We start from the raw sequence: 72,089 nt of genomic DNA, 5'->3' as shown, positions 1-72,089 counted from the left end.
CTGAATGGGACAATTGAGGTGTCATTACGGAGCCCATGAGATGTACTTTCAGCCCATGTGGGTGGGAGGCTGCAATTAGGTCAGGACCAAAACTATTACAAAATAGAGGGCTGTCTAGGAATTACTAGTGTGCTGTCTGAGATGGTATGGCTGGAGAAAAATGGCCATAACTTTCTCTAGGGAACTTTGATCGGGGCAAGTAAGGTGTTAGCACGGAGCCCTCCAGGTGTACTTGTAGTCCATGTATGGGGGATAGGACTGAAAATGGATCATGACCAAAACTGGTGCAAAATAGGTGGTTGTCCAGACGCAGACTGTAGCCCAAAATAGGTGTCATGGTTAAGTTCTAGCCAATACGGCCTCCTTGACGTGTGGAAATTCATCCAAGATAGATGATGGGTGCGAAGAGGCTTCCTCTATTGGTAGGCCTTACCATTTGATCAGGTATTTATGTATTCACATTGCCCAATTACTGCTTCAAGAATATATTAGATAAGGACTTCCTCATCTATGGGTGGTAGCTCCTCTACATGATCTTTGGGAGTGCCAATGAAAGGTTTCAATTGGCTCACATGGAAGACATCATGGATTTTAGTAGTGGGAGGGAGTTGGAGATGGTAAGCTAAGTCCCCGACCTTCTTAATGATTTTGTAGGGCCCATAGTAACGGTGATGCCAGGAGGCATATTCCACGGTGGATTCCGTGAGGTTTTACGGTGGATTCCGTAAACTTAGATGACCGGGGCTCATACGCAAAGAGGATTCTTTGTGCGAGAAGTTGATGGGGACGCCTGTCCTTTTCGGGCGTTTCATTAATTTAGTGTGTACATGGGTGATTCCATAGCGGGTGATTCCGCAAAATGCATATTAAATTAATAAGCGTTTATGAGTTTAGAGTGCGCACTCGTAATAAATTAAGGTTAGGATTTATTTCTAACCAGTTGATTTATTTATGTAGCTGAAGATTGCTAGGTATTCACTTTTGTCGGTTTAATTGTGTTATTTTACTAACGATTGTGAATGCTTCAGTTGATGTGTAGAGATAGCAGCAGTGGCGGAGGAAAGCATTGGAGTCTAGCGGGTTTCCGACCTTTGGACTATATTTTGATAGGCGTCACGCCTATATTTTGATTATGTCTATAGAGACATCGATTAATTATTATTATTTTGTATGCGCTTATGCGCCTGGATATGTTATTTTTATTTGGACATTGAGATTGGGCGTGCCAGACTCTTTGGGCACCGTCCATTAGCTTTATTTTCCTATTTTTGGTAGAAAGCAAACTCAAAAGCTAAAAGCTTGTCATATTTTTGTAATTGGGCTATTTTTGAGCAAAAAGATTGGAAATATATATTAAATACATGCTTTGTGAAGCGCTCACACAAGGCATGGGGGAGATTCAACCCAATTTGTCTCTTGTCTCATGTCGTGCTTGTTTTTACATTGGTTTTTGTGCTAAAAAGTAGAGTGCTTTGTTCTTGGGGACCTTTGGGAATTCACTACGTGAGCTACCTGCGTCCGATCTGCGCACCAGTGGTATCAGAGCGGAGCAGAGATCAAGGGCTTCCAATCGCTACCAATCTCGGGCGAAGGCGGAGCTCCAGGAACAAACGACCTTTACAGTCAATCTCGTCGCGAACCGTCGATACAGGCAGACTTCTGGCGATCAAGAACCCCTATTTCTACTGTCAGATCGCGAAGGACCACTCTCTGTCAGCGGAGGACCACTCCCTCATCTTCATGAACAAGTCGTGATAAACCAGTAAGAGCCATATCTATTTCTTCAAAAAAAAGCTTAGTGTAAAAGCTTAATACAAAGCTTGAGAAGCTTAACAAGCTTCTAATCAACAAATCGATCACAAAGGGAAACCCCCGAAAATCGCGCGGAATCAAAACGCCCCCCCCCCCCCCCACGATCAGAAAAAAACGGCGGCCTTCTTCTTATTATTAAGCTTAAGCTTAATAAATTAAGCTTAAGTCATTAAGCTATTCTCAAGTCAGACAAGGCAGAGAAGTCTGTAAACTCCGGGTCCTGCGCATCAGAAGTCAAGTTTTGCAAGTCGACACTAATCAAGTCCTGCAAGTTCTGCAAGTCGGCTAAGTTCAGCAAGTTCACAACCCTGCAAGTCTGTTAAGTCTGCAACTCTGCAAGTCAGACTAAATCAGAACTGACTATTGCTTAAAACTCCTAGAAGACTTGTTCGTTTGCAAAAACTCAGAACTGGAAAGTTGTTCGCAGCAAGCTGTTCTACCTATCTGCAAGTTCGTTGAAGTACTTTCAGCCAACGGAGATAGAAATAGTTCAGAATTTCTGAAAATTGAAGAAGAAAATACCCAAAAATACATAGCCTTGTAACCCCAAATTTGAGCTACGCTCATCCTGCTAACTGACTTTGAGTGAGAAAGGTTTGTTGAGTTTTACAGGATGACTACCCCACATATGGATGATCCTATGGCTGAAGACGACCTACCCGAGCCTATCATGGAGCAAAAGCTGGATCTTATCATGTTGCAATTGGACGAAGAGCGAAGAGCTAGGCAAGCCTTGCAAGCGCAATTGACAAAGCTACAAGGAGTGTCCACTGATAAAGAAGAACCTCAAGCTGAAGATCTGATTCGCCGTACCATCGACGCCACTCTTGAAGCACAAACCATTCGCAAGGAATCCAAGATAAGTAAACGAAGTTTCAAGTTTCGCACTTTCAATGGCATAAGAGAAGGAAAGACTGTTTTATCATTCATTAGCCAATTTGATGACTATTTCCATGAGGAAACTTATCCTGAGAAAGATAAAATCAAGTGTGTTACAAATCATCTGATAGATAGAGCATCACTTTGGTGGACTGTCGTCCGCAAGAGCATAGAATGTCCTGCTACATGGGAAGATTTCAAGAAGAAGTTCATGCAAAATTTCCTTCCACCGCAATTTCATGAGAAGGCAATCAAGCAATGGGATTTACTGCAACAACGCGATCGTGAGCCTATTCCACAGTATACAGAGCGTTTTTGGAATGCACTCTTACAGCTACGCATGCTTGAAGACGTACCAGAGACGACACATAAGCGGAAGTACATGTCTGGACTTCTTGGACATTACTACGCTGAGGTGAATATGTTCAAGCCTGCTACCCTTGAAGATGCCATCTCCTTAGCTCACGACACTGAAGATAAGTTACGTGGAAGAGATCGACGACCACAACCATTCCAAGCAAACGGTAATTATGGATCTAAACAATTCAATTCAAATTTCAGAAGGTTTAATCCAGGTCGTTTCTCATCACCATCTTTCCGCAAGAATTGGCCTAAACCACCCGCATTACCATCCACTATCAATCCAAATCCTAAGCCTATCCAACAAGCAAATCCAAATATACCCAGACTCCCAGCCATTGCAAATAATGTGACCAAAGCCAAGCCCATTGTATGTTACAAGTGTCACCAGCCATGCCATCTCGCAGCAAATTGTCATTCAAAGAAGCCATCAGCACATATCAACTACCTTGGAGCTATGGACGAGGACGAGCATGAGGATATGCCGGACTTCACTGAAGAAGAAGATGATCCTACTACTACTTCCGACACTTTACCAGGTATGCCTACTTTACATTCATTGTTGACTATGAAATGTATGGTGCATGGAAAAGAAAGAATTATATTGCATGATGACGGTAGTACGCATGATTTTATTTCAGCAAAATTGGTAAAGGAATTAAAATTGCATACAGTACCTACGCATTATCGCATAAAAGCTGCATTTTTAGGCACTAGGTACAATGGCACATAAGAAGTTCAAGATTTAGAAATTCAAATTGGTCCATACATTGAAAGAAGAAATTTCTTAGTTGTCCCATTACAGTCTAGCGACATTATTCTAGGAATGCCATGGAGACACCAACATAATCCCAATATAGATTATTCCACACACACAATGAATATAAATTTTCAAGGAAAATCTATTACATTATTTGGTATGCATGCATCTCATATGTTTCCACTACTTTCGCATACTCAAGCAAAACGTGCACTACGCAAGAATACTAAATCATATCTCATTTGGGTGAATGAATTGCACGCAAAAGAAACTCATATGCACCCTAGGCATAAGGAATTTCTTGCATATTTTAAGGACTGTTTTGCAGAAGACCTACCACCCGGTTTACCTCCATCACGTCCAGAAGACCATAAGATTGACCTAATACCTGGCACACAACCACCTTGCAAAGCCCCATATAGGCACAATCAAATAGAGCAAAAAGAAATCCAGAGTCAAGTAGAAGAATTACTAAATAGAGGCTTAATTCGACCTAGCAGTTCTCCATTCGGTGCACCTGTGCTCTTAGTCAAGAAAAAGAATAATACTTATCGGATGTGTATTGACTACCGAGCATTAAACAAGATCACTGTAAAGAATAGGTATCCTATACCTGGAGTTGATGACCTTATGGACAAACTGCAAGGATCTTCTATATTTAGTAAAATTGACCTTAAATCTGGATATCATCAGGTGAGGTTAGATAGATCCGACATATTTAAGACTGCATTCAGGACACAGTTTGGCCATTACGAATTCTTAGTTATGCCATTCGGATTAACCACGGTGGATTCCGTGAGGTTTTACGGTGGATTCTGTAAACTTAGATGACCGGGGCTCATACGCAAAGAGGATTCTTTGTGCGAGAAGTTGATGGGGACGCCTGTCCTTTTCGGGCGTTTCATTAATTTAGTGTGTACATGGGTGATTCCATAGCGGGTGATTCCGCAAAATGCATATTAAATTAATAAGCGTTTATGAGTTTAGAGTGCGCACTCGTAATAAATTAAGGTTAGGATTTATTTCTAACCAGTTGATTTATTTATGTAGCTGAAGACTGCTAGGTATTCACTTTTGTCGGTTTAATTGTGTTATTTTACTAACGATTGTGAATGCTTCAGTTGATGTGTAGAGATAGCAGCAGTGGCGGAGGAAAGCATTGGAGTCTAGCGGGTTTTCGACCTTTGGACTATATTTTGATAGGCGTCACACCTATATTTTGATTATGTCTATAGAGACATCGATTAATTATTATTATTTTGTATGCGCTTATGCGCCTGGATATGTTATTTTTATTTGGACATTGAGATTGGGCGTGCCAGACTCTTTGGGCACCGTCCATTAGCTTTATTTTCCTATTTTTGGTAGAAAGCAAACTCAAAAGCTAAAAGCTTGTCATATTTTTGTAATTGGGCTATTTTTGAGCAAAAAGATTGGAAATATATATTAAATACATGCTTTGTGAAGCGCTCACACAAGGCATGGGGGAGATTCAACCCAATTTGTCTCTTGTCTCATGTCGTGCTTGTTTTTACATTGGTTTTTGTGCTAAAAAGTAGAGTGCTTTGTTCTTGGGGACCTTTGGGAATTCACTACGTGAGCTACCTGCGTCCGATCTGCGCACCAAACGGTGTGCCAACTTGTTGCAAGAACCGTCCTTTAGTGTAGCATAACAGGACTTGGGGACCTTTAGGAGTACCGAATCACCCTCTTGAAAGTCAAGGGGTCTTCTTTTTGCATCAGCATGGAGCTTCATGTGCTCTTGAGCCCTTTTGAGGTCTACCTTGCATTTTTGAAGTAAAGCTTGCATGCGGTCTAACTCTTCTTTTCCAAGGGGGTTGAGCTTTTCATTGAAGATCATGGTAGGAAGGGGCACCCGATAACCATAGAATGCTTCGAAGGGACAGACTCCAATGCTCAAATGAGTGGAGTTGTTGTAAGAAAATTCAGCCAAGTGCAACCATACATCCCAAGAATTCTGCACGTCATGACAAAAATGTCGCAAATAGGTTTCAAGCCACTTATTGACTCGCTCGGTCTGCCCATCTGTTTGGGGATGATAGGCTGTAGACGAAGCCAATTTGGTCCCCATAAAGCTGAAAATTTTCTGCCAAAATTGACTCATAAATTTGGTGTCCCGGTCATGTACTATGACATGGGGTAAGCCATGCAACTTAAAAACATGCTCCATAATATGAGTGGCAACTTGAGATGATGTAAACTGAGATTTTGTAGGGATGAAATGGGTTGCTTTAGTGAGTCGGTCAACTACCACATAGATGCTATCCCAACCCTTCTTGATTGTAGGTAAACTAGTGATGAAATCCATGGTAATGTGAGTCCATTTTCCTTCGGGGATAGGTAAGGGTTGCAACAATCCATCAGGTTTAAGAGTGCTATATTTATTCTGTTGACAAGTCACACATCTAGACACAAATTCTTTAATATCCTGCCATAGGCCTTTCCAATGGAAGCTTTTTAAGACTTGGTAATATGTTTTGAAGACCCCTAAGTGGCTAGTAATTGGTGAAGAATGCATCTCTTCAAGGATCCTTTGGATGAAAGGAGAAGTATGGAGAATCACAATATGGCCATGGATCCAAATGAGGCCATTGTGGAGCTGATATTGGGAGTTGTCATCGACACCTTGCTATAATTTCTAGAAAAGATGGCTGAATTCAGCATCAAGCAAGTATACCTCTTGGATCTCTTCAATCCAATCATAGTGGAGTGAAACCTTGCATGCCCACATGTGAGAGAGTGTATCAGCCACTACATTGTCCTTACTACGAGTGTGGGTAATCTCAAAGTCATAGTTTTGTCGGGTAGCCACCCATCTACGTTGTTTGGGAGTGAGGTTGGCCTGAGTCAAGAAGTATTTGAGTACAGGGTGGTCACTTTTCACCTTAAATCTACTGCCATACAAGTAGTGATGCCACTTTTGGATAGCATGAACGACTGCCAAAATCTCTTGATAATAAACATGCAACTCTCTCTCTTTATCATCCAATTTTCGGCTCTCAAATGCTATTACCCCATGTTCTTGCAGCAAGACTGCACCAATACCCCATCCATTAGCATCACACTGGATTGTAAAATCCTTTGAAAAGTCAGGGCATACGAGGATGGGGGATGAAGTGATCAAGTCTTTTAGCTCTGCTGAAAACAACAGTCAACCAATTCATCCCATAGGAAAGCCTCTTTTTTCAACCTGTCTATTAATGGGGCTGCAATTGTTGCATAATGGCAAATAAGTCTCTGATAAAAGGAGAAGAGGCCAAGAAAACCACACAAGGAGGTGGTGGTAGTGGGGGTGGCCACTCCCAGACACATTGAACTTTCTTAGGATCAGTTTGGATGCCTTTCTCACTGACAATGTGTCCCAAGTACTCAACCTCTGTTTGCATGAAGACACACTTGCTTTCTTTGGCAAATAGCCCGTGCTCTCTTAGTAGATTAAAAATTTTCCTAACATGCTTCAGATGCTCATGCAATGACTTGCTATAAATGAGTATATCATCAAAGAATACCAACACAAACTAAAAAAGTCATGGCTGCAATATTTTGTTCATTAAGCTCTGAAACGTGGCAGCTACATTAGTGAGCCCAAATGGCATGACAAGGAAGTGGTACAAGCCACGGTTAGTCTGAAAGGTTGTTTTGACTTCATCACCCACCCTCATTTTGATTTGGTGGTAACGGGATCGCAAATCAATCTTGGTGAAGTAGCGTGCTCCCTTGAGTTCATCAAGCAAGTCATCAATTGGAGGGATGGGGTATCTATTTTTGACGGTGATCTTATTGAGATCACGATAGTCAATGCACAACCGGAAGGATCCGTCCTTTTTCTTAACCAATAGACTTGGAGCTCCTTTTTCTTAACCAATGCACAATTTTGGCATGGGGCTCCAAGTCAATTTTAGTGAGCTCCTTGACTTTCTTTGCTACTTCCTCTCTCTCACATTTAGAGTGTCGATATGGAGGTTTATTGATGGGCTTGGCATGGGGCTCCAAGTCAATCGGGTGATCCACCGATCTCTGAGGGGGAAGGGTAGTGGGGGGATAAAATAGGTCCTCATATTCAGCCAAAAGTTCTTTTAGTGCTGCATTTTGCTTCCCCAAGGTGTGTTGGTCATCATTATCCTTATGCAAATGCAAGACAAAGATCTGGGAGCATTTCTTGAATTCTTTTTTGAGTTTTCTTATTGTTATAAGCTGAAAATCTGCAAATTCTTTGATTCCCTCCAAGTGTACAAGCTGCCCATGCTTTACAAACTCCATATACAGTTGAGAGAAGTCCATAGAGATTTTTTCCAACTACTGAAGCCAATTATATCCCAAAACAACATCAACGAGGCCCATATCAAGGGTAATTAAGTCCACCTTTGCTATGTAATTTTCGGCCAGCATAAGAGACACTTGTGTGCATACATGGGAGCTCATATCCTCATTTCCATTGGCCACTTGAACTCGAAGAGGTTGTTGTAATTTAGTGGAAACACATGTCAAATGGCCAAGAGTCAATTTATTCACAAAATTGTGCATGCTGCCACTTTCTATGAGAATGTATACACTCTTCCCTTAATGTTACCATGTACTCGTAGGGTGTTCAGGCTCCTAGAGCCGATCCATGCATCCATGGAGATCGAGCAAGCTGATATAGTGGTGAATGAGGGGTGCCAATGGGTCATTCCCAAGCATGTCATCAATGGGGCAGCCACCGAAATCAAAAGGGAACCCGTCCGGTAAGTCATAAAACTGATCGGTATCAAGATCCTCTTCATATTCAACATTTTCAGCAAGTGTCATCATGGGAGAGTTGTCATGCAAGTCCTCTTCTTGTCACTATCTTCTAGCACATACATGCTATTAAGATTGACAATTGCATTCTTAAAGAAGGGGCATTTGGATGCATAATCAGTCGTGTACTTATCCCCGCATTTAAAGCACAAGCCTTTAGCTTTTCTATCCTTGACAACTTCAAGAGGAATGAGTTTTTGACCGTTAGGACTGAAGCCATTCCGTGTCTTATTTTCAGCATACTTTGGGTAACTTTTGGAGGGTGGTACTGTCCCAAAATTGCCATATTTCCTTTCAGCATTAAAAGTGGAGTAAGTAGGGATTTTGGGGCTATCATTCCCTGCATTGTTGCTATGATAATTACTAGCATATAGGGGTTTCCTGATAGGGTATCTTTGAAGTCCTGCAATGGGATGCATGCCCTCATTGGGATAGTATTTCCGACCATACCGTTCAGTCAATTCTATGGCTCTAAACAGGGTGGCTGGCTTTTGAGCCATTACATCAGCTGAAAGATTTGCATCTAGCCCATAATTTTATTTAAGAAATTTGGCCTCATCATTGACTGCCTCAACATACATGGATAGGTTCATAAATTTGTTGGTGTACTCCCTCAGGGTGAGATTTCACTGATCAAACTGATACCATTGCCTAGCCAAGCGTTCTTTTTCCACCGGGGAGACAAAAACTTGGATCATATGCATCTTGAACTCTTCCCAATCACAAAACTGGTGAATTTCTCTTTGAACAAATCTCCACCATGTGTAGGCAAAACCTTCTAAATGAAGGGAGGCAAAAATAATCTTCGCCTCATCAGTACGGGGGTAGATGAGAAAATAGGCTTCCAATTTAGAGGTCCATTCCTCTAGTTCAGTTGGGGATGAGGACTGCCCATTGAATTTAGTAAAAAAAATATTGTCATGCAGCTCATTTGGTCCTTGCTGCCCATGAATGCCATGTGATACATGTTGCCCATACATGCCTTGCTGTTCAATCCCCGGCTGTCCAAAATTTCCATGGGGGCCATGCTGCCCTTGCATTGCATGAGGACCAAATTGCCGATTAGGGCCTTGCTGTCCAAAATGTCCATGCTGCCCATTACCATATGCATGCTTCCCATTGCCATATGCATGATTCCCATTGCCATATGAATGCTGCCCATTGCCATATGCATGTTGCACATGTACTCTGTGCATTCCATGCTGCCCAAGATTTGCATTGGAGCCATTCCCCTGAGTGTGCAAATAGCTTCCATTATGGGGGAGTTGGGGTGCCAAGGATGGGCTTGAAGGATTCATAATAGGGGAGGGAAGGAGGGGTTCATCATGTCGAGTGGAAGGCTCACCCTTCTCATAAGTGCTATGGGGAATGCCATGGGTACCACTGAGTCCTTATGGGCTACGCCCAGTCTCCAAGGGGGGAGGGCGGTTAGCCTCATGGGGAGGGACATACTTTTTGGGTCGATCCGAAGGGGGGGTAATGGTAGGGATGAGGGTGCCCATGTGCTCTATGAGTAAGTCCATCTTGGCCATCATCTCGGAATGATAGTGATCTTGGTGGGTTTCCATCTCCCTGTGGTGTTGCTTCATCTCTCGATGTCGTTTAGCATAATGGGTCTCATGTTAGCATAAGGTTTGGTTGAGCATAGATAAGCGGTCTATCTTGGGGGCACCCTCTTCAAACATGTCTTCACAATCCTCCTAGGCTGAGCTAGGATCATTCATTGAGGCATGGGAGTCCCTTATTTCACACTAGAAGTCCTCCTGGGCCTTTGCTTTACCCTTATGGCCTGCCATCCCAAGTACAGTCCACCAGATCCCTTGTTACAGAAATGACGATATCTTAAGCTAGAAAGCTCCGATTGACAAATTTTTTTATTCAAATGAAAGCCCTAAATCCCCTCTACGAGGATATGTAAAAATATCTTTGATAATAAATGATCAGGGCTTTGATGTAATCACTTTTTGTGGGCTGACTATGTAGGACTGCTACCTGTCCCACAGTACCTCTGGGCACAAAACTGAGTGTATCTCCCAAACCGTAGGAAGAAATGGGGAGGTTTTTAGTTCAGATCGAAGGGGAGGATGCCTTCTTTGAATAAAGCTACAAATCTTGCACTCAATCACACAAGAAGGCTTTGTTGTAATCAGCTTTTGTGGGCTGACTGTGTAGGACTGTTGCCTGTCCCACAATACCTCTGAGCACAAAACTGAGTGTATCTCCTAAACTGTAGGGCGAAATGGGGAGATTTTTGGTTCAGCTTGAAGGGGGGAATGCCCTCTTCAAATCAAGCTATAGAGCCCACACTTAGTCATACAAGAAGGCTTTTCTATAATCAACTTTTGCGAGCTGACTGTGTAGGACTGCTGACTGTCTACAATACCCTACAAAAACTCCCTCAAGGACCATACCTTGTCCCAATGGTGAGGAGCTTATTCCAGACATCCAGGGCCTCAACGATGGTCCTTAATGCCACATGGATCCATACATCCTTTTCATCCATAGTTCTATTTCTGAGACCATTTCCATGACTGCATATCGTGCCCTTCTTGCATGCATCCACCATACATTTCCAAGTGATTCATGAAATTACCAATGCATGTAGGGGGGTGTAGACTCAAATGATCAGGGCTCAGGCTATTCCATCAAATCTACCTGCACTTGCAATAATTATTTGGGCTCCGGATCACTGGGAGGTGGGCAAAGTTTCCCCCGGGCTGGGTTGTGCACCCCTTCAAGGTCTTTGATGGCAAGGGGGGGTCACCCCTCTTTTGTCTTGCCACCTCACCTGGCATTAGGCTTTTCCTCACCTGGAATATACATGGCAGGAATTTATTATTAAGCAACCAACATGATATGCATTTACAAATTGAAGATTGGGCTTTTCATGATATGCATGATCAATAAGGAAATAGGATTGGGAAGGGGATTACCTCTGCAATTCAGTGACTCACTGATTGCATGACTTACCATTCTTACAAATTTTTTTAATAAATAGGAATCAAGCAAGAGCACGATTAAGGATTAGAGAAAAATCTTGATTAATGGGAAAGAGATTGAAGATTATCTAGCTATGCATGCATTCCCAAGGAGTGGACTGAGATGGGAATCCCATTGGGAATCATTGACCCAAGCATTTCTTCCATCTCTCTCATCAAGTGGCTGAGCTCAACAAGTGGATGTAAAAGAGAGAGAAAGAACTGATTGACATACCTTGTTCAAGCCTAGGGAAGAGTTAATGGCTGCCTCCTTCCAGAGCTCCATGGTTGCCCCTCTTCTTGTTGCCCAAGGTTGTATGGGGGGGGGTCTTCAATGTCGTATATCTTCACTTGTTGAGGCTTGTGGCTGCTCCCACGACCCCCGAGAGGAGTAAATTAAAGGGGATTCATATTTTTATGAGCTAGGCTAAAGGTTCAATGGCTTCCATGGCTGCTGCCCACAGTAGGGTTTGAGGAACTGCCAAGAATTGATGGGGGGGAGTCAATACCCATGTTAAACCTTGTCTAGGGTGTGCCCAAAACTCAAGAGTGAAGCAAGGGAGGACTGAGGTTGAGCTGGAGCACAGGGAGAAGGCCAGGAAGATCAGCGCAAAATGTGCTGTGATTTTCAGGTTGCTCCCTAGAGGCTCCAGACAGGGTAGGCCAGGCTTGATGCTGCTCTAGATGTTGCTCAAGTTGAAGGGAAAGCACTGGGACCAACTATTCTTGCTGAGGAAGAGGGGGAAGCAAGATTTCTAAGGTTCTTGGGCTGGAGGTTCCATGGCATCTTGGAGCAAGGAGGAGCGAAAAGGTCTTCTTGAAAAGTAACTGAGCTTTTGGCCTTCTCTAACTGTGCTACACTCCTTTTTGAGCAAAACCCTCAAGAAACTTACATGAAAATTAGTGATGACCTATCAAATTTGTCTGCCCGCCTCCAGATGTGTCCATGGTCCTTGGGAAAGCTCCAAGAAAGGTTGCCATAGTCTTCAAGAGGGCTGACAGCCTACCTGAGTACTCCTGTGTACCTGTGAGAGAGATGTAACTAGAGTTTTCTAATTGTGGGAAACTATGAGAGCCTTAAATCTATGGGAAAAGAGAAGGATCAAGGACAAAGATTTGATACCACTTTTAAGGAAAGAGACCTAACTGTCCTAACTAAGGGGAAGGAGAGAGAGAAGGACTATAGGAGAAGAGGGAGAGGAGAGAGAAAGGCAAGAAGAAGAGAGAGAAAGAGGGAAAAAGGAAGAAGAAGAGGAAGAAGAAGAAGGAGCCATGGAAGCTTGAGAAGGTGAAAAGAGAGTTTCTTGATAATTTTTGTGATGCCTCAAAATATCCTCTTATACCTTATATACCGTCAGTGTGACTAGTATGTTCCCATGCCATGTTCCCATGATCCCCGTTCATTACACTCCACCTACATTCTCTACAATCAGGCCTTTTCTTCCTTGGTCATTCTCTCCCTAGTTTCTTTCTATTTCCTTTTAGGAGTCTTCTTCTTTGGCTTTGTGGACCCTCCTTGGCCAGATGGTGACTTTGGTTTTCCACTCTCACTCATTTTTCTCTCAGTTGATTGCTCTTGCTCATGGGGGTGTCATCTTTCAAGTGTCTCCCCCACTTCCTCTTCATCTTCCACCTCTCCCATAGCCTCTTGGATGATGGCAGTTAGCAGCCCGCCAAACCCTATAGTCGATGCTTTGGATGATGATTTCTTCCTTTTTGTCCCTATTATGGAGCACATCGACTTTCACCTTGCCAGTCTTATACATGTGGCTAGTGTCGCTAATGAGCTTCAATGGTTTTTTTCGCATGTAGCCATTCCAATTCACTTCATCTAGGGACTTGGATACAAGGCTCTCTAGCAAGGGTACTCCAACTCTGCTCATTAAGGCATTGTATCTTTGACTAGAGAACAAAGCATAGATAATCTTTACTTGTAACTTGACTTCAGCTAGGTTCATGTCCTCATTGGTGTGGACTAGGCCTAGCCTTATCCATTCCTAGCATGTGTAGTAGATATCCCTTTTAGGTTTCCTCTCGACCTTTTTGACCAAGCCTAATTCTATTTCCACCATTTCTAGGTTCAATTCCACCTTGAGCTTGCATGGCTCTTCTCCTTATCTCACTATTACAGTTGCATGGTTCCTATTAGCATCAAAGGTCCATAGGAACTGCCATGCACTTGCTATAGTCAATAGCCGACCTTCTCCATGCGCTTTCCTAAATTGCATTGGTTGACAAGCCGCTTCACGACCAGTTCTTTCATGACCATGTCATTGAAGTTCATGATGTTATTGAACTTGAACTGATTGAAGGTCCTTATTTCAGCCATTAGGCTGTACTTTGCTTGTTCTTTTTTTATGAACATAAGTGTTCCTTTGTCTTGGCCTGCCATCATAGGTTCTTGTCACAATACCACAGCTTATCATTAGTTTTCTTGAGATAACTCTTGCAAAACCATAAGCAAATAATGAACATAAGCTACGCAAAGGTGAAACACTTAGTTCTAGAAATAAAATTTTGTTTCAAGCAGTCCACGCAATCCAAAAAATTTATGACCATTTTTCTCAATGAGAAGTTGTTTTTTATTTGTCTTGTAAACATTGGTTGAGGTTTGAGACATGGTTTCTTTCCCACCTTACCCCCTCCGCCTATGGGAATGATGTGAATCCTTCATAGGGTTGGAGAATGAAGAGTTGAGGGAATTTAGCACAGGCTTGTGATGTATCACTTTTGCATTAGCCAAGTGTAAAAGCACGAGTTATACTCAAAGTGAGCATGATGGTGCATGTCATGAGGTCTAATACTACCTACATGCATAATGTAGGTGAGCACATCAATTTAGGAAGTCACCAAAGTTTATTTTGTTAGCAAGGTGTAGCTCTTCCTTTGTAAGGACTCAATCTAAATAGGGGTAGGCCATGTTATGATCTTCTAAGGGTCCATGGCAAGCAATGGCTAATATTATCAAGGAGGTAGGAGCTACATAAGTAGGGTCATGCTCATAGGTTTTGATGGCACATCTCTACTTGGCATTGGTCATGATTGGGAAACTTTTTTGTTCCCATTGAAGACAAAGAGTGTACCATTTATGTAGAAAGGAGAAGTTAATGATGGCCAGCTTCTTAAGTTCTTCTAGCTCTTGACTTGTGGCAGAGACTTTGCGCTTGTTATAGGAGGTGATTAGCCTTCGTTTACTAGCTTTCTTGCGAGAAATATGAATGGAAATCATATCCTCAGCTACTATGGGGACTTTAATGAACATGAACTTGGATTCTTCCCAGGTACATGGCATCATGCATACATCAGTTGCTAAAGGCTCATCTAGGAGGCCTTGGTCCAATTGTTCTCGTAGCTTTTAGCAAGTATTGTGACAGTGGCATCCAAGCATCTAATGCATGTGATCAAGTCCTCCCCCGTGCTTGCAACTATACTAGAGGAAAATGTAAGAATAGATCTATGCTTATAAGAGGATCTAAGGCATGTAGGATGGTGGAGTTTGACTGGGCTAGATAGCTCAACAACAAGTGGTGTCTGATGCTTTGGCTAATCCTCAGGATACGGACTAGCTACTTGTGTAAGGAGTGTGGTTTGGGGCTTAGATGTTGTATTACTTGTTGGAGCTATGTATAGCTCACCTTATCTAGACTAAGTCTTACCTATATATATGTAGATTGTGATCAATATGATATAGTCTTTGGGAGTGTATATGGTGTGTCTCCTTCATCTCTATCGTGCCTCCACATATCTTCTCTCTACTTTTCAACATGGTATGAGATTTATCAAGATCGACTATAACTAATTCCTTGAAGAAGACAATTAGAAAGTATACCTAGGTAGTGTCTCTTCTATTCTTGATTCATGTTCTTTTTATGCTTAAATTTGATGTGTTGTATATGTTATGGGAATCTTATGTTATGAATTTTGAGCATAGAAGAAGTTCACTCATCATCATCGATCATCGTTTAGATTGTAACGTGTCCACTTGCTATCTTCAGGACACGTCTTCGCAATCCATCGGAAAGGATGTCCAGAAAGCTCCGCCCAGAACTCCCATGGAATGTTACAGGGTTTGCGATCTAGGAATTTCCACGTTTGCTACATAGCAGAAGTATTCCAGCCATTCCCACTTAGGACCGACCTAAATTAGGGTTTTACCTATTGGTCATTTCCTAATGACAACTAGCGTCAAACCTGAGCAAACTACTTTATGCAGAAATGCCACGTTCGAAGTGGATCCATGCTGCACTTGGTTCAAGGAGAATGGGAAACGAGAGGGATGCGAAGCTCAACCTCTCTGCCCTAGGGCATAGTCCCATTCCATTCCACAATCTACCTGAAGGCTATCCAGCAATCCATAGGGATCACTATTCCAAGTTTCCGCCCATAGACTAGTATGCGGGCCTTGAGATCCAATCCCGAGTCACGTTAGCCTCTTGTGCAGGGCCCAGAAGGCAAGGGATTTACGGCCGGAGCCCCCCCTGGCACCCAAGCATCCTCCTGCTCCAAGTAGTGCTCAACGGAGAGACCTCTCGTGGCAGGTTTGGTCCACCTTCCCGGCGTGGTAAACAACCACTTTGGTTAGGGTCAGGTAGGCAGTCAGGGTTAATTGAAGCTGCCTCTCCCTTCATGCCTTCAACCTGAAGCATTAGATATCCATTTATCCTTTAATTCTTTGATCAAACAAAGCAAAACAGTGCTTTTAAATCTGTAACAAGCATAATCATTTCCATTGGTCGTTATTAAAGGCCAACTGCTAAGGAGTGAATCCTTGTTTCCGAATGCATCCAGCACTCGATCCCAGATTACTTGCGACTTGGCAAGATCCCCTATATCTTGGGTTAGGGCGTACCCTATTAACCCGACTTGATCAATAACATAAGTTCATATGTTATTCCAATTTATTGGCTTGTCCTTTACTTCCAAGAAATTATCTTTACCCCAGAAAGATACTATATTAGGACGATTATTCATCCTCTTGCAAGATAACTTGCGTAAGAGTCTGCCAACCTCATTTTGAGGAATTTGGCCATTTCCTTGTGATCAATTCACAAGATCATGCAACTCTACAACTTGTTGCACAAGTGCCGCATCAATTATGGGATTATTTACCCATCGAATGGAGTCACGAAATAATCTGTTCCCGATGGCATTAGGTGGACTTGTCTCCTAGGGTTTCGAGTTTCATCTTTTTAGCGAGAGATTCTTAGGAAAACCCTAGATCACTTCTCACAAGTATGTCCTACTGTCCCTACATTCCGTGAATATGGGCAAGTATTTAGGGTATAGGAGTTTCAATTTTTGGCAATATGTGCGACTAGGTAAATGTCTTCAACATGCTAACCCTAGTCAGTTCCTTGGGATACGTTGCATTGAATTAACCCTTTTCTAAACGAGTACTCCACAGTTTTAGGTGTTTAGGTTTATGCCAATTTAACCTACCTATTCTTGAAGATAATTACGCTATCATTTCCATAACCACATGACTTATTATCTATGCGTAAGTTGACTTTCAAATCCTAACTTTTTAGTTTAAGATCAAGCATAGGTTAGGTTATAGCCTAATTCTAATTAATCATACTATAATATACGAACAAGATTCATGCTAAAACATGTAGCCTTTTACTAATAATTATGCAATTGAAGAACGATATTTATACCAATTGAGTAGATTTATGCAACTTAAGAATCATTTCATGCCTTGCGATTTCCTATGGATTATTAGCACTTTCCACAATGACTCATTGCAAAGAAAATATGTCCTAATATTGCGACATGCAATTTATGCTTCCATGCCTAAACGGAGTGCACTATCTTAATTCCATTTTCTAAATATGGACATTAATCTAAGTTCAGTTACAATCTCTAGATCCTTCAGTGAGATTGATATCTCATTTTGCTTGGTATCTAGCATACATGCATATGCATTCTCATAATGATCAAAAAGCCATTCCAAAACTTTGTATGAATGTCAATGTAAACATTGACTCCCACCAATTGGATGTCTTGTACTTTCATGCCCTATGTCTCCTTAGCAGATACCTTGTTTTGCTAGAAAGGATGTGCTATCTGTAGTTCTTTCAAAATCCTCCAAAGACATTTGTAGATGAATCCTTCTCCATGGATCGCTTTCGAAACCACCAAGCCTTCAAAAGGGATCATCTTCATTGATGCCTTTGCAATGTATCTTGGATGATTCTTAATGATATATATCTCTTTTTGGAGGTGTCATTCAGATGGTTGTGTTAGTTTGTGTGTGTGTTGTAATAATTGTATGTGATGCGTTCGTGCTGATTGAGAATAACTTGTTTGAGAGCTCTTTTCAAAATATTGCTGGTGGATGGAAAGCCTATGGTGGAAAGTTGAAGAAAACCTCTTATATCCTTTACAAAATTTTTATGGTTTTTTAAAATAATTAATAAGCTAAGTTATTGAATAACGATAGTTTTCCTTTAGTAGTTTTTTCTATCAGATACAAGTGATAAGTTGGGGTCGTGGGTTAGCAAGATTATTGAAGATTATCTGGAAGATAAAATTGAGCTCTTTAGTGAACTTATATTATTCTTTTCCTTAGGTCGCAAAGCTGCTTCCTTTCTAAGTGTGGGAATATGTTTAGAGTGGAAAAAGACTGAATTTTTGACTAATTTTTGTTATTTTTGAGGACTGAATGATTGATTTTTTATGGATTTAGAGTGATGTATGGTTGATAAAGGAAGTATTTGAGAGTGTTTTGGATGATATTGATTATGTTTTGGAAGTTCATGATGATTCTCAATGGAGATATGAGGTCCTGTGATGTTCTGATAGGTTCTGATTGGTTATGTATGCCTTCTATATAGCTTCTGTTTTGTTTTGATTGTCTTCTGTATGAAGTATGGATTGATGATTGATGAGGATTGAGATCTTTTGAAAGCTTATTTAATATTTTTTGATAGTATGGAATGGTTTGAGTGTGAGTTATGAGGTTCTGATGACCTTCTGTAGACCCTCTGTAAAGTCTGTCTCTATACTGTAGTTGTTTTGGTACTATACTGTAACTGTTCTGTAGAACTTCTGTAAGTATTCTGTAGAATCTATGTGTGACATTGGAAAAGTTTTCTAGCTTTTGGAAAGGATGAATCTAAGTTCAAAAGAGCTAAAACAAGTGGAAGAAGCAGCTGCTGAAGACTGAAGAGAAGACTAAGTGAAATGACAGTAGTGAGCTATGAAAAGAAACTGTAATGGCTCTGGTGACTCTTCATATCAGACATACCTCTTGGGAGGTGCATCCAAGACCTAAGAAGGATTATTGAGGGTTATTATGAGAGTATTGTAGTGAGGATATGATGTACTATTGATGGAGAGATAGATAGAGAGCCAGAGATAGTTAATTCTATCAAAATAGTGTAACTGTATATGAGAGATTGAGAGAGAGAATTATGAAGGCATTGAAGAAGGATAATATGTGATGTATTTCCATTCAAAGATGGTGTATTCCTTTGTGTTCTTTGTTCAATTGAAGAATTTTATGAAGACGTTGAAGATTATGGTTGATTCTATCAAATCCATGGGAGAAATCTACTATGATGCTATGTGAAGAATTGTTGTTTTCTTTGTTTTGATGATCAAAAGAATGAAATAAAAGCTTGTTGATGTTACCAGATAGTTTTTCTTGCAAGAGAATTCCCTTTTCCTTGGTGTTCCTCTTGGGGCTCCACTCCCTCTCCTTCTTATTCCCCTTTTCTCCTCTACTCACTGTCTCCCTCTTCTTCTTATTTCTCTCTTCTTCTCTACCCACTCTCTCCCTCTGCTTCTTGTTTCTCTCCTCTTCTCTACCCACTCTCCCCCTCTCATTCTTATTCTTCTCTACTCACTCTCTCCCTTTGCTTCTTATTCCTCTCCTATTCTCTATTTGAGTAGCAGCAGGTCGTGCCCCTCTACCTAGCCTTCCCCCCTAGTGGGTTTTTTTAATAGGTAATTGGGGGGGAGGGGGAGGGGGGGGTTCGAGGAGTTTGTAATGGAGGCTCTTCCTCTCGCCACCTCCTTCACCATGTGGTAGCAGCAATCCCCCCCTCGTGCCACCTCCTTCGCCACGTGGAAACAACCCCCTGCCCTTCCACATCTGTTGACACGGCGGCCTCACCTCCCCTCATGCCATCCGCTAGTTGGCGGTGTAACCAAGGGGGGTTAATTCTTTTTTTTTCCTTTTTTTTTTCATTTAGGGGGGAAGGGGATTCCGATAGTGGGACTATTATATTATTCCCCCCTTAAGGGGATTGAGATGTCCTCATCTCGAAAGGAATTGGGGTTATTGTTGGTTGAGAGTACTCTCATCAATCCATGTGGTATCTTCTTCTGGAAAGTCCTTTCACTGAGTGAGGTAACCCTTAAGGCTTCTATTCCTCAATCTCTTTTCTCGAACGTCTAGGATTCTAGATGGACAGAGCTCAAGGACTCCATGGCTTGGCATTACAACTTGTTGATAATTGAGAATATGGCTAGGATTTGGCACATATTTCTTTAGTAGGCTAACATGAAATACATTGTGAACCTTTATGATCTTAGGGAGTTGGAGTTTGTAGGCATTGGGTATAAGGCATTTGAGGATCCTATAGGGTTCGCAATACCTTGGACTCAATTTTTTAAATTCCCCCAATGATAGTGAACTCCTCTTGGGCTGTACATGAATAAAAACCATGTCTCCCTCATTGAAGAGTCGCTCTTGTCTATTTAGATCTGCATTGGCTTTCTACCTATCCTTGGCAGCTCTAATGTCTTGTCTGATAGTCTTAACCTACTCATCCATTTCCTCAAGCATTTCCTATGCATTCTTTTGAATCCACATAATTTTCTTACGTATTTGTGAGTTACACCCCTTTCCACTACAAGAGAATGGGCAAATAACGACAGTTATTTCTGATGAAAAATAGCAATATTGCTATTTGTGTCAATGCAAATAGTGACGCAAATAGAAAAACCACTGTGAGAATAAAAAAGTGTCAAAAATCTGAGCGTGGCAATTTTCCAAAAGTGTTTGAGAGAGAGCAACAGAAGAGAGAGTGAGAGAGATCACAGCTTTGGGAGAGAGAGGGAGAGAAAGAGAGAGAAGGACAGTTTCTCAGCGCCGCCGCCACCGTATGCGAAGAAGAGGGAGAAGTGCACGAGGGAGAAATAAGGGACATCACGAAGAGGAGATGAATAATCAATCCTTGGGTCTTTGCGATAGGTATATTGCCTCTTCTTTCTTTGTTCTTGTGCTTTCTTATTTTCTTTTGCTTGTTTTTGTTGAGAATGAGATGGATTGAGAGAGAAAGAGAGGAAATGAGAGAGGGAGAAGAATGAAGGAACATGAAGAGAGAATGAGAGAGAGAAAAAAGATGAAAGTTTACAAAGAAAGAGAGAAAGAGAAAGAGAGAGAGAGAGAGAGAGAGAGAGAGAGGGAGAGAGGAGAAAGTTTACAAATGATGATGGTCGTGATGTCCAAGATCGCAAGGTATATCTTAATTAGCATTCCCATGCCCTTGGTCTCAATGTAGGCAAGCAATCAGACGAAAGCATTGCTTGTCTATAGCACATGTACGATGCTTCGGCGAGCTCCAATCGGAGATCATTGACCAAGCGATCTCAGACTCTAAGTGAACGGTAAGAAAAGCGTGTATTAATCATGCCTTACATTCACAAACTAATTGAATATCATATAAAAAAACATTAGATGTGTCCATAAAATTTATACAGGGAGGTGACGCCTCATCCCAAGGAGAAATACAACTATTGTGGCTAGTTAGAGCAGTTCATGGGCATGCAATGGATGGAGTGTTTGAGTCAATCTACCAATTCGAAGGTAGAACTTAGTCTATACTCTCGATACCAAAGGCGACAATCAACCTTTCCGACCTTTCTCCAATGTTGGAATGTGAGATAGAGGCAATGATCAATGCATTGATGCCCATGGATGCAGAGTTATTTGATTTTCTAAGAGAGGAAGCATCCATACCATTATATGATGGGTGTCGAGTATCTCACCTAAAGACATTGCTTGCATTCCTAAGTGTGTATCCAAAATACAGGTGGAGCGATATGATTCAGGTACATTCTATGTACGCTCCAAAGATGTAATTTCAAATACAATAGCATCACCAGTAAGATAATATCATTTATATGTTTGGTTTTATGATTATCTTGTTAGTTTCACTTCTTCCATACCCATATATATACATTTTGATGGTAGTGTGAAGTACATACTCTTGTTGCTGACTCTTAGAAGCTAGATGTATACGTCACGACTATTAATGATATTCCAGTTTATCAAGCCTTGGAAAAGATATCCTATAAAATTGTGTGTTTATTTTTTAATGCATGATTTTTACATTTTTATGGTATTTCATGTATTTAATATACATATGTGGTATTATCTTAGCCTCTTGGAAAAGAAAAAATCTTGGAAGGTTTGCATGAAGATAAGGAGACAGATTTACCATTATAGGTAATGATTTATTTAGATTTTTTATATTTTTACTAGATAATTTATAATTTTGTATATGTTTATATATGAAGATTTATTTGTCTTGGTAGATGAATATGTTTGTTGAAGGAGAAGAAAGTTTTCAAAAATTTTAATATTATACAACAAATCAAGTTTTGATATCTATGTTAAAATTTATTTTGACTATATATTTGTATGTTTAACATTTTATTTTATTATTTACTTTGTTAAAATATGTTATTACTAAAGGATGTTGAAAATGAAGATGAGGATCTTGATGTGGAAAGTTGTGCAAGCTTTTCAAAGGTATTGTTATATGGTTTAACAAAAAGAGTACATTCTAAAGATATTATACAACAAAACATCAACAACTCAAGCAAAGATAAGGTATACATTTTGTTTTGCTATTGTAGTTTTATATTTTTAAATTTTATTACTAAGTTATTTTCAAATATAGGTTTATGTAGATGAGAAACGTGATGAAGTAACAAAAAAAAAATTGAGAAAGCAAAATATAAATATAAATATTTATGTGAATATTATATTTACATAACATTGTGAAATTCTAAATGTGATTTAGTATTTATTTATCTATATATTTATTTTAGCCAAATAAGAAAATGATGAATCGTTTGTAACAAACAAGCAAGAAAGGAGGTAACAATATCAAAGAAAAGAAACTAAATGTATTATACATGAATTTTGTATTTTTATAAGTTTTACATTGGAAGAATAATCTAATTTAGCTATTTTATTTGGATTAGGAATGTAAGGATATTTCAAATCCAAGCATTGAAATTCATAGTTTCAGTGATATTCAAAGGGTAACTTTCTTAAGAGTTATTTTTTATTTGTACATGGTTTTCATTTAAAACTATAATAATATAAATATGTATTTTTAAATATCATAATTTAATTATTTTAAATAAATTATAATAATTAAATTTTTGTGATTTATTTTATAATACAAGTTGATATGATGAAAGAAAATATGGGGACGATACTTTTAAAGTCCTCGGTGTGCATACAATTCATGATATGTACTTTTAATTGAAAAGTACATATATAAATCTTAAAAAGACCGATGTTAGCTTTGGAGTCTTTTGTAAGGGTTCAAAAAAACCAACAAGTGATAATATGACACATGAGATTGTTCATTGGCTTTTAGAGAATGTCAAGATTGTAATAGCCACAAGCAACAATATGATTAGTCTCTGGATGATGTGAAGATTGTAGCATAGTGTTGTTATACACTACTCATTTATAAACTCATTACTACTTTAGAAAAATTATTTTTCTCATTCATTGAGACTATGTATTGATGTATTCATTTGTTGAGTTTATATTAATCAATTAGATGTGTACTAGGTCTTATTTGAAATTAACTAAATAATCTCTATGTAATTTTCTAGTTGATAATTTTAAATATAATTTTCTACTTAAAAATAGACGAAAGTAGGCATGTGCAAACTAGGAAAAATGTAATATCTCTAAGTTAAAGAAGAAAATAGAATTATATAAGAACTTCCCTAGATAGGAAAACTATCATATGCAAGAAATTTTCCCCATATAGGGAGACAATAATATTTTCTTATGTTGAAAAATTCCCACACATGGAAATTTTTTTACATAAGAATGAAAAAAAAGAGGATTCCCTATCAATTCCCTAGTTAAACACACACATAAGTAGGAAAAGGAAATCATAGGGAAAATGGAACATTTCCTAGTTAGAAAGAGGGTAGGAAATTTTATTTTTCCCTATGTAGGGAAATTTTCCTATGTAAGAAAATTTTCCTACGTAGTGAAATCACATTTTTTCCTATGTAGGGAATTTTTCCTATATAGGAAATTTCAAATGTGATTCCATAATTTCTCAAACTAAGAAATGATCCATTTTCCCTATGATTTACTTTCCCTACTTATGTGTATTTTTTACTAGGGAATTGATAGGGAATTCCCTTTTTTTTTCCTATATAGGGAATGATCAAAAGTTCCTTGTGAATGATCAAGTAGTAGGTTATAGGAAATATAATATTAGGTAGAAACCTTAGACAACCTAAGTAGTATTGATATTATTGTTTGATATTGCGTTTCACATGTAAAAGTGGAATAATACATGCATGGACAACTCTAGCCTCACGTACATTAATTTGTTTTCTTCAATCTCAATTTCAAAGACTATTACATCTTCCTTGTGAAACAATCGCACTTTAATTTCATAAGCATAATTAACCTTGAGCTACATAACAGATTGTATTCCTAGGTTGTCATGGCTCTCACTTGACACTATAATTGCATAATTTACACTACAAGGTTTGGTGTTGAGTGCAAAAGGTAATGGCTAATTTGGCATAGAACTCTACACATGTTCTTTTGCTGGACGTATAGTATGGAGTTGATGTTTTGGTGTGAAGTAGTAAAACAAAAATTTCAACGATCAAATAGTAGGTTAAAGGAAATATGCTAGGTAGAAACCTACACAACCTAAATAGCATGGATGTTACTATTTGATGTTTGTATTTCACATGTAAAAGTGGAACAATACATGCATGCACAACTTTAGTCTCACCTACATTAAAATGTTATTGTCAATCTCAACTTCCAGAATTATTACATCTTCTTGGTGAAACAAACCCAATTTAATTTCATAAGCATCATTAGCCTTGAGCTATATAATAGATGATATTCCTAGGTTGTAGTGGCTCTCACTTGATACTATAATTGCATAATTTACACTACAACTTTTGGTGTTGAGTACAAAAGGTGATGGCTAACTTAGCTTAGAATTCCACACACGTTCCTTTGCTAGACATGTACAATCCTTTTATAAGCACAATCATTTCCTACTTAAGGGCCTAGCTAGCATGGGCATATTATAGTTTACAATTGTTTTCATGGCACTCTTCTAAGTATGTATGTTTCTACACACTTTTCCTTAATTGTATAAAGTCGTCAAAGCTTTGGATATCAAATACTTTTGTACACTATGCTAGAGATATAGCTAGAAAGTCTTGCAATTAAGAAAGAGAAGCTAGCTGAGATAACAACATAAGATGTTTTGTTCTAGTAGAAGAAATGGGATTAGCTTCATTAAAGCTAGGAAAGGAAGCTTATACCCAATGGAAAAGTCTGAGTTTCCTTTCCTTGAGAAAATAAAAGGCAGAAAAACTTTATCTACGCTCTTAAGAACACAAAAGTATTGATATCCAGAATCAATATTATGTCAATTTGCATAGGAGGTGATGCAAACAAGTCCTACTTTCAAAACTTATGCCAAATTTCAGCTTCCTTTGATGGAACCTCAAGGAAAAGCAGCAACAAATGAGATGATAGAAGGTGTACAATTCTATATGAAAAAACATCATGTAAGTGTAGCAAACTTACACTAAAACATCTGAAACCTAATAATATCAAGCACATACACTGATCAGTTATCCGTGCTAAAAATGAGGTTCCTTGAAATCCTTTGATGGGCCAGCCGCAAGTTCCGCCAAAACATCATAAGTTTCCTAGCGGCATCTCGTACACTCTTATAAGCCTCACAACTACTTCACGCTACGATGCAGCCAACAGTCTACACGGGAACTTATGTTCTCAAATCATGTCAAAACACCTTCACAAGCACGTCATCACTAATGAGAAAGCCTCCACCAGCATATTGCCACACGGTCAGAACATCACCGAAGCATGTTCAGTTATAATGGCTTCACCTCTTACCGCACGGCGCATAGCACTATACCTATTGATCCATATATACCGAAGCGGTGTCCCAGTCCGTCAGTGCAGAAGGTTCAATTACATGAATTGCTAAATCCCATTCAAGGCTGCGCCACTGACAGTTAGCAATATTACTAATGAGCTGATAATGAAATATTGATCTGGATTCGTGAAACTGTACTACGATTTGGGTAGCAAGAGAGAGTAGAGAGCCCTGTCGCTGTACTTGTATCAGCAAGGCATAATTTCTGTGGCCAATTCAGCCATCTATTAAGGAGTTCGATTAAGAAGCTGTATAATTATGCAGATAATGGGATCAAGTAATGACGTCTGCCAAGGCCATTTTGGCCTTCTCATGAACTAACTTACATTTTTATGAAACATGGATATGCTGACTTTCATCACAAATCTGCTATCACGTCCAAGGTTAAATGAAGATGAATGAATGTCAAGCCCGGTGAGATTTTGCACGGATTAACAGTTAATATCTCTGAATGACCCATGCCATCGTTCTCATGAAATCATTATGAGGACTTGGGGACGAGGGCTTTATGTATGTAAGGGACGACTCCTCCACTAGAGATGGTGCCTTTGAAGACATCGTCTAAGTCTCGGTCAGGCCGGATTGCAAGCTGGAGGTGTCGAGGCGTGATCCTCTTCAGCCCGTGGTCTTTGCATACTTTTCCCGCCTGTTCAAGAACCTCGGCTGCCAGATACTCCAACACGGCCGCTGTATACACTGCTGCCGCTGCGCGTACCCTTGGAGCTGCCGTCGTTAACTTGAGATCGCGATGCAAGCGGCCCACTGGAAGCTGAAAACACAGGCAAAGTTAAACGGCATCGAGTCAGCATCTGGTTCTGTCAAAAGCTCCGGCTCCCGCTATAACACTAATTAACACTCATGAAACCTTGGCCATCTCAAGAAGATTTCCGAAAGGAAATTACTTCTTAATCACCATACAAGCTTCAACAAACTTGTTAGTCACCATGAAAGCTTCCGACTGAAAAAGAACGTCGTTTCCTAGCGCTAATCATGAACTCTTGATCCATCTGCAATCGTGAACGCTTGATCCATGTGAAAGGCTTTCCTGACGCTAAACGTGTTAACTTTCAAGACAGGATGAACTTTATGAGGAACTGCTGATTACGGGTTTTCCAGACGCCAAACGGCTAAAGTTTCAACTCTAAGATCTCTGTTGCCAGGGCTCAATTAAACCTGAACCGTTTCGACATTCGTCCTTCAAAACATTTCCAGAAGAAAGCTCCGAATTGGCATGGCATATAAAACAGGCATAACTAAGTTCTCCACAGAACCAAAATGCGCCGGCATTGCTTACACATTAGCAGTGAGGCGGAGTCAGGACTGTAGCCTGTCCATGGAACAGGCATAATTTCCGATAGAATCTAAGGGTAGAAAGGTTCGGCTTACGGCGCTGGAGAAGCTAGGCGCAGCAGATTGGACACTAATCAAGAACCTCGCTAAAAGGCTGATCAAAGTAAGAGAAACTAGAAAACGATGGCCATGATGAATATGGTCAGTACCAGTAAGCCAGCGCGAGCGGCCCTACTCGACGGCGTCGGCGGCGACATTGGCTTGGACCTTCGGTCCTCCTCCTTCTCAACGACGTCGATAACGCGTTTGCCCTTCCTGCCAACTTGGCTTCCACCAACCTGCAGCAAAATGCCACGGCATCAAGCTTCTGCTGCGTAAGGGAGCTCGAGTCAGCACGACCGTGAACTGTTGCTTGTTAGGCCTCTGAACGTTGAACAGCTTATAAAATACGAAGGAGCTACGATTCTGCAAATGGTAAGAGAAACTGCCGAGCCGATTCGATAACAATCATATTCTCCAAAGGCTGGTCAGCTTAACAGAAAAGGGATGGAGGCGGCCACAAGTACTGTTCACCTGAAAGGCTTCGCCACTAGCAGACGTCCGCTGCAGCTCTTGTTGGTCCATCGCGACGGATTTTCGCTGGAGGAAACCCTGCAGGAGGCCTTTGCCCCTCCCCCGCCCTGATTGGCTCCCACTTCTACCAGCCTGCTCCATCGACCTTGCGCTTCAACGGGCGAGAGAGAGAGAGAGGACGATCGCGCGCTACTCAAGAAATACTAAAGGATTGCAAGGTTGGTCGCGACAATGTGATTTATACGCCACAAACTTGTCCCGATTTCTAACTAAATAATGCCGAAATGCATTACCAAAATAAAACTCAACTCGTTTTTCCTGAAACAATCGCTGCATTGCCCTTGCCAAAAACATGTGATGAATTGCCGTTCACAAGCAACTTTAGACCACTGCCTATATAGCAAATCCATGTTATAACTAGTATGAAGAACAATCCAACTAATAGAAATACAACATTTCCTGGAGAGTTTCAGCTTCATGAGGTTCTTCTAGCTAGTAAAACCGTTTTTCTAGTTACTATCTAGAAAATTAGAGCCTTATCTTGTAACCTTATGGAGGAACTTGTTATGTAACTAATAACAATACGGACATAAGTAGAGAATTTTGGGTTTCACTAGTTAGAAGTGGTAAAACACTATCCTCCAACTAGAAAATATGTGCAATCTTTAAGAGCTCATGATTTTCCTCGTTAAAACTAGTGAATCGACGTCCTTTGATTAGGAAACTATCTTCATGTACTACTTACTAAGTGCAAAATTTATAGATTATAAGGCCCCTTTCAAACATGGTGGGGGTAGAAAGCCATGTGAATAGGACATTAATCTGATTGCATATATATATATATATATATATATATATATATATAATGTTTTTATTTACTTTGTTTTAGGCCTCCATATATAAACCGATTACACTAGTATAGTGGAAGGTTAGTATACATGTGTCACATGAAGGCTAGTTTGAATGCCATGATGCACAAAAGGGCACATGCATTTTTTATTGTGCAATCATTACTCTCCGAATGGCTTCGTGTTTCCACCTCTTTTATCGAGGCATATGCATTTTTGAACATGTGTCTAATAGAGATATGTTATTGCAGAGATTGGCCATGTTTATATCGACCCTAACTTTGTTACAATATGTATGGGTATACCTTCCATTGGGCAAGGGATTTGTTGATCACCATGGTCTTATTTTCATACTTTACGTCTACACATGCATATATACACACACACACACACACACACACATATATATATATATACATATATATATATATAACTACAAGATATAGGCCTTATATCGACGTTAAAAGTGATGAAAATGTAAATAAAGAAATTTGCCCCCGTTGTCGCAAAAAGCGTCGTTATTGGTGACACCATAGAACAATTAGCATCAGCGTCGTTATCAGCGTTACTATTTGACAACGCTGATAACGATGCTTTGCGACAATAATAACAATGCTAATAATAACGTGTGCAATCAATTTGTGACGCTAATAATGACGATAATAGGAAAAACAATTTTGGTGGCAACTTTATATAGGCCATACAAAATAGCTTTTGCAATGTGTACAATGCTGGTGTAAATAAAGACAAAGTGTAATTAAATCATAATACTGATACATGAAATAAATACATGATCACATAATGAAAGCGACTGCTACAATTATGGCAAGATATCACTACTACATAGAAAATGTCTACACAGATCAAGTGACCAAAAAAGAGGGGTATGTGAGATCCAGGGATCTAAGGGTGAGCTATATATCCTCATCATCTGAAAGCTCGTCTCGCCGCAAAGGAGCATCGAAAAAACTCTGCAAAAAAAGAAACAACTACACATCAGTCCACCATACAATTATAATGCTTTCTAATCACTACAACAAAAAGACCTCTTAGACGCGATTTTTGAATTGAGAGAAAATCTTATGGACGCGTCTATAACCCCGTCTATTTGTGCATCTACAATTTTGTATCAATAGTCGCATGTATGAGGAAATCCACACGCACCAATAGATGCGCTTTAGACGCGCATATACACGCATGAATACAAGCGCATACAAAAACCAAAATTACTATTTATTTAAATTTTTTTCTACGTCTACAAGCGCGTCTACATGGAAAATTAGACGGGTATATAGACACATTTATAGACGTACTTTTACATGCCCTAGTAGATAGGAATGCAAAACCAAAAATCTCATTTTTTTAAAAAAATATTTAATTTATTTTTATTAATTTGAATTATATAGCGCGTGTATGAGCGCGTGTATTTTGCATTTTAGACATGAGTATAAACACGCGTTTTCTGCAATTTAGACGTGCAATTAGACGCGAAGCACAGAATTGAAAGAAAAAAACCAGAGAGCAACCACATGCTCTCTAGTTTTTTTTTTCCCCCTTTCATACATCAAATTGTGCATTTGGGAAAAACACAATGGATGTGAAGGCACGAGAATTGAAAACAAAAATCCATGTATTCATTATATATAAAACGCATTTACATGGGGAGTTTAAGTGCTGCGACCTAAAGCGTGGTCGCAAGCAGTAGGCTCAAAGATGGATAATAGATATACAAGGAAACAAGGCCATAGAGGAGGTATGGTGCTCCTCTACAAATTTGAAGAAGAAAAATCTTCGCTAGCACCACCATGGCTACTAGCGTCATTATCCCCCTCCTCGCTATGCTCCACATTGGGGTTCGCTGACACACACAAAATATCAAGGTTTCTTACGTACAATTGCAAAGAAAAAGTTATAATTAGCTATAATTTTAATAGGAAAGTAAGAAAAACATACCTCCTCTGGTTGTCGAATCCTCATAGCCTAATTGTATTGCTCCTCACTGATGAGACCCTCCTCATAGAAGTGAAGCCATGTGGCTATGTGGTTATGGCCTCGATGCTAACCTACCTCTCTAGGAGTAGGTATCCTACTAACTATAGTAGTCTGCAAAACAATTATGATATATACAAACAATCGTGAGACACAATGTATTAGAACAAATTATATAAAGGATTAAAAGAAATATAAGTTTGAAAAAACTAGAAATCAAAATATACTTACAAACTCTGCCTCCCACGACTCTCTGCCACCCGATCCGTAATGCGACGATCCCATGGTTTCCATTTGGATGCGTCGCGCCTCTGCGTGCTCGCGACTCTTCACTTTCTTTGCTGCTTTCTTCTTGGATTTCTTCCACTCTATGCGGTGGCACATAGGTGGTTGGCTATAGGCTCCATGCCCCTCCTCCTGTCTCTGTAGTGACTCCCTGGCGTGTGTCATGAGGTGGGATCTTTTGTTGTGAAGCAAATCCCTCACTTTTGTGCGTTCCCAATTATCTGAGAATCGTTGACCCTCAGGATTTGGATACCTCCTATGGACTGCCCTCAACACCTCCTGCCACAAGCCGCTTTTCTGATTCTTGAAGTAAACCAAACAATCTTTATACGTCACATGCACGACGCTCCTCATGTACGCCATTACATCCCTTCCTTCATCATCATGGAAGATGTGTCTCTGAAGTCAAAGCTTCTGGGTAGAGCACGTGTATTCTCACATCTAAGATGCAGAATACATGTGCTTGGAGACGCGACTGCAAACACGATGACAACAAACATAGCTATGCGTCTATGTCTGCGTCTGCACTGAAATCTACACGTGCTGTCAAACATGTTAAGTCGACTGCTCTCAATCCGCTAACCATTATCCATGATTTATTTGTGATATAAGAACTTCAATCATAGATCCTAATACAGAAAGAGAGAGAGAGGGAGCAGGAGAGTGAGAGAGAGAGAGAGGACTCACCTTGGGTCTTCGGTATCGACAGGTGGTGGCGATGCTTCCTTCCCCTTCTTCCTCTCCTTGGTGAGTTATTCTCTCTTGATGCTTGCTACTTGTTGTCTTCTCTCTTTGCTTCTTGTTCTTCTTGTTCTCCTCTCTATTTTTCTCTCTTTCTTCCTCTCCTGGGCTTTCTTCTTTCCCCTCTTGTTTCTTTGAAGTGAAAGAAGAGGTGAGTGATGAAGAGACTAGTGGAGGTAGATTGCATGTCGACTGAACTCGAGCTTCAGAATGCACAAAAAACACAGGAAAGGCATAGTTTGAAAAGAAATAATTTAAGTATCTTTTGAATTTTGACTTTTGCATCTATTTTTGCGTAAATATGCGCGTCTACATTTACATAAACGCGCTGATAGACGCGGATTTAGACGAGTAGATAGACACAGATTTAGACACATAGTTAGACGCAGGTATTGACGCGCATTTAACGCGCTTACATTTTTATCATGCATTTTTGTATTTAAGATAAGTTTTGATAGTGATTTCTTATCACTAGTTTTTATGTGTTTATGATAATTTTTGTGTATTTAAAATTGAGATCTTAGAATAATTAATACGCCTTGAAGTTTTTATATAAACATATGAATAACAAATTTGATGTTGTCATGAATTAGGTTTGATCATGTCGTCGTCATCACCTAGTGGGGTGCATGCTGATGAGTTAACAAGCACATCCTCAAGTGAGAATGAAACATTACGTCTTCATAATCGAGATGCATGGCTACAATGAAAAATTAAATGCATGTGTGATCGTTGTTGAGGGTGTATTTTTCGAGCACGTCGAGTTGCAATGTCACACCTGAGCATGTATGGAAAATGGGACCGAGAAAAATCACCAGTATTCATTGTTTTTAACACTAAGATTGCTAGTCTATGTTACTCAATATATATCAACGTATATGTAACTCCCTTTTTTGGTTGAGCAGGATGCGGTGCCACATCCTTAGATGCTCCCTCCCGGGCGTTGAGAGGCTGCAAAACGTCGATACGAGGAGGCAGAGTGTTCAAGAAGAGTGGAGACTGACGACCATGATAGTAGCCCTCATGAAATGCCCCATCAAGTTGTAGAGGGTGAGATTTTGGATAACATGGTACATGATCTATTTTCGCAACCAGTTCGGGGAGAAGGTCACTCTACGAAGCCAGATGAACAACTATACGTAGCGTCATCTACTCCATTGTATGAAGGTTGTACGTACTCAGTTCTTCATGCGTCCCTCGAGATACTTGCAAACAATTTATGGATGGAGTAATGTCACTTTGAATGCGTTATTGAAGTAGGTATCAATTCAATTTGGCTTATGAATCATAATATTAATTATTCTATTTTGAAATTAGACACAAATATATGTTGGTGAGTTTTAAACTCACATTTAAAAATATATGTAGGTTATTATCACAAAATATGGTTCCAAAAGGAAACAAATTGCCAACTAAGAGAGAGCAAGCAAGACATTACTTGACATCTCTGGGAGGCCTCGATTATGTCAAGATCCATGCATGTGCCAATGATTGTGTTTTTATTTTGTGGGATTCATGAGTTCGCACGAGAGTGTCCTGTTTGTGGCGAATCAAGATACGAAGTGGACATGAAGTCAATGGATGTGCCTCATAAGGTTTTGCGACATTTTCCGATTATTTCATGTATTCAACTTATGTTCAAGTGTAAGTCTATTGGAAAGCTCATGTCATGGCATGCTAGTCATCGTTCAAGTGATGGAAAATGGAGGATTCGTGTAGACACACCGGTATGGCAACATATAGATAATTTGTGGCCCATTTTCAAAGAAGAGCCAAGAAATTTAAGATTTGGTTTAGGTATGGATGAAATCAATCCATTTGGTATCAAAAGCACATCATATAGTGTATGGCCAGTGGTATTGGTGAACTATAATATTCCTCCATCCATGGCAATTAAAAAGGGACATGTAATGTTTTCCCTTCTGATTCTTGGAAAGCACAAGGTAAAAAACATGGACATTTACTTAGAGCCTTTGATTGAAGAGTTAGAAATGTTATGGGAAGGTATTGAGGTGCAAGATACAAGCGCATCTGCATCCTCTAGAGATTTCACGTTGAAGGCCATGTTGTTGTGGACCATGCATGACTTTTCACGATATGGAGAGTGTTCAAGTACATGTATATAACTCTATATTTGAAATTCAAGACTTGAATCAATTTCATATTATTAATTCACTTATTTGTTCAGGTTTAACCACATCAAGATATCATGCATGTCCTATTTGTGGTGCCTCTCTAGTTTCCTCTAGGCCAGCACGTTTAAATAAGGTTATCTATGACATTCATCATCGATTTCTTCCTATTGACCATCCCAAATATGTTCTCCCTACTAATGGAATGCCATAATCTTTAACCATTCGATATTGGAAGGAGAGATGGATTAATACCGACAGCCATCCTCCACTCGGCATGAGTCAGTGAGAAGTATATTTCTCTCGATTGACTTTAAAGTATTTAGCATGATGAATTGTTTACATAACATATTGTTTGTTTGTTAGGTTCTCTATATTTTCTCATCTTTCATATTGAACTGAACTCAAGATCAATCACATGTTGGACCCCTTACATATATTCAAAAATGTCGTATCTACATTATGGGATCACTTGATAGGGGCTCCTGATTCAGTCAATGTAAGGGAGGATTTACTTAACATTGGTCGCATGAGATAGGCTGGCCACGCATTGGACCCACAGGAAAGATTGAGCTACCCCATGCACCTTGGATGTTGTCAAAGAATGATGCCAGGAGGCATATTTCACGGTGGATTCCATGCCACGGTGGATTCCGTGAGGTTTTATGGTGGATTCCGTAAACTTTGATGACCGGGGCTCATACACAAAGTGGATTCTTTGTGCGAGAAGTTGATGGGGACGCCTGTCCTTTTCAGGCGTTTCATTAATTTAGTGTATACATGGGTGATTTCATAGCGAGTGATTCTGCAAAATGCATATTAAATTAATAAACGTTTATGAGTTTAGAGTGCGCACTCGTAATAAATTAAGGTTAGGATTGATTTCTAACCAGTTGATTTATTTATGTAGTTCAAGACTGCTAGGTATTCACTTTTGTCGATTTAATTGTATTATTTTACTAACGATTGTGAATGCTTCAGTTGATGTGTAGAGATAGCAGCAGTGGCGGAGAAAAGCATTGGAGGATAGCGAGTATTTGATTTATCATTTATATTTTGATGGGCGCATACCTTAGGCATGGCGCCTATATTTTATCGCGCCTATTTATTGAGGTGTTAGATATTTATTATTATTTTGTATGTGCATGGGCGCATGATTATGTTATTTGTGCTTGTACATTGTATTGGATATGCCAGACTCTTTGGGCACCGTCCGTTAGCTTTATTCCTATTTTGTGCTAAAGCAAACTCAAAAGCTAAAAGCTTGCTATTTTGTAATTTGGGCTATTATTTGAGCTTGAAGAGGATTAATACAAAAAATACATGCTTTGTGGAGTGCTCACACAAGGCATGGGGGGAGATTGCACCCAATTGGTCTCTTGTTCATGTCGTTCATGCTTTTCACCTTGTATTTTGTGCAAAAAGTAGAGTTCTATTGTTCTTGAGGACCTTTCGACATTCACTATGCGAGCGTACAGCATCCGATCTGTGCACCAGTGGTATCAGAGCGAAGCTGAGATCAAGAGCTTCCAATCACTACCCATCTTGTGCGAAGGCGGAGCTCCTGGAACAATCGAGCTCTACGATCAATCTCATGGCGAACAGTCGATACATCTGGATTCCTAGTGATCAAGAACCTCTGTTTCCATCATCAGACTGTGAAGGATTGGCCTGTAGAGACGGAGGACCACTCCTACATCCTCACATACAAGTCGTCAACAAAGCTCTCATAATCCCAAAAGTTTAAAAGCTTAATCAAGCCTTAAAAGCTTAATAAGCTTAGCTTAAGCTTAAAGAAGCTTAAACATCACGAATTTATTCGGCACCTCTTAGGATATCAGCGATTTTTTCGCCGCATTGAAGAAACGCCCCCCCCTCCCCCTCCCCCACAATTTTACGTTTTTGTTGAGTAAGCTTAAAAGCTTACTTACCAAAGCTCTAAGTCACTTAAGCTTCTCAAATTCAGCAAGTTCTGCAAGTCTATGAAGTCGAAGTTTTGCAAGTTACATAAAGTAACCAAGTTCTGCAAGTCCTGGAACTCTGCAAGTCACATAAGTCTGCAACTCTGCAAGTCAGACAAGTCACCTGGAGTCAAAACAGACTTATGTTCAAAACTCATAGAAGGGCTGTTCCTATGTAGAAATTCCAAACTGCAAAGTTGTTCATTGGAAGGTACTCTACGCATACGCAGGTTTGTTAAAGCATTTTCAGCATACGAAGAAGGATAAAACGCAGATTTTTCAAAGATTACGAATCTTGCAATAGTCGAAGACAAAGATTGTGAAAGCCACACCCAAAAAATATATAAGCCTTGTATTCCCGATATTGAGCTAGCTCATCCCGCTAACTTGATTTTGAGAGTGAGAGGTCTTTTGAGTTTTGCAGGATGACGGAACCACATATGGATGATTTAATAGCTGAAGGTGACCTATCTGAACCTACGATGGAGCAAAAACTGGACTTAATTATGATGTAATTGGATGAAGAATGACGAGCTAAGCAAGCATTGCAAGTTCAATTGGCTAATTTAGAAAGATCGACTACCGACAAAGAGGAACCTCAATCTGAAGATCTTATTCGACGTACCATCGACGCAACTCTCGAAGCTCAAACCATCTGTAAGGAATCAAAGATAAGTAAAAGAAATTTCGAATTCCGTACTTTCAATGGTACTCGAGAGGAAAAAACTATTCTTGCATTCATTAGTCAGTTTGACGACTACTTTCATGAGAAAACCTATGCAGAAAAAGATAAAATCAAGTGTGTCACTAATCATTTAGTGGATAGAGCATCTCCTTGGTGAACTGTGGTACGCAAGAGTATAGATTGTCCCACTACCTGGGAGAATTTCAAGAAGAAGTTTATGCAAAATTTTATTCCTCCAAAATTCCATGAAAAAGCCATAAAGCAATGGGACCTTCTTCAACAACGAGATCATGAGCCTATTCCTCAGTACTACACAGAGAGTTTTTGGAATGCACTACTCCAGTTACGCATGCTTGAAGACGTACCTGAAGCGACACATAAGCGCAAGTATATGTCTGGACTACTTGGGCATTACTACGCTGAAGTTAATATGTTTAAGCCTGCAACTCTTGAAGACGCAATTTCATTAGCTCACGACACTGAAGACAAGCTGCGAGGTAGAGATAGACGTCCACAGCAATTCCAAGCCAATGGTAACTATGGATCTAAGCAATTCAACTCAAATTTTAGAAGATTTAATCAAGGTCGTTTCACTTCATTATCTTTCTGTAAAAATTAGGCAAAACCACCTACTTTACCATCCAATGTCAATCAAAACCCTAAGTCTATTCCACAGCCAAATCCTAATGTTCCTAGACTTCCCGCCATTGCAAACAATGCAACCAAAGCCAAGCCTATAGTATATTATAAATGCCACCAGCCTAGACATCTAGTAGCAAATTGCCATTCGAAGAAACCACCTATCCACATCAACTACCTTGGAGCAATGGAAGATGAAGAACATGAAGATATGTTTGATTTCACGGAAGATGAGGACGACACTAATACTCCTTCGAAAACTTTACCAGGTATGCCAACTCCACATTCTTTATTGACTATGAAATGTTTAGTGCATGGAAAGGAAAAGATGATTTTGCATGATGATGGTAGTACTCATGATTTAATTTCTACAAAGCTAGTAAAATAATTGAAGTTACAGACTGTACCTATGCATTATCGCATCAAAGTAGCATTCTTAGGCACTAGGTATAATGGTACACAGGAAGTACATGACTTAGAAATTCAAATTGGTCAATACACTGAAAGAAGAAATTTTCTAGTTGTTCCATTACAGTCGAGTGACATTATTTTAGGTATGCCTTGGCATCATCAGCATAACCCAAATATAGATTATTCCACACATTTAATTAATATTCAATTTCAAGGAGAACATATTACATTGTATGGTATGCATGCATCTAATGCTTTTCCATTGCTTTCGTATACTCAAGCTAAACGTGCATTACGCAAAAGTAGTAAATCTTATCTCATTTGGGGGTGAATTAACTGCAAGTTAAAGAAAATCATATACACCCTAGGCATAAAGAATTTCTTACACATTTTAAAGACTGTTTTGCCGAAGATCTACCACCTGGTTTACCTCCTTCACGTCCAGAAGACCATAAAATAGATTTGATTCCTGGTATACAACCACCTTGCAAAGCACCATATAGGCATAACCAGATAGAGAAAAAAGAAATTCAAAGTCAAGTTGAGGAATTATTAAATAGACGATTGATTAGACCTAGTAGTTCTCCATTTGATGCACCTGTTCTGTTAGTAAAGAAAAATAATAATACCTATCGTATGTGCATTGACTATCAAGCTTTAAATAAGATCACTGTAAAGAATAGGTATCCAATTCCTAGAGTCGATGACCTTATGGATAAACTACAAGGTTCTACCATATTTAGTAAAATAGACCTTAAATCTGGTTATCATCAGGTGAGGCTAGATAAGTCTGACATATTCAAGACTGCATTTAGGACATAGTTTGGTCATTATGAATTTTTAGTGATGCATTTTGGATTGACTAATGCACTTGCTACATTTAGTAGAATGATGAACCGTATATTTTTAAAATATCAGTATTGTGTAATTGTCTTCTTTGATGATATTTTGGTGTTTAGTCAAAATGAGAAAGAACATTATGAGCATTTGTCATTGGTTTTCCAGTTATTAAAATATAATCAACTGTATGCAAATCCAAAAAAAAGTTAATTCTTAAAAATAAAAATTGAGTATTTAGGTCATATTGTATCATCTGATGGAATTAAAGTTGACCCTAAGAAAATAGATGCAATATTGAACTGGCCTATACCTAAAAATGTGCATGAGTTACGATCATTCCTAGGTCTTGCTAGTTTCTATAAGAAGTTTGTGCGTAATTTTTCATTACTTGTTTTACCATTAACTAAACTTCTGAAGAAATGTATTGTCTATCATTGGTCCGATAATCAATAGAAATCATTTGACTTATTGAAACATGCATTAACACATGCCCCTGTCTTACAGTTGCTTGATTTTAATAGACCATTCTTTTTAGTAGTGACTGATGCTAGTGGATCAGGAATAGAAGCCGTACTTATGCAGTATAATCATCCTATAGCCTATTCTAGTTGTAAGTTGAAACCCTCTGAACTGAAATATTCCACATATGACAAAGAACTATTAGCTCTCGTACAAGCATTAAGACAATGGAAACACTACTTAATGGGCTCTGAATTTATGATTAAGACCGATCAGCAAAGTATTAGACATTTACTTAGTCAACCCCAAATATCTGATCAACATATCAAATGGGCATTCTTTATTCAGAGTTTTCATCCTATCATTTAATATCAACCCGGTAAAGAAAGTGTAGTGGTTGATGCATTAAGTAGAAGACCTGCCATTCATAATATTTCTGTTATATCTTTTGATTCTTTGATTGCTATGAAAGATACTTATCATCAGGATATTACTTTTCATGCTGATTGGAATAAATTAGTTCAAAATAACTTGATTCCTATTAATTCACTGTCATATAATGATGGATTTATGTTTTACGAAAAGAGATAATGTGTTACAGTTCCATTCAGATCTTTTGTTTTGAATGAGATTCATTGTCCTCCATATCAAGGTCATAGAGGTATCATATCTACTTTATGTACATTAAGTGAAGATTTTTATTGGCCGCATATGGACACTGATGTATCTAACTTTGTTTCTGAATGTTTGATTTGTCAAAGAGTTAAGAGACATCATGGTAAACAGTATGGATTACTTATGAATTTGTCTATTCCGTCAAGACCATGAGAACAAATTTCTATGGATTTTATTACTGGTTTACCTAATACTAAATCTAACCATGATATGATTTGGACAGTAGTAGATAGGTTTAGTAAACAAGCATATTTTATTCCATGTAAGAAAACTTTAACAGCATCACAAGCAACACGATTATTTTTGAAAACTGTTTTCACTAACCATGGATTACCAAAAGTTATTATTTCTGATCGTGATTCTAGATTTTGTAATAACTTTTGGATTACTCTGTTTGCTAACCTAGGCACAAAAATTGATTTCTCATCTGCATTTCATCCTGAAACTAATGGACAAACAGAAGCTACTAAGAGTACTATACTAGATCTTTTACATGCTTATACTATTTCTAAACCACAGACATGGGATACACATTTGCATTTATTACAGTTTGCATATAACAATACACCACACACATCTACAAAGAAAGCACCATTCGAAGTGACTTATGGTTATAGATTATCTACACATGTTGCATCTTTGTCAAATAGAATTCAGAGTGCTGATGATATTGCTAGTATGCATAATACTATTTTTGATGAGGTTAAAGGCATGATTGCCAAAGCCCAGCAATCATATACCAAACAAGCCAATAAGAAAAGACAAGCAATGAATTTCAAAGTTGATGACTATGTTTGGTTGAGAATAGAAAAACGTAGACTACAAAGTGTAGATAGACACCCAGTTGTTAAATTAGCTCCTAGATTCTATGGACCATTTAGGATCATTCATAAAATTAATGACAATGCATTCAAATTAGAATTACCACCTCACTGGAAAATTCACAACACATTTCACATTAGTTTATTGCGACCCTTTAGAGGCCAATTACCTATACACCCTATTTATAAAAACCCACCTTTGTTAGAGGAAGAGACTGAAATACTTGAACCTGAAGCTATCATAGATACTGATTTTATGACTACTAGAACTGGCCAAAAAAATTCTAGATATCTAGTCAAATTTAAGAACCATCCTGTAGAAGAAGCCCAATGGATGCACGCTAGAGACTTAAATGCTTTTCCCACTCTGTTAGCTCCACATTGAGCTAATAGCAATTGAGGTCAATTGCTATCCCACCCGGGGATATGATGCCAGGAGGCATATTTCACAGTGGATTCCGTGCCATGGTGGATTCTGTGAGGTTTTCGATGGATTCCGTAAACTTTGATGACCGGGGCTCATACACAAAGTGGATTCTTTGTGCGAGAAGTTGATGGGGACGCCTATCATTTTCATGCGTTTCATTAATTTAGTGTGTACATGGGTGATTCCATAGTGGGTGATTTCGCAAAATGCATATTAAAGTAATAAACGTTTATGAGTTTAGAGTGCGCACTCGTAATAAATTAAGGTTAGGATTGATTTCTAACCAGTTGATTTATTTATATAGCTGAAGACTGCTAGGTATTCACTTTTTTTGGTTTAATTGTATTATTTTACTAACGATTGTGAATGCTTCAGTTGATGTGTAGAGATAGCAGCAGTGGCAGAGAAAAGCATTGGAGGATAGCAAGTATTTGATTTATCATTTATATTATGATGGGCGCATACCTTAGGCATGGCACCTATATTTTGTCACGCCTATTTATTGAGGCGTTGGATATTTATTATTATTTTGTATGCACATGGATGCACGATTATGTTATTTGTACTTGGACATTGTATTGGGCATGCCAGACTCTTTGGGCACCGTCTGTTAGCTTTATTCCTATTTTGTGCTAAAGCAAACTCAAAAGCTAAAAGCTTGCTATTTTGTAATTTGGGCTATTATTTGAGCTTGAAGAGGATTCATACAAAAAATATATGCTTTGTGGAGCAGTCACACAAGGCATGGGGGGAGTTTGCACCCAATTGGTCTCTTGTTCATGTCGTTCATGCTTTTCACCTTGTATTTTGTGCAAAAAGTAGAGTTCTATTGTTCTTGGGGACCTTCCGACATTCACTACGCGAGCGTACAACATCCGATCTACACACCAAAGAACAAGGAAAAAAATAGTGAAGGAACAAATATGTAGCTTTCGAACATGCACAGGATGTATGAGATGTCTCAAGGGAGCCTTCATTAAGAAAAAGAAAAAAGGTGTGGAGCAACTATCTGGTTTGAAGTCCTACGATTGGCACAAAATGATTCAAGGGTATCTCTAACCATGAATATCACTACAAGGATTTGGGCCACTAGCGATGCCGATTAGCGATGGCGGATAGCGGCGTCGCTATTGGTGCTATTTGCGTCGCATTTGCGACGGGCCGCAGGGAAAAAACGTGGCCAAAACCCAAGAGCGTTTTTCATTTCTTTTGCTCCATTGAGAGTTTTGAGAGCGAGAGCGAGGGAGAGAGTGACAGTCGTGAGAGAAGGAGAGGAAGAAGACTTGCCGCCGCCACCGTTGTTCGCGAAGGAGAGAAGGAGCCTTCATCGCAAAGAGAAGCCGCCCCACGCTCGCCATATCTCATCGGTGAGTCTCTCTCTCTCTTTCTTTTGCTTGTTCAAGGTTTAAATCACTCTCTTTTGCTTGTTTAGGAGAGGAAATGAAAGAGAAAGAGAGGGAGAGGGAGAGAGAGACAAAGAAAGAGAAAGAGAAAGAGAGGGAGAGGGAGAGAAAGAGAGGGAGAGTGCATTCTCTCTCTCCCTCTCCCTTTTGCTTATTTAATGTTTAAATCACTTTCTTTTTTGCTTGTTTAGGAGAGGAAACGAGGGAGAAATAGAGGGAGAGGGAGAGGGAGAGAGAGAAAGAGAAAGAGAAAGAGAAAGAGAAAGAGAAAGAGAAAGAGAGGGAGAGGGAGAGGGAGAGGAAGGGGGAGGAAATGAGAGAGGGAGAGAAAGAGAAAGAGAGGGAGAGGGAGGGAGAGTGCATTCTCTCTCTCCCTCTCCCTTTTGCTTGTTTAATGTTTAAATCACTTTATTTTTTGCTTGTTTATGAGAGTAAATGAGAGAGAAAGAGAGGGAGAGGGAGAGGGAGGGGAAGGAAATGAGAGAGGGAGAGAAAGAGAGAGAGAGTGCATTGTCTCTCTCCCTCTCCCTTTTGCTTGTTTAATGTTTAAATCACTTTATTTTTAGCTTGTTTAGGAAATGAGAGAGAAAGAGAGAAAGAGAGGGAGAGAAAGAGAAAGAGAGGGAGAGGGAGAGGGAGGGGAAGGAAATGAGAGAGGGAGAGAAAGAGAGGGAGAGGGAGAGAAAGAGAAAGAGAAAGAGAGGGAGAGGGAGAGGGAGGGGAAGGAAATGAGAGAGGGAGAGAAAGAGAGGGAGAGGGAGAGGAAGAGGGAGAGGGAGAGAAAGAGAAAGATAGGGAGAGTGCATTCTCTCTCTCCCTCTCCCTTTTGCTTGTTTAATGTTTAAATCACTTTCTTTTTTGCTTGTTTAGGAGAGGAAACGAGAGAGTAAGAGAGAAAGAGAGGGACAGGGACAGGGACAGGGACAGGGGCAGGGAGAGGGAGAGAGAGAAAGAGAAAGAGAGGGAGAGTGCATTCTCTCTCTCCCTCTCCCTTTTGCTTGTTTAATGCTTAAATCACTTTTTTTTTAACTTGTTTAGGAAATGAGAGAGAAAGAGAGATAGAGAGGGAGAGAAAGAGAAAGAGAGGGAGAGGGAGAGGGAGGGGAAGGAAATGAGAGAGGGAGAGAAAGAGAGGGAGAGGGAGAGGGAGAGGGTGAGGGTGAGAGAGAGAGAGTGCATTCTCTCTCTCACTCTCCCTCTTGCTTGTTTAATGTTTGAATTACTTTCTTTTTTGCTTGTTTAGGAGAGGAAATGAGAGAGAAAGAGAGAAAGAGAGGAAGAGGGAGAGAGAGGGAGAGAAAGACAGGGAGAGGGAGGGGAAGGAAATTTAAGATAATAGACTTATCGATAATGGTATGCAATGTGCTTTGCCATGGGCCACGTACATTGGTGACTCTTTAAGATGGCTTAAAAATGGTCACGTCCTTCATAATGTCCAAGTAGGGGATCTAATTGTGATATGTATAATTCATTGTTTTTGTATTAACTTTATAGGCATTACAAATTAGAAATCATGCCAACTAGTCAACGGAAGGACTAAAAGAAAATGATACCCTAGCTAATGGTCATTACAGTACTTCATCAAAATGAACCCAAAAGTATTGTTATAGAAGAAGAATACCTTAAATTGAGTATAGAATATTTTCTCTTACGTATTATGACTATGAGTAGAATTGATTGAAATAAATTTTATTACTATAGATGATAAATTTCATAGATGGCGTGCATTAATTTTAATACGCTATCCTAGGACAAAAAAACCACATTTCTAAGATGCTTTTTGTTAAGACTGATTTATTATTAGACTAAGAGATCCTCAATGATGCTCAAAATGGATTACTTATACTCAAAGCCCTCTAGTGCAGTTTTTTACAATAACGAATAATTATCTACCGAGACAAACAAATCCTTGAGCATGATACAAGGCCGAGATATAACATCGGAAAATCTCTCAACTACTATATACAATGCAAGATTTATGGTCAACTTGCAACTTGACGTACATCTCCATAAAGCTGTCCATTTAAGCCTCATTTGCTGTAATGTAGATAAGATGGTATACGAAGAAGGTCTTATTGTTCAAGACTGTGAGACGTATCTTAATCAGCGTGTCCCATGTCCTTGATCTCAATGCAAGTTGGCAATTAGACGAAAACGTCGATTGTCTATAGAACACGTACGACGATTTGGCGAGTTTCAATCTGAGATCATTGATCAGGCGATTGCGGATTTTCAGCAAACAGTAATTTGAAGTTAATATTAATCATGCATTGTACTCGCAAGCTAATTGAAAACCATACACAATAAGATTGGGTCTTGTTGGTAAATTTTATATCCAGGGGGGTGATGTCTCGACCCAAGGGGGAGTGCACCCTTTGCAGCCAATTAGAAGAGTTCGTGGACGTGCGATGGATGGATTGCAAGAGCCAATCCACCACTTGCAAGGCCCATCTATACTGTCAATGCTAGAGGAGATCGACAACCTTCTCGACCTACCTACAATCTTGGAGCTTGAGATGGAGACAATGATCGATGCATTGATTCCCATGGATGTTGAGACATCTGACCTGCTTAGAGGGGAAGCATCCATACCATTATATGATGGGTGCCGAGTATCTCGGTTGAAGACATTGCTTGCAATCTTAAGTGTGCAAGCAAAATACGGTTGGAGCGATACGAGTGTGACTGAGTTATTCAGGTACCTTGCACATAGGCTTCATTGATTTTTTTTAAAAACAGTATTATTGCAAACATTTGTGCTTTTTCAAGGTGTTTTATGATTTTTTTTAGGTTATTGAAATATCATATATTACTACCTGCAAATACCATGCCTGAGTCTTGTGATGATGCACGACATGTTTTACGGAAGCTTGGCATGGACTACAATAACATCCATCCATGTATCAATGACTACATATTGTTTTGAGATGAATAGGAGACTATGGAGACATGTCCAAAGTGTGGTGCTCACAGGTATCGACATGATTTGCAAGGGCAAACCATCCCTCAAAAAGTTCTCAGACACTTTCTGCTCACCCCCCGCATAAACCACATATTTCACACGTCTGGCATGGCAAGCTTGAAAACGTAGCATGTGCAGAATAGGTCCACGGATGGAGTTCAACGAAAATCAGCAGATTCGCGCGCATGGAGTCACATTGACTCTACCTTCCCAGGCTTTGCGCAAGAGCCAAGGAATCTTCATCTCAGTCTCGCCATGGATGGTGTGAACCCATTCGGTCTGCGCTCGACTTCCTACAGTGTGTGGCCTATAGTGCTTGTCAACTACAACATCCCTCCATGGCTTTCTATGAAGAAAGGACATCTCATCCTTAGCTTGCTCGTCCCGGGCCGCTACAAAGTAAAAAATATGGACGTGTATCTTCGTCCATTAGTCGATGAGCTTAAGATTTTGTGGGAGGAGGGGGTCACTATGCAAGATATGAGCAGGCGCGATGGTCGGCGGTCAGCCAACATTCGAGCCATTCTCATGTGGATGATGCATGACTTTCTGGGATTGGGAGAGTGCTCAGGTGAGCAGACCTCCGTTCTCGCTGGTAATATCTATATTTTATTTCATTCAATTAAGTATTCACTAGGTCGTGGCTCACCTTACAAGTCTGGTTACCTCAGGTTATCATGCATGTCCATTGTGTGGGCCACAATTAGACTCCCAAAGGTCACAAACCATGAAGAAGATAGTATATCAAGGACACGCCACTTTCTTACCGGAGGATCATGAACTCAGGGAGGGTTTTCTTGGACGATCTCCAGCACGAATGAACGCTGCAAGCTGGTATGAGCTGAAAATGGTAAACCCGAAATCACATCCAAATGGAATGCGACGGTTCTTAGTTTTCTACGAGTTGCCATATTGGACCCACTTACAGGTCAACCACTTGTTGGATCCCATGCATATTTTCAAGAATGTGGGCAGCTTGCTATGGGACCACATCACAGGAAAGAGAGACACTATAGGGTCACGAATGGATTTGAAGGAGGTAGGTAAGATGGAGGCACTTTGGCCGCAGTTGAGTGTGCTGAAGAAGGAGTGCAGCTTCCTTGCGCTCCCTGGGTTTTGTCTACCAAAGAATAGCACATTGTGAAGCAAGTAATCAAATCTATCCGCACTCCGATGGGTATGATGCATTCTCTCAGGTCCACATTTTCTAAAGATGACCAATTGTCGGGGCTAAAATCCCATGATTGGCATAAGATATGTTAGGTTTATGAACAGAATGGATTGTAATTAGCGTGGGCGTTTTGCAATTTAAAAAGTGACCATTATTCATAATGCTTTCTCATTTGTGGCAGTTTGTCCTACCGATCGCGATCGTAGGATGCCTTACTCTAGAAATTCGCGAGGCCATTTACAAGTTGTTGACTTTGGTGCAATGGATCTCACAGAAAGAGATTAAGATATCCTCTATTAAATCCGCAAGGCGGGGAGCAGTTGAGACGGTCTGTCTCTTTGAGAAATACTTGCCCACTAGCATGCTCGTGATACAAGTTCACCTTATTGTGGACGAAGTGGAGATTGCTGGACCTGTCCATATACGTGATGGATGTTCTTCTTGGAGCGCTTCATGAAAACCCTAAAAGGCTTTGTGCGACAATGAGCTCGTCCAGAAGGTAGCATGGCGGAAGGTTGGTTGGTGTCAGAGGCATTAGTGCATATCTCACAATGGCTACCAACGGTGGAACCAGACAATGAAATGCTATGGATGTTGAAGGACGATGATAGGCTGACTGGAGATGTGGTGGTTGGAAATGGGGTAGAAGAAAGAATGGATGCCTCAATGGAAGAGAAGGTGAATCGCTTTTGTATGTTGCACCATGCCTCCATGGAGACGTGGCTCGCCAAGTACCAGATTGCAAGGCAAGATCGAGAGGAAGCGCGAGCTGAATTCCGACGCAGTACGCGTCACTGACCGATTCGATATCCCGAAGGCATGGAGGAGATGCCGCGGTTTATGTCAATACGATGGTTGCATGGAGCCTTGACCGCAGCATCCAGCGAAGGGACAGAGGTCTCAATGGAGAAGTGGGAGTTCTCGAGGGGATATAGTCCAAAGATAATGAGGGGTTTAGAATGTGTCGTATCTAAATTTGCTTGCTACATCTAATTTGAGTGTTTCAATGTACAGTACAAAATATATAGTGCAACGTGGTCGCGCAGACGGCATTTTCGCGTGGAGCGTATTGACAAAATGCGCTCCACAATGGACTGTGGTGTCATGGCAAGGTTTGAGCAAGAGAGCTGGCGATGAGCAACGGATCTGAACACGGTTGTGGATGAGATGGAGTATTTTGGAAACTTGCAAAGTATTATTACGGTGGATTACCGTAGCTTCTCCATGATACTATTCGATGTGCAGTGGTTCAAAGTGGTACTTGGAGGAGCTGGAGCAACAGTTCGATGAGGTCCATCTGGATTTCTTGAAATAGATTTTGAAAAAAAATGGACGGATTTGCGTGTTGCCTGCCCATTGTGAACAAGTGCAAAGAGTCATTTTCTTGCTAATTGTAATACGACATGGTTTATGTCACAATGGTTTGAACTCGCTTTGTAAGTGTTTGTGAACGGGTAATCTTCTATCCAAACTCCTGACAACCTCGATGGTGGTATGTTATACCTTCAACTCCTCAAAGTACGAGAGTATATGATCAAAGCGATGTTCCAGGCATAGATGAAGAAAATATACAAATAGAGGGGTCGATATTACAAGGGGTGGAGGCCACCGCAAGCTTGGAGCCCGCATCGGCTAACAATGATGAAAATACAGAAGTCCAAGAACTTTTTGAGAACGAGGCAGACTCGTTCTTTTGTGGTGACATGTCTATTGACCTTCCAGTGTATACAGAGTTGTATCAAGAGATTAACATGGGACCATAGAATACTTCATTCTTGGAGAATTGTATTACTCAATTCGTTGTTTAGATCTTCCATAAAGGTACATAAGATATGCATTTTAAGAGGGATTTTTTAAAAATAATTTATATTACTGTGCTTTGTATAGTTTAAATTGATTATTCTAACATCATTTTTTATCTGTGCAGGTGACATTTTCAAGATGAGTCGAGGGATGAGCGATGAGGAGTTTCAGGACATGATGGCACGCATGACTCCAGATCAGCTCGCGAGATTCAGAGAGATGGCAGACCCGGAGCTGTCTTGTTCTTCGTCAGGGCGCTCTGCTAGATCTGCTTCAGCACGATCAAATGCTTCAGCTTCGAGCAGACGATCTCGATGCTCACGACTTGGGCCAGAGGGAGGGATTGCATCGGGATCAGGGGGTGCTACTGTGGAGACACAGACGTGGTGTCTCCATCTCGTCGTTCAGTTGGAGTTGCATCACCTCCAGGATTTGTCACACCCATGGGGACGTCTACTCTAGTTACTCCGGCTTTTGCGCAACCGTCAGCAGGTGGCACGCCTTTTGGTGGCACTCCTTTTGGTGGCACCCCCTTTGGTGGCACCCCTTTGAGTGGCACTCCGAGAAGGGGTACCCTCGTCTGTACACCAGATGTACAGGGGTCTCCTGGATATGCCCAGGAGCGTGGACAGAGATGGGAGAGGACCCATCTTAGGCAGACTCCTAGGGGTTATGGATACCTAGTTGATAGTAGGTTACGGGCCATCATCATGAATGATGAGGGGAGGAGGGTGATGGCTTGCATGAGGGAGTTGTGCCAACAAGTTTTTCGGCACAGCGTCCTGGATCATTGGAAGAATATACCGGAGGGGAGCAAGGACTACATAGTAGCATCCTTGCACGAGGAGTTTTCGGTGCCAGCCGCAGTAGATAGATTCTCTACGGGCTGGATGATGGATTGTATGCATGCATAATGTCACATAGACGATCCGATGTACGCAAGGCAATCAAGAGTGGGGCTGCAAAGCCCGAGTGGTTAGATGCAGATGACTGGCGCCGACTGAGGGAGGAGGCTATAGATTCGCCAGGACGTCGGAGTCAGTAGTAGCGGGAGGCGACGAGGGTACGACTCGAGACCGGAGTGGTGCATCATCTTGGGAGTGGCGGCCACAGGTCATATTTAGAGGACTTTGTAAGTTTCTCTTTTGTTTTGCTTATTTGTTTTTTTGAAATATTCTTTGTACTGACAATCATGTTTCTAACAGTTAGCATTTTGTTTTCTTTGCAACACTCCATTACAAATCGCGATCCGCAAGGCCTTGAGACTTGATATACAGAGAGGCACGGTCTCAATGCATTGATCGACCGATTGTATAGACGCGGCGGCCTTGTAAGTCACTCATCTTTCTTGTCCATAGTTACCATGAGATATTTGAATGCATTGTTGTATGGTGGATTGATATGTTGCTTCTTTTTCTGCAGAATCTGTTCGATGCTCCTTTGCGGCGGGATGAGCTTTCGGGGGACGAGGATTTCTAGCTTGCCCTTGGATCCTTGGAGCTCACACACCTTTAGTTTTTAGTTGCCTGATCTATGTAGACATTTTCTATATATTAGTGATATCATTTCATGATTGTACCAATCGCATTTTATGCGATCATGTATTTATTTCATGTATCAGTTTTATGATTTCAGTATACATTCTTTTTGTTTGCAAACACTTTGTATGCAGTAGTGTAGAAACTATTTTGTATGTCTCTCATATAGCACACATCAAAACTTTTTTTCCCTGTTACCGTCGCTATTTGCGTCACAAATTTTCTGCTCGCGTCGCTATCGGCCTCGCTATGAGCGTTGCAACTTTCCTCGTTGCGTCGCTATTTGCGTCGGCATTTGCGCTATTTGCATCACTATTTGCGACGAATAGCGACACATATAGCGATGTTTCTATGGTGTCGTCAATAACGACACTTTTTGCGACGACGGGGGCAAATTTTGTTGTTTGTATTTTTCGTCGTTTTAAACGTCGGTATAAGGTCTATATCTTGTAGTGTATAGTAAATAGTGGAGTGACGATGTGTAAACTTTGGGATATGATGCCTTTTTCCTCAACTAATCATTTGATCTATGAATATTATTTACACTCAGTTTGTACTTTCTACTAGCATATCCCATTGTGTATCCAAAGATATACATGATATCATTTACAAGATGGGAGAGCTTATGAGGTGTGTGCACATTGTATTTTTTCATTATATATTGTATACATAATGTAGTGAAGCTCTTTGAGTTTCTACACAAAAATAAACAATTGTCAAAAACATCCTGACAGATACGTGAGCTCGAAGGAAATTGATTCAAACACATTACAAGATGCTCGAGTATTATCTGTTGAGGTGGTTTGTTTAGTGAAGAAAAATTTTCCTCGCTCCATTTTGACTACTCAATTACATTTACTTGTACATTTGATTGATGAGATTGCACTTTGTGGGGCAGCTCATGCAAGGTGGATGTTTTTTCTTGAGCACTTCATGAAACCTGAAAGATTTTGTGAGGCAAAAAGCATGGCCTAAGGGAAGCATGGCTGAGGGTTGGTTAGTGCAATCATCCCTTATTTATATCTATGAATATCTTGCTAGAGTGGACCCCTCTCAACCACGACTATGGAAAGATAATGAAGACTTGAGGATGACCTCTATAATACCTCGAGGAAAAGGAATGAGTAAAGTACTAACAAAAGAAGAACTTCGTAAGTTAAATAGTTTTTGTGTGCTCAATAGTGATGTAATGAGCAAATGGGTGATACTATATAATGAAGCAAGGGCAAGAAGAAAAAGCGAAAGACAAGAATTTCGCACCAGATATGGACATAATGTCTCATTTCCAGATCATCTAAATGTGCTCCCACGTCATATTGATATAGATTGGTTACATGAGGAAATGGAGAGAATGGAAAAAGAGGAGGAAATTAATATATCTCAAGAAGAGTGGAAATACGCACAAGGTTTCTTATGAAAGATGAGACATACTATCAATTAATTTGTTTCTAGTTATATTTTATATAATAAATTAACATGTTTGATCTTAATCTTTTACTATTAGTGCACATTATTCAATGCTATTTGGTATGAGGGTAAACATCTTCGAACTCAACGTATAGATGAAAAGAGATATACCCAAGATTGTGGTGTCCTTGCTCACTACGAGGATGCCAATATACCCAAGATTGTGGTGTCCTTGCTCACTACAAGGATGCCAATGGTACCATGGTAGGTTATTATGGCTTGATCTAAGATATTCCGAAGCTTGACTTCAGACGATTCTTTATATATGTACTGGATGTGAAGTGGTTTAAAGAAGTGGTAACAAATTGTGAGCATTGCACAATCAGACATCATCCAAGTGATTTTGTAATCATTGACTCTACAAAATTTCGCCAAAATAAGAATGACACATTAGTACTACCTCAACAACGCAAGCAGATATATATGCAAAAGCTAATTTTTTATATGTATACATGTGATACATGTACACAATATAATATTTAACTTTCTTGCTTTTGTTTTTCAAAAATAGGTTGTGTATCATCCAATGGTAACCAATAACCGATGGTGGTATATCATCCCTATATCTAATCCTTCAAAACCAATATATGGTAATATTACCGACATAGAGATAGCAGATGACAATCCAACAATTAATGATGATATACATGATGACACCATAATGGATGATATGCATGATATAGTACAAGATGAACCTCGCAAGGATGTTCAAGGAAACGCAGAAGAGGACAATAATGTGATTGATGATATTGATGAAGTTATTGAGCAATATAGCAACACATCTGATAGTGGGATAGACTTATTTGTTTCATTACCTCTTGGTAACATAGACCTAGAAGTAGATAGTTTAGCAAGGGCTGATCTCATTGAAGATGAGATGGATCATTCACTGTAATATACTTAATTCGCTTAATGATTCAATGTGTATGATTAATTCTATGGAAAATATCATACACACATGTGCATATTCAAGAATAAATAGTCAGGTTTAAAGCTAAATTGAAACTTTCATAACAAAAAGGAAGTATTTTTTATCATCTTCAAGTAGAGAAATTACGAGATACATGCAATGCTTGCTACTAATTGTATAATAAGGTTTGTTTTTCTTGCCGCTAATTACTTATATCAGGCTTGTCAATTGGAGAAAGTACCATTCATTAGAGACCAATGCAAAAATAATTATTAACTTTGGTTTTTTAATTATATTAAGTCCAATTTCAAGTGGTTAAATAATTACGTGTCTACAAACGTGTCTATATTCACGTCTATCTACGCGGATATATAGACGCAAAATTTGCATCTATTTACATGCTCTTTTACACACACATATAGATGCAATGATAGATGCATCCCACTTTGTGCATCTAACATGTGCGTCTATGCCTCGTTTCTGTTGTGGTGAATTTAACATGGTAACTACAGATAAGAAAGATGAGTGACTTACAAGGCCACAGCATCTATACAATCAGTTAATCAATGCAGTGAGACCGTGTCTCTCTGTATATTGAGCCTCAAGGCCGGTCAGATCGTGATTTGCAATGGAGTACTGCAAAGGAAACAAAATACTAACTGTTAGAAACATGATTGTTAGTACAAGGGATATTACAAAAAAACAAGAAAGCAAAACAAAAGAAAAACTTACAAAGTCCTCCAGATTTGTCCTGTTGCCGCCACTCCCAAGATGATGGACCACTCCGGCCTCTAGTCATGCCCTCGCCACCTCCCGCTACTGACTCCAACGTCCTGGAGAATTTGTAGTCTCCTCCCTCAGTTTGCACCAGTCGTTCACGTCTAGCGACTCGGGCTTTGTAGCCCCACTCTTGAGTGCCTTGCGTGTGTATGATCGTCTGTGTAACATATATGAACGCATGCACTTCATCATCCAGCCCGTAGAAAACCTATCTTCTATGGCTAGAACCGAAAACTCCTCATGCAAGGATGCTACTATGTAGTCCTTGCTCCCCTCTCGTATGTTTTTCCGATGATCCAAGACGTTGTAACGAGAAACTTGTTGGCACAACTCTCTCATGTGAGCCATCACCCTCCTCCCCTCATCATTCATGATGATGGCTCCTGACCTATCATCTACAAGATAGGCATACCCCTCTGGGATATGCCTAAGATGGATCCTCTCCCACCTGTGACTATGCTCTTGGGCATATCCAGAAGACCTCTATACATCTGGTGTACCGACCGGGTTAGTATCTATCTGTGTAGCACCCATAGGGGTGCCACCTGCGGACGGTTGAGCAAAAACTGGAGTAATTGGAGTAGATGTCCCCACATGTGCGACAAATCTTAGAGGTGATGCAACTCCAGTAGAACGATGAGACGAAGACATCGCATCCGTGTCTCCACAGCAACCACTTAAGCCACACTCTTTAGAACCACCAGGAGAGCGAGGAGTAGTACTTGTATCCTGAGCCGACCGCGGGCTCACTACCTTCGTATCTTTGCAGCATCCCCTTGACCCTGAAGCATTCCCTCTCTCTGGCCTAAGTCTGGAGTGTCGACCTCGTCTGCTCAAAGCTCAAGCATCTGATCGTGATGAAGCAGATCTAATAGAGCGGCCTGACGATGCCCGAGAAAGCTCCTCGTCCTCCATGCCTCTGAATCTCACCATCTGATCTGGAGACATGGGCATGAAGATATCCTACAACTCCTCATCGCTCATCCCTCGATTCATCCTAATGATCTAAGTATCCACAAAGGTCACCTGCACAGACAAAAAATGATAATAGCATAATCAATTCAAATCATACAAAGCACGGTAATATAAATCTTTAAAAAATGATCTTACTTAAAATGCATATCTTATGTACCCTTATAAGTAATTAGTCAACAAATTGAGTAAGTGGATTCTCCAAGTATAAGGTATCCTATGGCCCCATGTCAATCTCGTGACACAACTCGGCATAAACTAGAAGATCGATAGACATGCCACCACAAAAGGATGAGTCCATCTCATTCTCATAGAATTCTTGGACTCATTTATTTCTATCATTGTTACCCGATATTGGCTCCTCTACATGCTCTAAGATTTCGGTGGCCTCTACCCCTTGCAATATCGACCCCTCTATTTGCATATTATCCTCATCTATGCTCGAAATATTGCTTTGATCATATACTCTCGCACTTCGGGGAGCTGAAGGTATAACATACCACCATCGAGGTTGTTGGGGGTTTGGATAGAAGATTACCTGTTCACAAACAAGTATAAGAGAGATTAAACTATTGTGACATGTACCATGTCATAATACAATTAACAAATAAATGAGTTCATGCATCTATTCACAATGGGCCACCAACACAAAGGTGTTGCGCAAATCCGTCCATTTTTTTTCAGCATCTATTTTGAGAAATCCAGATGGACCTCGTTGAACTATTGCTCGAACCTTGTCATGATACCATAGTCTGTTGTGGAGCACATTTTGTCAATATGCTCCATACGAAAATGCCATCTGCGCGACCATGCTGCACTATATATTTTGTACTATATATTGAAACACTCAAATTAATTATCGCATATAAAATATAGATACGATAAATTCTAAACACGTCATCACCTTTGGACTACATCCCCTCGAGAACTCCCACTCCTCAGTTGAGACCTCCGTCCCTTTGCGAAATGCTGCGGTCAAAGCTCCATGCAACCATCGCATTGACATAAATCGTGGCATCTTCTCCATGCCATTAGGATATCAAATCGGTCAATGCCGCATACTATGTCAAAATTCACATTGCGCTTTCTCTCGATCTTGCCTAGCTTGTTCATACTTGGCGAGCCACGTCTCCATAGAGGTATGGTGCAACACACAAAAGCGATTCACTTTCTCCTCCATTGCAGCATCCATTCTTTTTTCTACCCCATTTCCAACCACCATATCTTCAGTCAGTCTATCATCATCTTTCAACGACCATAGCATATTGTTGTCTGGATCCACCGTTGGTAGCCATTGTGAAATATGCACTATCGCCTCAGACACCAACCAACCTTCATCCATGCTACCTTCTGGCCGAGCTCGTTGTTGCACAAAGCCTTTCAGGGTTTTCATGAAATTCTCCAAGAAGAACATCTATCGCATATGGACAGGTGCAACAATCTGCACTTCATCTACAAGATGCACAAGAAGTTGGATTTGTATCGTAAGCATGCTAGTAGGTAGGTATTTCTCAAAGAGATAGACCATCTCTACTACTCCCTGCCTCATAGATTCAATAGAGGACGTCTTAATCTCCTTCCATGAGATCCATTGCACTAAAGTCGATAACCTATAAATGGCCTCGCGCATTTCTGGAGTAATGCATCATGCGATCGCGATCGATAGTACAAACTGCCACAAATGAGTAAGCTTTATGAACAATGACTACACTCCAAATAGCAAAATGTGCACGCCACTTACAATCCATTCGTAGTACAAACATGACGTATCTTATGCCAATCATGGGATTTTAGCCCTGATAATTGGTCTCTTTAGAAAACGCAGACCTAAGAGAACGCATCATACCCATCAAAGTGCGGATAGACTTGACTATTTGCTTTATAATGCATTCTTCTTTAGTGGATAAAACCCAAGAAGCACGAGGTAGCTGCACATGACCATCAACACTCGACTGTGGCCAAAGCGCCTCCATCTTGCCTACCTCCTTCAAATCCATTCATGCCTCTATAGTGTCTCTCTTTCATGTGATGTGGTCCCATAGCAAGTTGCCCACATTCTTGAAAATATGCATGGGATCCAATAAGTGGTTGATCTATAAGTGGCTCCAATATGGAAACTCATAGAAAACTGAGAACCGTCACATTCCGTTTGGATGTGACTCAGCGTGGACCATTTTCAGCTCCTACCAGCTCTTGCAACATTCATACGTGTTGGAGGTCGTACAAGAAAACCTTTCCTGAGTTCATGACCCTCTAGCAAGAAAGTGGCGTGTCCTTGATATACCATCTTCTTCATGGTTCATGACCTTCGGGAGTCTAACCGCACAATGCACATGGATAATAACCTGAGGTAACTAAACTTACCCCAACACCTCTATCCTGTGAATACAAACTTGAATTAGCTGTGATAGATATTAGCAACGAGAATGGAAGCCTATTTACCTGAGCACTCTCTCAATCACGGAAAGTCACGCATCGTCCATATGAGAATGGCTCGAATATTGACGGACCGTCAACCATCGCGCTTGCTCATATCTTGCACGATGACCCCCTCCTCCCACAAAATCCTAAGCTCATCAACTAATGGACGAAGATACACATCCATATTTTTGAATTTGTAGCGGCCGGGGAGGAGTAAGCTAAGAATGAGATGTCCTTTCTTCGTAGAAAGCCATGGAGGAATATTGTAGTTGACAAGGACTATAGGCCACACACCGTAAGAAGTTGAGCGCATACCGAATGGGTTCACGTCATCTATTGCAAGACCGAGCCGAAGATTCCTTGGCTCTTAGGAAATGCTTAGGAAGATAGAGTGAATGTGGCTCCATGCGCGTAAATCTGCTGATATTCGTTGAACTCCCATCTATGGATCTATTTTGCACATGCCACATTGTCAATCTTGCCATGCCGGACGTACGAAACATGTGGTTTATGCGGGGGATAAGCGAAAAGTATCTAAGAAATTTTTGAGGGATGGTTTGCCTTTGCACATCCTGTCGATACCTATGAGAACCACACTTTGGATATGTCTTCATAGTCTTCTATTTTCCTTGAAACATGTAGTGCATCATCATGAGACTCTGGCATGGTATTTGCAGGTGGCAAAATATGATACTTCAGTAACCTGAAAAAAATCATTAAACACATTAAACACATTGCAGGTGCCAAAAAGAAATCAACGAAGTGTACTTACAAGGTACCTAAACAACTCGGTCACACTCGCATCGCTTCATTTGTATTTTGCTTGTGCATTTAGGAGTACAAGTAGTGTCTTCAGGCGAGATAATCGGCACCCATCATATAATGGTATGGATGCTTCCTCTCTAAGAGGATCACAAGTCTCGACATCCATGGGAATCAATGCATCGATCATTGCCTCGATCTCAGGCTCCAGCATTATAAGTAAGTTTGAAAGGCTGTCCGTCTGCTCTGGTATTGACGGTATAGATTGGATAGTACCTTCCAAGTGGTGGATTGGCTCAGGAATTCCATCCATTGCACGCCCACAAACTCTTTTAATTGGCCACAAAGGGTGCACTCCTCCTTGGGACGAGACATCACCTCCTTGGATAGAAAATTTGCTAGCCACACCCAATATTTTTGTATATGGTATTCAATTAGCTTGCGAGTACAATACATGATTGATATTAACTTTTATTACCATTTTTTGAAAATCCAAGATCGCCTGATCAATGATCTCATATTGAAACTGGCCGAAGCGTCGTATGTGTTCTATAGACAATCGACGTTTTCATCTAATTGCTAGCTTGCATTGAGAGCAAGGACATGGGACACGCTGATTAAGATATGTCTCGTGACCTTGAATATCAAGATCATCGTTTTCCATTTTATCTACATTACGACAAACAATTTGTGTTTGTTATCATTCTTTTTTTCTTTCTTAAATTGTTTGGAATGGATTTTTTCTCTTGTAACTCAGCAAAAAATAACGTATGTAAAGTCTACACCCACCCACCCACAAATTAACATATGTCTCTCATGGTGTTGCAGTGGACCTCACCACCACTCTCTCTTTGTTTTTTATCCATTCATTATCTTCTCTCCTTTCATCTCTCTCTCTTTTTCTCTTTCTTTATTATGCTGTATGTTTATTCCCTCTCTCTCATTCCTTCTTCTTTTTTCTCTTCCTCCCCCTCTCTCATTTTGTTTAACAAAACATATATCTCTCTCTCTACTACAACAAAAACAACAACAACAACAACAACAAACAAGAAAAGAAAAAAAAACTACTATTACTACCACTACTACAACAACAACAACAAATAAGAAAACTAGACAACAATAAAAAAGAAAACAAAAAAAAAAACCATTGCTACTACTACAACAAACAAGAAAACCACTACTACTACTATAACCACGATTAGGATGACTACGACTATGACCACGACCAGGACTACGATCACGACTACAGATACGACAAGAACGATGGAAATGCTGATGACCATGACCACGACTATGACTACGACCACGACCACGACCATTACCACCACTACCACTATAATAAACAAGAGAAGACAACAACAACTACTACTACTACTACCATGACCACAATCACAACCATGACCATGACTACCAGTACCAGTACCACTATAATAAACAAGAAAAGAAGAAAAAAAATAACAACTACTACTACTCCTACTGCTATTACTACTACTACAACAACAAAAAAGAAGAAAAGAAGAAAAAACTACTACTACTACTACAACAATAACAAAAAACAAGAAAACTAAATCACAATAAACAATAAAAGAATGAAAACTACTACTACTACTACAACAAACAAGAAAACAACAACCTCTCTCTCCTTCTCTCTCTCCCTCTCTCTCCCTCTCCCTGTCTTTCTCTCTTTCCCTATTATGTTTAATGTTTTCTTCCTCTCTCTCTCTCGTTCTTTCTTTCCTTTTCTCTCTTCCTCTCTCTCTCTCTCTCATTTCCTCTCCCTCCCTCACCCTCACCCTCTCTTTCTCTCTTTCCCTATTATGTTTCATGTTTTTTCTCTCTCTCCCTCTCTCATTTTGTTTTCTTTCTTTCTCTCCCTCTCTCATTTCCTCTCCCCCTCCCTCTCTTTCTCTCTTTCCCTATTATGTTTAATATTTTCTCTCTCCTCTCCCTCTCTCATCTCCTCTCCCTCCCTCAGCATCTCCCTCTCTTTCTCTCTTTCCCTATTATGTTTAATGTTTTTTCTCTCTCCTCTCCCTCTCTCATTTCCTTTTCTCTTTTCCTCTCCCTCTGTCATTTCGTCTCCCTCCCTCTTTCTCTCTTTCCCTATTGTGTTTAATATTTCTTCCTTCCTCTCACTCTCTCATTTCCTCTCTCTCTCTCTCTCACCCTCACCCTCACCCTCTCTTTCTCTCTTTCCCTATTATATTTAATGTCTTTTCTTTCTCCTCCCTCCCTCTTCCTCTCCCTCTCCCTCTCTTTCTCCCTTTCCCTATTATGTTTAATGTTTTTTCTCTCTTCCTCTCCCTCTCTCATTTCCTTTTCTCTCTTCCTCTCGCTCTCCCTCTCTTTCTCTATTTCCTTATTATGTTTAATATTTCCCTCTCTTTTCTCTCCCTCCCTCTCTCATTTCCTCTCCCTCTCCCTCTCCCTCTCCCTCTCTTTCTCTCTTTCTCTCTTTCCCTATTATGTTTAATGTTTCCCTCTCTTCCTCTCCCTCTCCCTCTCCCTCTCCCTCTCCCTCTCCCTCTCCCTCTCCCTCTTCCTCTCTCTCCCTCTCTCATTTCCTCTCCCTCCCTCTCCTCTCTCTCTCTCTCTCTCTCTCTCTCATTTCCTCTCCCTCTCCCTCTCCCTCTCCCTCTCCCTCTCTCTCTCTCTCTCTCTCTCTCTCTCTCTCTCTCTCAATACACATGAATTTTAACAAAAACAAGTAAAAGAGAAAGAGAAAACACAAAAGAAAATCAAGAAGGAACAATACACTCACCATAAAGGCTCGATGAAGGGTTTGGCGGCTCCTCTTCGCAATGGCGGCTCTTCTTCGCCCTCCATACACCTCCTTCTCTTCTTTGCGAATGGTGGCCGCGGCAGTGAGAAGCTTTGTTTCTCCCTCTTTATCTCTTTCTCTCCCTCTCCCTCTCAAATGCAAGATGTTTGCTCTCCCTTTCACTCTCTCTTTCGTGTATGCACGCAAAATAACACACTTGGGTTTTGACCCGCGTTTTCGTGGCCTAAGTATCGTCGCTATTTGCTTCAACGCTAATAGCGATGCCACTATTTTGTGTTAGAAACCACCGTTGCTATACCTCCATATCCTTGTAGTGTATATATATATATATATATTCTTATAAGTACCTGTATACATTGAAACATGCATACATATCTATAAATTTCCACTCATACATGTCTATGCACATCATGCATATACATAGACACTTTATCAAACACACATTATGGACATACATATACATATGTATGCATCTTTAAAACTAATACAATTTCACACAAGTGGAGTCCATTACTTTACTCCAATATAGGATAAGTTATCATGGTTTCATGGGATATATGGCATAGAGTGTGAAAGTGGGAGATAAACTATCATGGGGATGAATTCATGCTTTTGGTATAGACTAGTAAGTGACAGGCTCTTTGCTTAATATACTTGTCAAACTTGCTTATTTTCATGGCTTGGTATAGTGGCTTTATAGTCAATTAGGTGACTCATTCTAGAGGCTAGTTGTGTAGAGTGATGTATGGAGATTAAGAAGACCATGCAGCATAGATATAGGGATTCCAATGTGACTAATTGGGCACCTTTGTCCAATGTGGCCACAAAGGTAAAGAAGTTGGCATGGTAACAAGGAGATGACACAAGGGAAAGGTGGAGAAAGAGACAAGAGAGAAGAGCATTGGGACTATTTTGGGAAAATGGAAGAACATGGAAAGAGAGGACAACAACAAGTCCTTGCAAGACATCATCTTCTATTGAGTTTTTCTCTTGATCTATCAATTGATTTTCGGTCTCTATCATTGGGAGAAACTTTCATTGAATATCAAAGGAGTGTTTTGTGTGGATTAAGAGCTACATGCAGGATGTTTTTGATTGTGTACAACAGTGAGAAATATGACAACAAGGTGTCCTTTAACTTATTCACCTCTTACAAGGTCTTGGATATTAAACTTCACTTGATTCTTGGTCCAAAACTTCCCGTAAACCTTATTTATATCAAAGAGGAGTTTTGAGGTTTATGCTCTTATATAGACTATTTTGGGATGTGAATAATAGTCAAGAATAGGGTTGCATGCAGTAATTGGATCTTTGATGCTCCCACAAGGTTACTTTGGTGGTCTACCAATTGAAAGATGCTCTCTTATAGTGAAAGATATAGTCTAGACAATAAAGCTTAGATTTTTCTTGGACTTGGGGCAGCATCAATGCCATGTTTTGTTGCTATAATAACATGGACAAAGTTCTTCTAAAGGCCTATATAGGGTATTCGCAGAGGTTTGTAGATTCCTATTCATGTGTCTTGCTCATGGTGGCGGATGTTGCCTACCATCTACCACAAGAATATTGATGTATGCATGAGATTTTGAGATGTAATCTACAAGTTATGGATTATCTTGAGTTTTATATCAGTGTGTCTACTGAGCCATAGTTTGAGTAGTGTTGGTCTATTGTCCCAAATGTATGTATATGCTTTTGTCTTAGCATATCTATTAGTGTATCGAATGTATTGTAGATTAATGGCTATGTTGACCCAGAGGAAATGAAATTACTAGAATTCGCCTTTAACTATCTCTATTCAATCTTCTAAACCCTAAATTCTTTTTCATTCTTCTTAATTTATCTCTCAATCTCCCCATACCCTTCTATCTCTTACCCTTATGGTATACCTTCAACACTAGATGCTTTGACAACAGGCATGGATTAATATGTATTATGTACTCTATGTAGCTTATTCTTGTGTTCTACCATAATTTAAATTTACACTATTGGTTAATTAATTGCTAATGGTCTTGGGGATGATGGTACTTATATCATTACAAATAGGCCCAACCTTGGGGGGCTCACTAGGTAGAAATCTATTATATCACATATGCTCAAAGCATATTTAAAAATACTATTATTTTTGAAAATTTTCCAAATAAAACCCAACCTTTTCTAGTCACTCTTTGAGTAGAAAATTTATGTTTCATCCTTCTATATACTAAAAATGTGTAAAATATGTATTTTAAAAATGTATTCTTTTGAATCCACATGATATTCTTACATATTTGTGAGTTACACCACCTTCCACTACAAGAGGATGGGCAAATAATGACAGTTATTTCTGATGAAAAATAGCAATATTGCTATTTGTGTCAATGCAAATAGTGTCGCAAATACAAAAACCGCAGTGAGAAGAAAAAAGTGTCGAAAACCCGAGCGCGAAAATTTTCCACAAAGAGTTTGAGAGAGCAACAAAAGAGAGAGTGAGAGAGATCACAACTTTGGGAGAGAGAGGGAGAGAAAGAGAGATAATGAGAGTTTCTCAGCGCCGCCACCACCGTATGCGAAGAAGAGGGAGAAGTGCACGAGGGAGAAAGAAGGGACATCACAAAGAGGAGATGAATAATCAATCCTTGGGTCTTTGTGGTAGGTATATTGCCTCTTCTTGATTTGTTCTTGTGCTTTCTTCTTTTCTTTTGCTTGTTTTTGTTGAGAATGAGATGGATTGAGAGAGAAAGAGAGGAAAGGAGAAAGAGAGAGAAGAATGAAGGAACAGGAAGAGAGAATGAGAGAGAGAAAAAAGATGAAAGTTTAAAAAGAAAGAGAGAAAGAGAGAGAGAGAGAGAGAAAGGGAGAGAGAGAGGAGAATGAGTCACTACAACAAAAAGGCTCCATAGACGCGCTTGTAGACGCAATATTTGAACTGTGAAAAAAAATGTCAAGCGCGTTTATTACCGCGTCTACTTCTGCGTCTACAGTATCGCGTCTAAAAGCACGCTTATAGTCAGAGTTACATGCCCACGTAGACGCGTGTATTGCCGCGCTATGTAAATATATAATCATATTTAAAAAAAGTAGATATATTCATATTGTGCGTCTATATAGGCGTATATCTACGCATCTAAAAAATCGTTTACTCTGCAAGTTTTTGACAAGAATAGACGCGTATTTATCCTGCAATTTAGACGCGTTGATAGACGCGCAAAACAGAGGTATGAAAAAAAAAGCAGAGAGCATGTAACTCTCTCGTTTTTTTTCCCCCTCAACATCAAATTGTATGCTTAGGGAAAATAGAGAAAGATTATTTTGAAGATTGATACTGAAAACAAAACAATGTATATAGAACACGAAATTTCATATATATAGATGAAACATTTTTACATTATGAGTTCTAGTGCTTGTGACCTCAAGTGTGGTCATGGTCGCAAGCACTAGCTAAAAGTAATGCATATCAAAAATGAGAATTACAAGCCAAGGGGAGGCATGCATGCATGGGGCTCCTCTATATCTCCTCAGAAGAGGCATCATCATCGCTACCACCATTGCTGCTTGTGCTATTGCCGTTGCTGCCATCGCTACTGCTAGTCCCCCCTTTGCTATCCTCAATTGCATCAGGGTTCACCTACACAAAGGATTAAGATATATAAATACCATTACAAACAATAAATTAGAGTTATCTATACTTTTCATGTAAAAACTAAAACATACATCTTCTTGTGGTGGAATCCTCATGGCGCAATTATATTGCTCCTCCTTGATGAGTCCCTCCTCGTAGAAATGCTACCAAGTGGACGCCCGGTTATGACCTCGATGGTAGCCTACCTCTCTAGGAGTAGGCATCCTACCAACGATATGATACTACAAAACAATTTGAACATACAACGTATTAAAATACACTACATAATGAAGTGAAATAAATTTAAAAAATTAATTTTAAAAAAATCAAATAATACTTACAAACTCAGCCTCCCATGACTCCCTGCCACCTGATCCATAATGTGACGATCCCATGGTTGCCATCTGGATATGTCGCGCCTTTGCATGCTGGCGACTTGTCATTTTCTCCACTGCTCTCTTCTTGGCCTTTTTACACTCCTTGCGGTGGAAATTGGGTGGTTGGCCATATCCAGGGCACCCCTGCTCTTGTCTCCGCAGTGACTCCTTGGCGCACGTCATAAGGTGAGACCTCTTGTTATGAAGCGCGTCTCTCACCTTTGACCATCCCCAATCATCTAAGAATCGTGAATTCTTGGGATTAGGGTACCTTCTATGTACTGCCCGCAACACCTCTTGCCACAAACCATTTTTTTGGTGCTTGAAGGGAATCATGCAATCTTTGTATGTGGCATGCACGACACTCCTCAAGTAGGCTATCACTTCCCTCCCCTTAGAGTCATGCAAGATACCACCAACATTAGTGACAGAGTAGTACATTTGTGGAGGCTCACCTCTCTCATTTTCGGGTGAGGGTGATCGAGAGCCACCACCTAGGCAACCCCCACAAAGCCCTCGACCTCCTCGTCCTCCCGCACAACTCTCCCTCCTCCCTCGACGGGCACTACCCTCTATCTTACTCGATACATGTGCTTTTGCAAATGCACGTGCTTCGGCCGATCCATGTAGCTCAGCTGATCCTTATGTAGGCAAAGATGTGATAGGTGTCCCAGACATCACATTGAAAACCTCCTTTGCAATGGGAGGGTGACCAAGATAATTGGTCATCTCCCCTATGAATTGCTCCTTGTTGAATGGGGTGCTGGAGGATCCAGGATTCCACATCTACACAAGAAAAATCATATTACCCTATGCAGATAAAACATATTACATGCTACGTCTATATCTACGTCTTTGTGTGTGTCTATCAGTGCATCTATTTCCGTGTTTATACCTGCGTCTACATTGTCATCTAGACGCGCTGATAGACGTGCACAGTCGGGACCATTTCTTTTCAAACTTGGTTAAAAAACGTTTAAAAAAATATCCATAGATGATAGGGTCCAACATCTGCGTCTTTGTGTGCGTCTGTCAGCGCGTCTATTTCCGCATCTATACCTGTGTCTACACTGTCATCTGAACGCGCTGACAGACACGTACAGTCGAACCATTTCTTTTCAAACTTGGTTAAAAAACGTGCAAAAAAACCTCCATAGATCATTAGGAGAAATATGGACTCTCTTTTTTGCCCCTTAAGGAGTGAATAAACAAATATAGGCCTAACCAATGAGAGAGCTGGGATTCCAGATTCATGTAACATGAATCTTCTAGCCATATCTTGGACCAAATCTTCCCTCAGCAATAAAATAAGGGAAAAGGGGAGTACAAAGCTGTCACTTCTTGGAAGTTTGTGCCTCGAATTTTCATTTTCTTATTTTTTATGTTTGACTTTTCTTTTCTCCCCTTTTCAGTTTCCCCCTCTTTTTTAGGCGGAACTCAAATTTGTCATATCTCTTTCCCCGCTTCTTCTTTCCTGACGAAATTTTACAGCCTCACTGTTTCTTGCCATGTCTGTAACCCTGTAAAATTTCATTTGCTTTGCACAAGCACAGAGAGAGATTCATGTGTTTTATGAGAGCAGAGCTTGTTTTACCAAAGCCCTAAGATTCTCTTCACAAAACTCTATAGGTATATTTTTCTCTTCCATAGATGTTCTATGGCAAAGTTTTATCTCGTTTGGAGAAAACCTGTGCAAGTTATGTGCATTCTCTGACATGTAATTTATTTTGTTTTGATGCTCTAGGAGTCTCTTACAGTCAATAATAGTGATATTTTGAATACTCAACTTCTTCTTCAACATCTTAGGGTTTCTCTGTAAACAAAGTTACAGGTATATTGTCTTGTTTTTTTGTTGCTCCACTGTTAAATTTTATCTCGTTTAGACAAAATGTATACAAGTTACATGCATACTGAGATTTCTTTTGTTTTTTTACTCCAAGAATCTCCGAGGGTGAAGAACAATGATTTATTAAGAACTCAACTTCTACAACATCTTTGGGATTTTGAACACTCAACTTCTTCTTCAACATCTTAGGGTTTCTCTGTAAACAAAGTTACAGGTATATTGTCTTGTTTTTTTGTTGCTCCACTGTTAAATTTTATCTCGTTTAGACAAAATGTATACAAGTTACATGCATACTGAGCTTTCCTTGTTTTTTTACTCCAAGAATCTTCGAGGGTGAAGAACAATGATTTATTAAGAACTCAACTTCTACAACATCTTTGGGATTTTGAACACTCAACTTCTTCTTCAACATCTTAGGGTTTCTCTGTAAACAAAGTTACAGGTATATTGTCTTGTTTTTTTGTTGCTCCACTGTTAAATTTTATCTCGTTTAGACAAAATGTATACAAGTTACATGCATACTGAGCTTTCCTTTGTTTTTTTACTCCAAGAATCTCCGAGGGTGAAGAACAATGATTTATTAAGAACTCAACTTCTACAACATCTTTGGGATTTTTTGCAGAGAAAGCCACAGGTATATTGCCATTTTTTACTACTATTCCATGGTTAAATTTCAACGCATTTGGACAAAGACTATATAAGTTATATGTATGTGTTGACCCAATATTTCTTTTGTTTTTGTACTACAGGAATCTGTCAGTGAAGGAACAATGGTCTTGCTATAAGTCAACTTCTTGTTCAACATATCTAGGGATCTTTGTGAAAGAAATTACAGGTACAATGTTTCTTTTTTAAATTGATCCATTTAAATTTAATTTCATTTGGAGATAACATTTGCAAATTATACACATGTTGATAGGTAACTTTTGTATTTGGTTGTTACAGATGTCTTCACGGAGGAAAAATATCAGTAGCATACTTGCAGTGGAGGTCTTCAACACGAAAGATAATGGCGGTAATTGGATTTGTGATAAGTATTATAAGTTGGATTGGATTTTGATGCACCCAAGTACTCGAGGGAGTTTCAAGGTCAAGCGCAAGGATGTTGCAAACCCTAGCAAACATTGGAAAGGTAGAATTCTAGAGTTCCGAAAAGTGTTTAATGGCACAAGTGCAGTAACAGAAGTGTTGATTCAACATGTTTATACGCATAAACAAATCTCTGTACACGACGAGAACAACATTGCAAATTATAAACAAAACAGTAAGTTGTTAAATTTTATCATTGATTATTCTTTTGTATCAGAGTTGTTTTTAAAAGTCTTTGCAGTATTCTAATTCAGGCTTGTTTGATTGACAGCTCTATATCCATCGACTTTGCATGAATGGCAGAATGTGGAATGTTTAAGCGGCAAGATACATGTTTGGCATGAAGAGATAGGTTCTTTGATCTATGATAATACCTCTACAAGTCAACTTGCCACTCAAAATATCTTTTTTTATAATTCATTGTATGTGGTAGAAAGCCAGAGATTGTAGCATGTCCCATTGCCGCCATTGTCTAGTGGTGAATGGTTCATTGGTAGCTTGGAGTTGTCAGGAGCTTGCAAGTCGAAGATAAAATCTGACATCAATAGTGCTATGAAACCCACCACAGGCTCCAAAGATTTGCATCTTAATTGGTTTATTCCATTCTCATTGTTTGCACATTTGTTTGGTTCATGTGATGTTTTGAAGAAAACAAAGATTGCTTATCAATGCAAGTGTCCATCCGAGGAATGGATGAGTCAGCTATTGGGTGAGTCTTGGGAAGTCAAAAGAACACATTTTGATGAGACGATTGAGTGTAGGGTCAACCAATCTGATATTACATTCAGGTAAAACTTTTTTACTACTTTGCATACCTTGATTTAATTGACATAGGTCTCGCTTAGATGAATTGTTATGTTAGTCGCATTGATCACTTACCATTATTTTTGTTTTTATTACAGGTATTTCATTGCTAGACAAACTCTGTGCGTTCTCTTTCGATATAGAAGATGGCGACTTTTGCGAGGGGAGTGGATCAGCTTGGATCAAGATATCCGAGATGACACACATACAGCGCTCGTAGATGTGGTAATCTTGTGGAGTGGTCATAATCCTTTCGTAGTCAGTGCAGAGAGTCATTGGCCCATTTATTTTCTGAGACAAGAAATCCAATTAATGTCTAGTGAGCCCCTCTACAACTTCTATTTCAAGTTAGATAATAGAAAAGTCAGGACTCGTAGTGAGCAATCCATGACATGTAAACAATGTGCTTCTCCACATATCCTTGAGATAGTGGAATCCTTGTAAAAAAACTTTATAAAGAGCGAATACATACCTTTTTTGAACTTCTGAGTACTTTAAATTTTAGTTTACTGTGATCCAAGCGTGCGATAATACATACTGTAATTACTCAATCGTGCAGTTAAAAATCATAATTAAATTGCAGGTTAGAGGTCTATAATCTAGAGAATATTGTCTTTGCACAATGATATATTGTAGCACATCTCTACTGCTCGTTTATTACATTTTAATATTAAATTGGATCCAAAGGGAATTTCAAGGCCTTTTAGATTTATTTTCTTTAAAAAATTATATATTTTCTCTCGTTAGACTTGAATATACTCAGCGACCCAAACATATTCGAGAATATAATAATGTAGAACGAAGCGTTTGTCTGTATGAGTAATTTTAACAGTGACTTTAAAGTACTGAAATAAAGAAACTAAGGTAAGAGTTTTAATTTGAAACTTTAGAATTAATAACTTTATAAAGAACCTTTATTTAAAACCCTAGACACATAAAAGCTATAACTCCAAACTCATTTTCGCTTTCATTCTCCACTTCCCTACACTTGTGCTCTCATTCCTTCTCTCTTTGTGTGCCATGGCTACCACTCCCGCCTTCGCCGCATGGATCAGTTCCACATGCTACGCGCACATAGGGGACCAGATATACCCTAGGTTTTGCGTGACCTTGAGTCTAGAGAGATCACTTTCCGCTGTAGACCCTGACTCTAGTATACTAGCATCGTTTTGTGATGCAGTGAACCCTCTCACTTGCTCTATTCCCGACTCCACTCTCAGGTGGGTTCCCATGGATTTTTTGTATAGTTTGTGTGCCGGATCCAGCCATGCAAAGGTGATAAGTCGAGCCCTGGTGCATGTGGGGCAACATCTCCGCACTAGAGCAGTGCCCACCTCGTCACAGGACCACGTCACGATGGATCTCATTGAGAGGGATGCCGCCTTTGCCATATATGTTATGTGCACTGAGGTGCAAGAGGACAGTGAGGAGGACATCGACGCACCCTCTCGGCCACTATTAGAGTACTTTGAGAGGGAGCCTGAGGAGATCACTCTCGATCTGAGTGTTGAGGCAGCACAGAGCTTGGCCATTGTGCACCCACCTCCTTGCCTTGATGAGATGCCCACGAGCGAAGAGCCACCCCTCTCTTCTCTCCATGCTATCACCATCGAGGGGGTGGAATATCTACTCATGCAGGATGTGCTAGAGTTGTTGGAGCTTAGGGAAGAAGAACTATACTGTATCATGGTGCGTGATGCACCTAGTGATTTCATAGATTTTGATTTACAGGATGCCCCACCACATGTTGATGAGGTGGCTCGTTATGATGGCACGAGCATCGATGACATCTCTGCCATTGTGAGCATCGAGGAGCAGATTGAGGATGCGGCGCCACAGTATCAGATCTCTGATGAGGAGTTCGAGCGGTTGCAGGAAAGCCTTTTTGGTCCTCGACCCGACTATGCAGTGCCTACCCAGGAGAGAGACGAGGGCAGCCCAGTGGCAGGAGCAGACCTGGATGCTCCATTACAGCGGCAGATAGATGATGCAGAGAAGGTAATGTTCTCGGCTTCATATGAAACTTAACCAGTAGGGCCTCTAGGGCATCGGGAGCACACACATGTGTTTTTGTCGGGATTGGGCCCCCAGATGTGCCCTCGCCGGAGGCTCGCGTCTGGGGGCCCAATCCCGACAAAAACACATGTGTGTGCTCCCGATGCCCTAGAGGCCCTACTGGTTAAGTTTCATATGAATATGATTTATATATCTTCAGCACACTCCATGCATAGTGAGTCTGATACTGAACTTGTGTGTTGCAGGAGATTGTCTATATAGATGAGTTTTTACCTAGGCAGGGTGGCCGATCTGGTAGCCAAGGAAGGGTGCAAGACTCGGCATTGAAGGAGTATGTTGGGCAGCTTGTCAACGACATTATTGTATTTCATAAGACATGCTTCCCTGCTTTTGCAGAGAACTTCTTGAAGTTGAGGGCACTAACAAAGGCTGGGCCCTTCAAGACCATCCCGACCAACTCCAGCCTGGAGAAAGTAGTATTGCTTCGACGTTCGAAGCTTCTCTACTTATTCACGAGTACTAGGTCTGGCCCACTTTTCTCCATGGTGGCCCGTGGCATGGTTGCCGGTGTTGAAGTCCCCACTGTCATTAGACAGGAACTATTGGGGCAAAATGTATTGTTGCCTATGATCAAGAATAGCTCTGACCATGGGGAGCCTAGCTCCAAGAAGACTAGGAGAGAATAGATGTACTTATTGCCTACTGATATCGCATCACTGATGTACTGCACTTTGTAATCTTCTCTTCAAGTAATGAAAACTGATGTTTGTTGGATTCGCGTGCAATGTAGTTTGTGATACGTGTCATTTACTGTTTTTTTTATACTTGAATGTTACATTTATTTATCGAATTTATACGTAACACGATTCGTACCCTAAATTTAATACACAGTGCTTTATCGAATTCATGCACAACATGTATTTGTTCGAACGCATGTAATGATAACTCAACGATGTAAATAAAATAAATATCAAGTGACTAAACAAAAATAAGACGCGCCAAAAACTTTGTATTTGTATTAATAAAAATTTTACATGGGGCCCATTACAACCAAGGCTTTACAAAATGTCTTCAGAAGCTACATTCCATGTGCTTTTGAGTTTGTACACCTCTATCCTTGCTGACCTCCGCGAGGACTATCTTTCCATCGCTGAAAGAACCTGACTATCCGCAAATCCCTCTCGATGACAGTGACCCTCCTTGCATGCACCGCTGCATAGACTGAGTCTCCAAATAAGTCGATGAGGTAGGCTTCAGCAGCTTCTTGTAGTGTGAGGAGGGCCTGGGCAGTCCAGCGATCCGGTTGTTTCGCGCGTGATGTGTTTGGAAACTGGTTCCTGTTGTTCATGATCAGTATGCCCTCCATGATCTCCCGCACCAACTTCTGGAATGGAGCCTTCGGTATCAGGAGGTGAGTGGTCTTCTGGTAGTGGCGGATCTGGCGAAGAGCCACTGTGCCTGGCTTCCATCGACACTTGCGATGCTGGTGTGGTGGTGGTGGTGGTGGAGTTGGAGGACGTGGCTGCCGTATGGAATTTCCAGGGGGTATCTCCGGGCCGCTTGCTTGGTGCGTACCATGTCTTCTAGGAGAGAGAACTCAGAACTCAAAAGTGAAATGTGTAAAATGAGGTGAAACTTTAAACTTATAGCCAAACTTTTCAAAAACCCTAAAATTTCAATTAATGAATCCACGCTTAGGAAAAATATCACCAGTGCTCCGATTCACATGAAATTTTACCTGTAGGCTCCTCAAGGACACATCAACCATCCAAAAAAAATTTGGCCCCAACAGAAGCCTCTAGATCACCTGTCCGGAGGCTCGCGTCTGGGGCCCTGAATCCCCAGATTCAGGGCCCCAGACGCGAGCCTCCGGACAGGTGACCCAGAGGCTTCTGATGGGGCCAAATTTTTAATATAAATGAGTTTTTCTAATGCCCAGCATGAGGGTGAAGTTTCACCAGATTCCGATTTATAAATTTGACGATTCAATCTTTTTTTGAAAATGCGTTAACTGCATTATACTGCACTCATAATGTATTGTCAACCTCGCAACTGTAGATTAAATGTATTGATAATGAGTGTGTGCAACTACAGATTAAATGTATTGTCAACCTCGCAATGCAAAACATTGGAAACTTAAAAATTGACAAAAAATAAATCATGGGTAAAATGGAATATCGCATCAGATATACTGTTGCCAAACCACTAAATATAGTAAGGATATAGTGCATCGGCCCATGTACAACTGATCACCGACGTGTACATGGTTGCACATTGAATTTATCCTCAACAAAACTACTTACAAATTTGGAAACTTGAAAATTCACACAATGCGAAACATGGTCAAAATAGAATATCACATATTGGATTTAGCATTGCGAAACTATGAAATACACGGTAGATAGTGCATCGCACCAAGTACAACTAGAGCTAGGGAAAATTTAGCTCCATTTTGCAGGCCACTACTATCAAATACTTGAAGGTCTATTGGAAAGATAACCCAAAACTAAGATCCTTACAATCTACAACCAAACCTGAGCTAAAAACATAGATCCAATTACAAGGTAGCTTCTCAAAGCATATTGTTGACATTAAGATTAAATGCATCCTTGTTATTGCGGATCCTACGAACAAGAACCAGATCTATGGGCTTAATAGTGATACGTCGGGCATGAATGGCTAAAAGTTGACCATCACTCATTAGATCAATCAAGTAGCTTTCAACTGCTTCTTGGAGAGCAAGCAAGGCTTGCTTGACCATCGCCCCACATTCCTTGCCTGGTTCCTCGAAAAGAACTTGT

General features: G+C 40.1%; 1 protein-coding gene across 1 annotated transcript; it reads right to left on the bottom strand.

Moving 5' to 3' along the window:
• Positions 1–26,051: 26,051 nt before the first annotated feature.
• LOC148041631 (uncharacterized) lies at positions 26,052–27,861 on the bottom strand. The gene is made up of 3 exons (XM_087688577.1): positions 27,672–27,861; positions 27,308–27,436; positions 26,052–26,577 (listed from the first exon to the last, which is right to left on the bottom strand). Exons 1-3 carry the CDS (start codon positions 27,810–27,812, stop codon positions 26,290–26,292), a joined length of 558 nt encoding a protein of 185 aa, XP_087544703.1. The 5' UTR covers positions 27,813–27,861; the 3' UTR covers positions 26,052–26,289.
• Positions 27,862–72,089: the final 44,228 nt, after the last annotated feature.

Source organism: Lygodium microphyllum, chromosome 1, assembly GCF_053477565.2.
Source record: "Lygodium microphyllum isolate KBCC chromosome 1, Lygodium_microphyllum_v1.1.10, whole genome shotgun sequence".
Taxonomy (NCBI): Eukaryota; Viridiplantae; Streptophyta; class Polypodiopsida; order Schizaeales; family Lygodiaceae; genus Lygodium; species Lygodium microphyllum.
This window is presented reverse-complemented; position numbering and strand designations above follow the sequence as displayed.

What these genes read in the sequence shown, in the direction of transcription:
- LOC148041631 (XM_087688577.1), bottom strand. Translation starts at nt 27,812, where the DNA reads ATGGAGCAGGCTGGTAGAAGTGGGAGCCAATCAGGGCGGGGGAGGGGC. An exon ending in CTAGTGGCGAAGCCTTTCAG is followed by an intron (nt 27,437 to 27,671) that starts GTGAACAGTACT and finishes ATTTTGCTGCAG; the next exon opens with GTTGGTGGAAGCCAAGTTGG. An exon ending in CCGCTCGCGCTGGCTTACTG is followed by an intron (nt 26,578 to 27,307) that starts GTACTGACCATA and finishes CTGTGTTTTCAG; the next exon opens with CTTCCAGTGGGCCGCTTGCA.